This window comes from Telopea speciosissima, chromosome 9, assembly GCF_018873765.1.
Source record: "Telopea speciosissima isolate NSW1024214 ecotype Mountain lineage chromosome 9, Tspe_v1, whole genome shotgun sequence".
In the NCBI taxonomy this organism is placed as follows: Eukaryota; Viridiplantae; Streptophyta; class Magnoliopsida; order Proteales; family Proteaceae; genus Telopea; species Telopea speciosissima.
The window spans coordinates 15,847,962-15,920,050 of NC_057924.1; the positions used below are offsets into that span (position 1 = coordinate 15,847,962).

Below are 72,089 nucleotides of genomic sequence, written 5' to 3' on the forward strand. Positions count from 1 at the left end.
TTCAGCCCTCCATTTGTTTTCTTCAAAAGTTCCATTTTCTGGATTTCAAAGTTTATTTTGCCACATGGCAATGTATATTTGGGTTGAAACTTGACACGTAAGGGAGGGACCTAGGGCCCTAACAGACATGAAATTTGGGTTCCCCCCAACATGCCACATGACAGGTATCACCACCATTCCTCATCTTAAACCGAGCCATTACCATGCCAAGAGAGAGAGCGAATCTAAAGTCCCCTCTTTCTCCCAATCATTATGGCTTCAAGATATTAATTTATAAGCAACAAATCAAAAGAAAAGATATGGATTAAGAAGTTTAATTAAATTTCTACTATCTCGAAATAATTTAGGTAATTCTAAAAAGCATTGGATACATTGTTCAAAGAAATACAAAGAAATACAAGAGAATAAGATGAGAGAAGAGGAGAAGAAGCATAAGAGGAAGAAGAATGCTAGGGGAGAGAATCCATTTCTCTCCCCTATATTTACTAACTTCTGAATGCCATGTGAAATTACATCAATACCCCCCCCCACACACACACTAAAAAATTACATCAATACCCCCCTATATTTACTAACTTCTGAATGCCTAGGGAGGTAAAAAGGGGAAATACAAGCTTATAACAAAGTAGCCATAATACCCTTATACTTTGAACTCTACCACTCCCCCTCAAGCAGGAGAATAATTGCCATACATGCCCAGTTTGCCCAAGAGGATACTGAACTGGAGAGAGTTCATCCCTTTGGTAAAAACATTGGCCAACTCGTCATCAGTCTTCCCAACAAGTGTAGAAGTAGCCAAAGTCAATTTTTTTCTTTAACGAAGTGCCTATCCACCTCAATGTGCTTTCTTCGATCGTGTTGCACAGGATTATGAGCTATACTTAAGAAGCCTTGTTATGACAATAAATCTGCGTGGATCTGTCAATGTCAAACCCCAATTCTTGAACCAACCTTTTCAACCATAAAAGTTCACAAACGCCATAAGCCATGGCTCTAAATTCTACCTCTACCTTGATCTAGGCACAACAAACTGTATTTCGCTTCTCCATGTAACCAGGTTACCATCAACAAATGTGCAATATCCTGATGTAGACCTTTCGTCGGAAACAGATCATACCCAATCAACATCAATATAGCCATCAATTCTCAAATGGTTGTGTTTGGTGTACAATAGTCCTTTTCCTGGGCTGGACTTCAAGTACCTGAGGACGTGACACACAACATCCAAATGCCCACTATTGGAAGCATGCATAAACCGACTCACTTACCCCGACAGCACAAGCAATATAAGGGTGAGTCAGAGAAAGATATATCAACTTCTCCACTAACCTCTAGTACTTCCCTGCATCGATTAGGGATGGTCCACAGTCTTCACCTAACTTCCTCTGACAGATATTTATTCCCTTCTATTACCTTGACACTTCAATACCCAAGAAATATTTCAAGAATCCAAGGTCCTCAATCTCAATTTTTTTAGATGGGTATACTTAAGTCTCTTTATCACTGTCTGTTACTTTCTAATAATTACAATGCCATCCACATAGACAATTAGTGTTGTGGTGGTACCATTACAAAAAAAAGGGCACACCCAGTGCACGGGGCTCCCGCCACTGCGGGGTCTAGGGAGGGTCATAATGTACGCAACCTTACCCCTGTTTTAGTAGAGAAGTTGTTTCCACACTCGAACCCGTGACCACTGGTCACAATGGAGCAACCTTTACCCTTCCACCAAGTCCTGCCCTCTAATGGTACCATTACAAAGTCGAGTAAATAGAGTATGGTCAACATGACTCTAAGTGTATTCATTCTTCATAATAAATTGTCTGAACCTCTCAAACTAAACCTTTAGAGACTATTTTAAATCATTTACAACTTTTTTAAGACGACACACTTTCCCTTCAACTGAGATAAACTTGAAAGCTCGGAGGGGTTTGCACATACACTTCCTCTTCCAAGTTACTATGGAGGAATGCATTCTTCACATCCAACCGATACAGTGGCCAGTCTCGATTGGCTGCCAATGAGAAACTACTATCAAATTATGTTTAGCCACAGGGGTGAATGTCTACTGATAGTCAATTCCATACACTTGACTATATCCCTTGGCCACCAATTTGGCCTTATATCTCCCATTAGTGTCATTTAATCAGTCCTTGATTGACTAGACACATCTACACCCAACTGGGCTTTCCCCTTTGGAAGATCAACAAGCTCAAAAGTACAATTCTTTTCAAGGGTTATCATTTTCTTACTCATAACCATGGTCTAAAGTATCAGTCCGTATCGTATCGTATTGGTATCGGACGGTATCGATACGATACATACCGATACGTATCTTTTTTTTTAGAAAATTGTATGCCTCGATTGGTAACGTAATGTATCGGCTGATACAGCCTGATACGATACGTACATCAAATGTTTTGTGAGAGTATGGATACATAACGGTATGTATCAGCCGATACGGATCGATATAGACCGATAAAGCTCGATACATACCGATACGGTTGATACCAACCGATACATGTTGATACGGCCATTAAAGGCCCATGTGACTACCAGACTATAGTTTGTTTTTCAGATTAGAGATTGAAGGAGATTTCACAGAAAAATGAAGGTTTCAGAAAAAACTTGATCTATGTGTTTAAATCATAGTTTTTAATCCTATTTTTTGCTATAAATCGACAGATTTATGTAAAACTAAGTTAGTTGATACATCACATTTGATCATTTGCAAGGATTTATACTCAAATCAATGAAAGTCTCTTATCTAGTTATATGTTGTTCTCCATTTTAGTGTTTATGCATGATACATGTTATATATTGCTTATTTATATTGTTTTTTGCTCCAAAAGTGTATTTCCATGTATATCTTGACCATTTCCATGCGTATATGTAGCATACGATACGATACGATACGATACAATACGATACAATACATCTCTTAAAATCACCCTAGTGATACGAGGCCCGATACCGATACTTTAAACGTTTCTCATAACTTCCTTCCACTTTGACCTCAGTGACATTCTTAGGAATAGGAGTTAAGGAAAGAGCAACTGAGAAAGCAACAACTGTAAGGAGTGATTGCATCATAGGAAACAAACTTGGTTATGGGATTAGTACAAGCTCTTCTTCTTTTCCGAACAGCAATAAAAAGACATAACTCAGAAGGAAGGGAAGAAGTATTACCTAACTCAGAAAGGTGAGGCTCAGGATGAGGATCCAAAGAGGATTCAAGGCAGGTCTTCCTTTCCCTTCTTATGTATACAAGTAACTCCTCCTTATCAATCTTCTCAATGCTAGGTTCCCCTTCAGTATCAACTCCCCTTGAATAGTCTAATACATCAACAACTTCCACACCCATGTGCATTCCCACAAAAAAGGGAGGAATAGGTACAAGTTGAAAGGGGTGGACAACATCAGCCTCTTCCCTTCCATTGCTCTCCCCCTAAAGAGGTGGCATATGGGCAGTAAACATGGACAAACATCTCGGCTGAAACTGCAAGATATCTCAGTTTCGCTAGCTACCGAAACGAGATGGCCAACGACTCCAAAAAATCCCTGGTTTCGACTCATCTTGACTTGTTTCGACTGAAACAATCCATAATTCGCAAGTTTCAATCTGAACTCCTATATAATCTCACTTATGTCAATCGAAACTTGAGGAAACCTGGCTCGAAACCAAAACAGGCACTTATTTATGCCAAATATCATTTAAGTAAATGCTTTTAATTGTTATTTCATTTGCTTAAGATACTATTCATAAATAAGCAAATACCCCCTATTTGAAACCAATAAAAATAGTTAAAAAATAAAATGATAAAATGATAAAAAAGTCAGCCCCCCCAGCAAATGAATATTTTACCGCACTTTTGTTTTTTAGCAATGTTTTACCATATTAAGATTATGGAGTTTTTAGATTTGAGAAATACCTCAGCAGCATTTAAAAGTTGAAAATTGCACCTACCGCTGAAAATCCAATTTTTGTTCTTGAATTGAGGGGGTTGACCTTCTATACTTTTGGAATTTGATTTTTTTTTAACTATTTTTATTGGGTTCAAATAGGAGGGGTATTTGCTTATTTATGAACAATATCTTATGCAAATGAAAAACATTTACTTAAATGATATTTGGCATAAATAAATGCCTGTCCGGGTTTCGAGCCAAGTTTCCTCAAGAATTATATAGGTGTTCAATTCGAAACTTGCGAAATATGGACTGTTTCAGTCAAAATCTGGTCGAAACAGGTGGAGATGAGTTGAAACCAAGGATTTTTTGGAATCGTTGGTCATCTCGTCTCAAGAGCTGGTGAAACCAAGATGTTTTTCCATGATTTGGTTGTTACCGAAACATTTAGATTGGAGAGAATGGAATGTTGAGTTTCAGTTGGGTAGCCGTGTGGCTGTGTGCAATACTATCCCCTCCCCACCCCCCCTCTTTCTCTCTCCTTCTTCTTCCTCCTCCTTAGTTCTGTCCAGCGGTACCCTAGCCATTCCAGACAAGTATCAATCTCCCTCTTCCCCCTCTCTTTCTTCCTAATACTTTGGGTATGAGCTCTCCTATTTCAGGTGTCCCAAACCCCAGTTCCTTGCCCCTTATTTTATTTCTCCATTGTGAGATTTAAACCAGAAATCAGTTCTGGTTCTGAAAATACCACCCAACCGTGTTCAATCCTATTTTATTAAGGTAATACTTACTTGTTGGAGTGGTGCTTGACTGCTGCTACGAGATTTAGAGGCTTGCGAGCCTTCACCTGAAGCTTCGTGTCCAGACAAGATCCCTTGAAGGAGTTCTAAGCTTCATGGTGCCTTAGTTTCCACCACTGATTCTGTTGCTAGAGGTTGAAGATAACCCCAAACTTCCTCATGTAGATCACAGGTCCATGTGTAGCCGCAGGAACAAGGCCCCAAATCCAGCCCAGTATAGTTGTGGGATTCAACTGCTGTGGGAGGCAGCCTGGTCTGATGATGTGGCAGGTTTTTATTGGTTCGATGTAGCATCTCATAAGGCAGCCCAGTCCAGAATATTGACTTGCGTGGAGGAAAATATTTACTTTCTATTTTAGCTACCTTCTATTTTTAACTACTTCTAGTTGCATGTAATAACTAGATATAGTTTTTAATTTCAGATTTAGAAGGTAGGCTTAGCTTTTATTTAGAAGTTTTTATTTTCTTAAGTTTCTATCTCAGTCCTTTGTTTCCTTTTAGTTAGATTTAATTTCTATTTTCGTTTGGTTTCTATTTTGTAATCCTTCCCAATAGCCAAAAGGGGGAGTTACTATTTTGTAACCGTACTTAAATTATAAATAAAGGCAAGAAGCTGTATTGATCACCCAACGATTTTAGATTAAAAAAAAAATGGAATGTTGCTTTGTGCAATGACTGTGGGAGACGGCTCCTGTGAGAGAGGCCGTGGGTGAGAGACCCATCCCTATCCCCCTTCTTCTCTATTTTTCTGTTTCGTTCTTCTTTCTATTTTATTGTTCTGTGAGTTAATCTACATCTGAGATACAATCAAAGCTTCATTGATGTTGCTGGTTAGAAGATCTTTAAGCTGGAGAATATTACTGATTTGTTCATCATTCAGCTAGGGATCATTGTTTCCAGACTCTACTGCAGGCCTATCATCGATCCTATTGTAGAGTGGTTCTTAGTTGAACTTCTTCTACATTACTTGGTATCGGAGCTAAGGAGAGGCAGTAGACAAGATAAACGATTGTCGCATTGTTCTTCCGATTGAAGATTGATCATGCAAGTCTAATTTGATAACTCCACTAAACGAGCCCAGTGCATTGTTTCAAGATGGGGAGATCTAATATAGATCACAGGTCCATGTGTAGCCGCAGGAACAAGGCCCCAAAATGAGCCCAGTGTAGTTGTGGGATTCAACTGCTGTGGGAGGCAGCCTGGTCTGATGATGTGGCAGGTTTTTGTTGGTTCTACCTTCTATTTTTAATTACTTCTATTTTCATGTAATAGCTAGATATAGTTTCTAATTTCAAATTTAGAAAGTAGGCTTACCTTTTTTTAGAAGTTTCTATTTCAGTCCTTTGTTTCCTTTTAGTTAGATTTAGTTTCTATTTTCATTTGTTTCTATTTTGTAATCCTTCCCAATAGCCAAAAGCGGAGTTACTATTATGGTGAATTATAAATAAAGGCAAGAGGCTGTATTGATCAGCCAACGATTTTAGATTAAAAAAATGGAATGCTGCGTTGTGCAATGGCTGTGAGAGACAGGCACGATGAGAGGCCATGAGTGAGAGACCCATCCCTATCCCCCTTCTTTTCTATTTTTCTGTTTCGTTCTTCTTTCTATTTTATTGTTCTGTGAGTTAATCTACATCTGAGATACAATCGAAGCTTCATTGTTGCTGCTGCTTAGAAGATCTATAAGCTAGAGAATATTACTGATTTGTCCATCATTTAACTAGGGACCATTGTTATCAGACTCTACTGCTGGCCTATCATCGATCCTACTGTAGAAGTGTTTCTTAGTTGAACTTCTTCTACATTACCTCCTCCCCCCCCCCCCCCCACCCACAAAAACTCACTTTTAAGTCTTTTTTTCTACCTTGTCCCATATTACCTCCCCTCGTATCATTATACCCTCTTACCCTTATTTTGTTTCCCCTACCAAGTTTACCCTTTCCTAGGAGTGTCAATTTCAGGCCCGGCCCATTTATGATCGGTAGTTCCCGGTGCAAGGGTTTAGCCTAAGCCCGACCCTTTAATCACTACATGAAATTCTCATTTTACCCCCAATGCCCATAAACTAAAGATAGGCAATGTTAAGACATGCTTTTAATATAACAAGGGGGAAAAAGATAGGTTAATTGAACCTTACCTCCGGCCAAATGACTGTGGGGTTAGAGGATTTGTCACATAGACATGTTAAGACATGTTTTTGGAAGCCCTTATCGATTATACCCCACTTACTTTGTCCCTCTTCTTGTAGTGTGAATTTCCATTTATTTACTTTTTTGCCACTCCTTTGATTTGAGTCTCCTATTATTTGGGTGGGCCCATAAGCGATCCAAACCGGATTTTGGAACCCCGGATCCACATCCATTGGTATCAGAGCCAACCTGACGCTACATCATGGAGGTTGATCGGTACAATTTACCACTCTCAATTAAAGATGGTTTCAGTAAATTGCAAACAGAACTTTGTAATCTCTATAGATGGCTTCTTGATTTGAGGATAGGTTGTCGGGAGCTTGCCGATAATAATAATAATCGTTTCTATGATATGGTGTCAAGCATGATAGAATCTTCAGAAGGCATCATTAGAGGTGGAAAGAAAGGTGGACAACGAAAGTGCTGATCAAGCTAAAGTGAACGGCCTGATCAAGATTGCAGTTGAAAATTGGACGGTTCAATTTCAGTTGTGAAACACCACGATCAGATTACAACCAAAGAGATGTTGCTTGCTAACGACCATCAGGAGTTCGTGACAATTGACCAAGAGGTGTGCGGACCATCGCCCCATCAAAGTTGATGTTTATGCATGCAGATCGAGTTGTGCCGATTCTCTCATTTTAGAAAACTCAAGGTCGAGTTTTTCTCAATACCAGGGGAATTGACGCAGGAGATGTGCGGACCATCGCCACATCAAAGTTGATGCTTATGCATGCAGATCGAGTGGTGCCGATTCTCTCATTTTTTAAAACTCAAGGTCAAGTTTTTCTCCTTAGTTTTAATAGGCTAATTAGTGGTACAGTTTGATATAGGAACTTATTTCAGCTTTAATGTCCATGTTCGAGTCAAGATGTGTTTTAGCTTTACAATCAAATCAGGAGTCTTTATTATTTTCTTTAAGTACTTGGTTGTAACTGAAATATTTAGATAGAATAGAACAGAATGTTGAGTTTTGGTTGAGTAGTCGTGTGGCTGTATGCGATCCTCTCCCCCCCCCCCCTCCCTTTTCTTTTAAGTGATCTCTCTCCTTCTTCTTCCTACTTAGTTCTGTCTTGCAGTACCCTAGCCTTCCCAGACTGGTATTGATCTACCTCTTCCCCCTCTCTTTCTTCCAAATCTTTGGGTATGAGCTCTCCTATTTCAGGCATACCAAACCCCAGTTCACCTTGCAGGCTTGCACCTTATTTATTTCCCCATCGTGAGATTTAAACCAGCAATCAGATCTGGTTCTGAAAATGCTGCCCAACCCTGTTTGATCCTATCTTATTAAGGTAATACATACCTGTTGGAGTGATACCAGGCTGCTGCCACGAGGCTTAGAGGCTTCCAGCCTTCACCTGAATTTTCATGTGCAGACGAGTTCCCTTGAAGGAGTTCTGAGCTTCACGGTGTCTTAGTTTCTGCCACTTATTCTGTTACTGGAGGTTGAAGATAACCCCAACCCTCCCCCTCGATACGTTGTCTTTTAATTCTTTTTCTACCTTTTCCCCATATTACCCTCTCCTTGTGTCATTATACCCTATTATCCTTTTTTTGTTTCGCCTTCCAGTTTACCCTTTCCCCTTATCCATTACACCACACTTACTTTGTCCCTTCTCTTATAGTGTGAACTTCCATTTATTTACTGTTTTGCCACTCCTTTGATTCTTCATTTCTGAATTTTATATAAAAATAGGAAATTTTTCTGTTTTGGAGGGCAGGCCTTGGTGCAACGGTAAGGTTGCTCCATTGTGACCGAGTGGTACCGAGTTCAAGTCTGGAAACAGCCTCTCTATGAAAGCAGAGGTAAGGCTGCATACATTATGACCCTCCCCAGACCACACAGTAGCGGGAGCTTCGTACACTAGGTACACCCTTTTTTGTTTGAAAATTCTTTAAAATTGATGGAAGCATTATTGTTGTATTTACAACAGAAATGATGATTCATGTCTCACTTTATTATTTTTTTTATACATTATGGTATTATTATTTCTAAAATCTAAAAATTTATTTTTTAATTAAGAAAAAATATAAAAGTTAGGGGGGAAATAGGAAATACCTATATGATTGTTTTTGGAGTTTGAAATGATGTAGAATAGCTATTAATGAATGCATTTTCCAAGTAATAGTGTAAAAAGTAAGAATATTGCACAAAGGCTGAGGGTGAATCTGGAGATATAGCATGGAGGCACAGAGTACCTATAGGAAATGACAAGAAGAAGTCTCAGACCAATTATTGTCACAAAAAAAAACAAAATTCAGAAGGGGCCACTAAACTAAAGTGGCATGTGGATGGTGGCTACAGGGATGTCGCAAAAATGCACCCAGGTTCCTTATGAGGTACAGCAGGCCATGGCTAAGGCAAGAGGCAAGAGGCAAGAGGCAAGAGGCAAGAGATGAATTTGATGAGACAGTGTTAAAGACACACTCACGGGCTGCCTCTGATGACTCCGATAGTGATTACAGGCCTAATGATTTTGAGACAGAGGCAGAGTGGAGACAGTTTCAGTAGGCTATGGGCAGAGAGCCGAATCTTACATCAGATGGAGAGGGTTAGGGCTGCAGAAATGGGGAAAGAACTAGTGCCTCTGGCTTTAGAGCAGCTGCACCAGAGGCAGGGCCCGCAGGGGAGAGGAGGAAGCAGAGACAGAGCGCTTTGCCTTTCAGGAGATCACAGGGTGTGAGGACAACCCCATCACAAGTACCAATATCAGATGATGATCACATTAAGGTTCTTCAACAGGAACCCCTGATATATAGGACTTAGGATACCAGACAGAGAATTGTAAAGCAAGTCTCGGGTGGTTGGAAAGGGAAACTTGGTGATGCCATTTCGAAGTTCTTCTATAATAGCATCCCAACTAATGCTGCATAGGGAATTACCAGGCCATGCTTGACACTACAAGGAAGGCTAGCCCAAAAGTGAAGGGGCCCACTCCTTGGGAATTGATGAATCTCTATTTACCCCAGCAAAATAAAGAGCTGGACGAGTACATTAACACATTGAAGGGGACACTGGAGAACTATTGAGTGACTATGATGTGTGAGGGTTGGACTGGACCCACTAGACAGTCCATCATCGACTTCATGGTCTACTGTGATGGTAAGACTATCTTCTTAAAGGTTCTATGGATGCATCCAATGAGAAAAAAGATGCAAAGTATATCTACATGTTGCTAAAGGATGTTGTGTATGAGGTAGAGCCACAGAACATTGTCCAAGTGGTGACAGCCAGTGGGAGCAACTTTAAGAAGGCAAGTGAGAGATTGATGAACAGGCACAATAGCAGAATCCACATTTTTTGGACACGTGCAGCCCACTGCATTGACCTCATGCTTACGGACATTGGAAGAGATCCTTGGTAGTGGGTGCGGTCGAGCAAGCTAGATAAGTGACTACAATTGTCTACAACCATGGATACGCTATACAGATGTTGAGGAAGAAGTGCAAGGGAGATTTGGTGAGGCCTAACATACTAAATTTGCCACCAACTATATTGCATTGAAGAGTTTGGAGGCAAAGATGGTTGGTTTGAGGTCCATGTTTGTTTCAGAAAAAATGTTTGGTTGGAGGAATCCGAGTCCGCCCTAGGGTAAGGCAACACAGGCTACCATCTCTAGTGACCAATTCTAGCAGGACTTGAAGAACATCCTTCTTATATTGAAGCCAATGGTAAAAGTACTAAGGGGTAGACTTTAAGAAGAATCCTACCTTACCACATTTGTATGTTGTCAGGAAGATGATGAAGGAACACGTAAGAGCAGTGTAACCTCAAAGTGGGAAGGCGCATTGAAATTTGATGAGGACCATCAGGAGAAGCACTTGATGCATCAACTGCATAGAGCTGGTGAGTTTATATGTTTAGTCAAGGTATTACATTCCATTTTCATATTCATAAGCATTGACAAGTTATTTATGTAGTTCTCAGCATACTATTTCAATCCCAAGTACCACAACAAGCTTCGACATGGGATTGATGAATTTTTATTTTTTTTTTTTGGATGAATAACAATTAAATTACGAAGAAAGGAGAAGGAATATACAAGCCCGAAGGCAAACAACCGAAGCTAGAGGCTAGCTAGGGCGCAAAAAGGAAAGAGGGAGGCCCCAGGAGACAACAATGAGCATGTTCCTTGGGGTATCCAAAACACAAGAGTGGGGAAGGGAGCTAACTTTAGATGAGACATCAAAAAAGATGGCATTCCAAATCTAGTCGAAAGAGCGGGATTTGGAAGTCCATCTTCTAAGATTGCGTTCCATCCAAATGTGAGAGATAGCGGCACAAAAGGCAAGCTTGCCAACCGAATCACAAATCGTCTTCCCTCCGAACATCATATCAATCCAAACCCATTCTCTATAGAGAGGAAGAGGGCTACGGCAGCTAGGCCAGCAATGCCGGAGAACACGGGTCCAAATGGAGACGGCAAAGGGACAAGAGAAGAACGGATGATCTGTAATCTGTATCTTCAATGCCATTCCAACAGAGGCAGTAGCTGGGAGGGACCTGCAAGTGCCGGTGAATGAGGAAAGCCTAAGTGGGGAGGCAGTTCGCAAGAGCGCGCCAAGCTATGAGAGGGTGACGAGGGATGTGCCCTTTGAACCAAACAACTCTGTACCAAGGACAGGGGGTCCCTCTATGTCTAACCATATCCCAAGTGGAGTGGGAACTGAAGCTGCCCGATGGGGAAGGGAGCCACAAGATGGTGTCACCTCTACCTCGGTGTCCAGGGGGGATGGGGGGGAGGGAGCTCCAAAGGTCTGCCAGGGGAGGGGGGGATGGAGGAGGGGACCAAGAGCCTCTGGTGATGATGGAGGCAACTGAGGCAGATCTGTCCAATCCAGAGGTGTAAATGTCCCAGGGGCTGACAAGAGTAGAGAGAACACCAGAGGGGTGCCACTTGCCCAGCCAAAGAGAGGTGGACATACCATCGTCGATCCTGCAAGAAATGGCCTCTCTGGCGATATGCCTCAAGTGGAGGATCCTGCGCCACACCCAAGAAGAGTCAGCCACTAAGCTAACAGTCCAAATAGAGTCCCTACGGAGAGGCCCAGCATACACCCAAGAAGACCAAATGCTGGTTTTGTTGGAGGGGAGCTTCCAGATGAGCTTAATCGAACCAGCAATGTTGACATCTTTTATCCTTCGAAGCCCGAGCCCTCCTTCAGATTTGGGAAGGCAAAGGGAAGACCAGCTCTTGGGGTGAAGGAATCTGCCTGAGTCCACACCTTTCCAAAGGAAAGTACACATAATAGATTCCGCTGCCTTGATGATGGCCTTGGGGAGACCAAAGACACCACTCCAGTAGATGTAACAAGATTGGAGAACCGATCTGATGAGCTTGAGCCACCCTGCGTACGACAGAAGCTTGGCTTTCCAAAGCTGAAGCCTCTTGCGGGGAGATCTAAAATGGGGGAGCAATGGTGGGCTGTGAGCCTAGCAGGTATAAGGGGAAGGCCAAGGTATCGGACGGGAAGGGTGCCTAGGGTAAAGCCGGTGAGGCCGGTGAGGGAGGCTATGGAGGTGTCTAAAACCCCAACAAGTAAGATGTGGGACTTGAGGAGGTTGATGCGGAGGCCGGAGAGGTCCTGGAAAAGGCGAAGGGAGGACATGATGGACTCAATGGAGAGGGGGTCAGCCTTGGAGAAGATCATGAGATCATCAACGAAGGCAAGGTGGGTCAAGCTGGCAGGCTTACATTTGGGGATGGGGGAGATGAGATGAAGGTCGGTTTTGGATTGGATGGAGCGAGAGAGAACCTCCAAGGACAAGAAAAAAAGGAAGGGGGAGAGGGGGCAGCCTTGGCGAATACCAACGGAGGAAGGGAAGAATCCAGCGGGGCTGCCATTCAAAAGAACAGAGAAGCGGGGAGTGGAAATACAGGAGTGGATCCAGTTAATGAAGATGGGAGGAAAGAACATATTGAGGAGAACTTTGGTGATGAAATCCCAACGGATGGAGTCAAAAGCCTTATGGATGTCAATTTTCAAGAGGGCAGACGGGGAGTGAGATTTGCGGTCGAAACCTCGGACAATTTCCTGGCAAAGGATGATATTGTCCGCGATGCTTCGCCCAGAGAAGAAGGCGGACTGGTTGGGGCTAACAAGGGAGTTGATGACAAGATGAAGGCGGTTGGCGAGAACTTTGGCAATGAACTTATAGAGGAGATTACAAAGGGAGATGGGCCTGAAATCGGACATAGAAGAGGCACCGGGAGACTTGGGGATGAGGCAAAGAAAGGTATGGCTGATGCTATGGATCTGGCGGGGGTTGAAGAAGAAGCTCTTGATGGCTTTGGTTAGCTCGTCACCAATGATGTCCCAGCAAGTGGAGAAGAACCCCATGCTGAAGCCATCCGGGCCGGGAGCTTTGCTAGCCTTATGGGAGCGGACAGCAGAGGCAATCTCAGAATCAGAGGGGATGGAGCTAAGGGAATTTAGAAGGTGGGAAGGGATGAATTTGTTTAAGAGGTTTTCAGGGAAGGTGGATTGGGAGGGTTGGATGGGGGGAGGGGGGCTGAAAATATCCTTGAAATAGGCCACCACGGCTTCAGATTTGATGGCATCCACAGAGGAGAGGGTAGAGCCATCAGAGGAGGTAAGGGAGAGGATGGAATTGGAGTTGGATCGGGCTTTAAGGGAGCGATGAAAGAAGGCAGTGTTTGAGTCACCAAGCTCAAGCCATTTGATGCGGGATTTTTGCTTAAGGAAGCTTTCTTCTTGAGAGAGTGCAGAGGACGGCTCAGAAGCAGCAAGAGTCTCTTCCTCAACGAGGGAGGAATTGAGAGGGTCAAACTGAAGACGGGATTGAACGGAGGAGAGGGTGTCACGACAAGAGGAGACACGAGAGGAAATGTTACCAAAAGTGGAGGAGTTCTAGGATTTGAGGGCAGCTTTGACATTTTTGAGCTTCAAGGAGAAGGCTAGGAGGGGGGAGGAGAAGGGATGTCCCAAGCAGTCTAAACAACAGGGAGAAAGTCTGGGTGAGAGATCCACATGTCAAAGAATTTAAAGGGCTTGGGACCAAAGGATAAGAAGGGGAGGACAAAAAGAGAGATGGGAGAGTGGTCGGAAAGGCCTGGAGGGTCAAAAGAGGCATAGGAGGAGGGGAGGGAGGAGAGCCAAGGTTCATTTACGAGAACTCTGTCAAGCTTGCCAGCAACTCGGTTGGGGCCAGAGCACTTATTGTGCCAAGAAAAGTCAGCACCCGACCATCTAAGGTCGTTTAGCACCAAAGTCCTCAAGGCAAGAGTTGAAGGCATCAACGGCATGGTGGTCTATGGGGGAGCCACCCAACTTTTCAAGGCTGAATCTGACGACATTGAAGTCTCCTCCAACGCCCCAAGGAGAGGATCCAATGGACGAGGAAAGGGAAAAGATGTCGTCGCATAAGGGGAGCCGATCCGGGTGACGGTTGAAGGCATAAACCATGGTGAAAAAGAAGAGATGGTTATCTAGGTGATCTGAGATGTTAAGGTGGAGGAATTGGGGGGAGGAGGAGATGACAGAGATATGGAATTTGGAGGGATCCCAGAGAACCCAAATACGGCCATTGGGAGAGTGGTTGTAGTTGGTTAGGAGGGACCAGGAGGGAGATAAGGAAGTGGCAATACGAGAGGAGTTGGGCTCAAGAACCTTAGTTTCAATGAGGCAGCAGAGAGGTGATTTGGAGGATTTGAGGCGGGAACAAATTTCAGCATGTTTGGCCGGGGCATTAAGGCCACGGACATTTCCAATGGTCCAAGGGATCATAAACAAGGAGGAGGGGGAGGCAGCCAACCCATAGTGGGACTAACACGGGAACCGGGGGGGACACTGCGGGCCCGCAGGCGATACTCTCTCAAGGGGGGAAAGCAGACAAGGGGTAGGAAGGTGCAGGAACCAGTAAGGGGGCCAAGGTTTGAACCAAGTGGTTCAGCAGGGGTTCAAGGCTGGACCCGGTTTGGGAAAAGGAATTGGGAGTAGTTATCAGGTCGGGTAGGGAGAGTGATGTGTGACAGTGGGGCAAAATGAGGGATGGGGTGAAAGTGGGGGTAGGAGGACACGTGGAAAGGTGATTTGCTAGGGGGGAGGGTTGACTGGGGGAGACCTCGTTAACGGCGAGGGACGAAAGCTAAAAGGGAAAGGGCAAGGGGGATAAGCAGAGGGGGGGTTTTGTCTTTGGTTAACAAAAGGGTTAGGGGTGGACTTCGAAGGCGAATTGGAGATAGAAAGCAGATCTGCAGGGGTAAGGGAGGCAACAGGCAGCTCTGCAGGGTAAGCCTGCAACTCGGCATCAGGGTACTTCGAAGGCCCAGGAGGGGCAGGCGAGACTGTGAAGTCGCAATCAGCGTCGAAGGCCCAGGAGGGATTGATGAATTACTGATAGAAGCATTGGAAAATGTGGTGGCCAAGTTGGAGCCTAATGCAACTATACAAGCAAAATGCAATAATGAGGTGAGACTTGGGAGTCACTAATTTGTCCAATATTTGTAAGGAATGTAATTACAAGATTTTATACTAATGAGAGGCATGTTTGAATTTTAAAACGAGTATAGATAAAGACCTTCAGGGAAGCTCTTGGGAATTTTGGTCGTGTGGCTGCAAAGTTTGCTAGGGAAGGCACAAAACTTGGTAGGTCCATTGCATTTTGACATATTGTCTCTATTGAATTTATATACCTATGTAACAAGTACTATCACTCAACATGAATAATCATAATATTCTAATGCAGACGAATGTTGGTTGCTCCATGGGAGAGATGCACCTAACTTGAGAAGGTGCTCTCCCAAACTTGTTCCGCCTCCTGATGCGAGCGCAACTGGAGTACATTATCCATCATCCACTCGAAGAGGCGAACAGATTGGGTCACAAACAACTGGAGCAATTGGTGTATGTGCATTATAACATGAGAGTGAGGATGTGTTGCATACACCAAGGTATGGACAGTGGTGATAAAGATCCGATTATGGTACAAGGTTTTGACGAAATTTTGTGAAACCAACCGAAATATTTTGGTTTCACAAGCTGTCGAAATGAAACAGCCTACGATACTGAAGAATTGCAATGTTTCAACCAAAATTTAGCACTTTCGACAAACTTTCGACCATGTTTCAGATTTCAATATCGATTCAGTCAAACCCTTCGTATAAAATGCATGGTTTCGATCGAAAATTTGCAGTTACGAATAAATTTCAACCATTTTTGAGTTTCGATATCATTTTGCTAATTTTGACTCCAAATAGGGAAACTTCCTAGAGACCTGAATTTTAGTGATTCTTGACTAAATCACTCCTATATCTTTGTAATGAACCATGAATAACATTTGATATTTATGAAATGGTTTCTAATTTTTATGCTTATTCATTCCTAAAGCATATTTTAGTTATTGTGTTCTAGTACTAAATTTTGTCCATACAGCATTGTACAACGTACCATGTACACTACCAACCTAGGGTCCAAAGCCACACTACCTTTCTGTTTGTGTTTTTTACACTTCAAGGGTTCCACTATGTTTAAAGGGGCCTAAAATAGGGTTTCCTAGAACTTTTGGGAACTAATTGGGCTATTTGGGTCTCGAAACCACCAACCAAAACCTTCTAGGTTTTGACCAAAATTTCACGGTTTAGTGAAATTGAACCTTGGATCTAATAAAGCTTGCCAACTCTTTCAAGGTTGACTCAGATGATGAGGATCCCCTATACCAGTGGGTCAAGGATCAAGGTGACCTTGTTATGGATTAGGCTACCCTCGAGACAGCTAGTCAGATGGATGCTGATGTGGACGAGTATATGGTGTCTTGAAAGGGCCATGTTCATTCAAAGAAACCTGACCTTTCGAGAATTAGTCTGGCGTTGATGATGATGAGATCCCGACTAATCGCATTTTAGTGGCCACACTCGCACACCGTCCCCATCTGATGGTGGTGGTGATGGTGATGGCAATGGTGGCATAGTTGTCAAGGCATCGCCAAGGCGACGCTTAGGCATCCAGGCAGATATCTAGGTGCCAAGGCAGTTGCCGCCTTATTGTAGGACACCTTACATTGGTTTAATTGATATCGAACCAGGTTCGGGCACTTAGTTATGCCAAATATGTTTCATTTACTTAAGATATTATTCATAAATAATCAAATACCCCCTATTTGAATCCAATAAAAATAGTTAAAAAATCATATTCCAAAAGGATAAGAAGTCAACCCCCCCCCCCCAGTTCAAGAACAAAAACTGGATTTTTGGCGGTAGGTGCAATTTTCAACTTTCCAAAGCTGGGATTTATCTCAAATCTAAAAATTCCATAAATCTAATATCGTAAAACATTGCTAAAAACCAAAAGTGCAATAAAATATTCATTTATTTTGATATCTAAAAAAATATTTTCTTTCAGAGCCATTTTGACAACATTCGTGCACACCAAATAAGGTTTGACCAGAACAGAACTCTTTCAATATAAATCTGATTTAAGCAATTTTGGATTTATTGAAAAGCTGGTTTTGTGCTCTACCTCATACAAAAAAGTCTCATATAAAAATAAAATCATTTGACAATCAAATTTCTTAGAACATTTCTCTAAATCGAGAGAAGGTTAATTACTTATTGATAACATCATATTTTCTAAGAACATTATTAACCAAATGTGAGACTAGGTATACCTGAAAATGACAAATTCAAAGAACATATAAACCAAATGTGTGTTTTGATTGTTTCACACATATAACTGATATATTAAAAAAAATTACTGGAACGCGATTTAAGCTGCCTAAGCGCTTAGTGAGGACCTCGAATGCCTTGGATCGTCTAGCGCCTTGACAACTATGAATGGTGGTGACGGGGTGATGGGGGGGGGATACATGAGAGGTACCACTACCATGAGCCGAAGCTGGAGATGGTGCGCTACACAAGTGAGAGACAGTTCACTCAAGTCATGCCACACAGGATGAGGACCAGGGTGCACATGCCCCCACACGTGCAGGTTACTCAAGATGCTTGCGTCGCCTATTCATACCATCACTTGAGCAGGAGCATGATAGAATGGAGTCCATGTACGGCAATGTTAGGAGCTTGACTGACACTCTCAGAGGCCTGAGTCTGGAGGAGACTGGTATGCATGGGGGGCAATGGTGAGCACCATCATAAGGATATGGTATGGGAGCATCGGTTCCAACTATGTAGGGTATGATCGGTTTGAGCAGTTTAGCTCTTCATCATCATTACCCTTTGCCTCTATGTATGAGGATCAGCCGCACACTGGGTCAGATTTTGTGGACAGCATCTTCAGGTTCCCAGCCCCACAGCCATAAATGCTGACTCCAATTCCATACACACCAACTAGTATTAGTGGCTCTCGATCAAGTTCCTTACAGTTCGGAGATATATACCCTAGGTTAAGCTCCCTCCAGTACGTTGATTCCATTATAGGGCTGATGTGGACGACTTCAAGTGCTTCTTCTGCCGTACTATGACATGGTCAGTTTTTCTGATTCAGTCGGAGGAAAAATTGATTCAGCATCAGCAACATTCTAGTGGTTTTGATCTGGGCCATCCGGCTCGATACTTAGTCTAGGAATCTAGGATGAGCATAGGGGTGACTCATTAATTGTATTGTACTATTGTCGACTCAGATATATTTGACTCTTTGTGACAACCATGTATGATCCATGAGTTATGAAATGGTTTATAATTTGATGTTGAATCATTCCTAATACAATTTTAAGTAGTTTACTTGAATAATATGCGTTTGTGGAATAGGACATATTAGACAATGTATACAGCGTACAATACCAACCTAGGGTCCGAAGTCAATTTTTGGGTTTGATATTTTAAAATCCAAGCGTCACACTATGATTAGAGGGCCTAAAATAGGGTGTCCTACAAGTTTCACAGCCTAATTTGGCCATTTGCCCCAAAAACCAAACATCAAAACTTGCAGAAAAAAAATGTGCAAGTTTCAACCGAAATTTCAGTTTCAGTTGAAATATTTCGGTTTCAAGCCTGGTCAAAACCAGGCTCAAAACAGAAACCTCGAACTATGAGTTCAGAAACAAAACTATATCCCCTGCATGTATACAGAGGAGGCATCAGTAACCACTGGAGAAGCCATCAATTCTGTCTCTAGCTTTACTAGATTGTATCATGTAAGGATTCTGTATCTGCCTTCTAAGTTTCAAGAGAACAAAATGTGTATAAAATGGAAAGAAGGGCAAGAGAAGCAAAATACAGGTACTGCACAAGTTTATGGAAAAAATGATACTAAAGTGATTGCCAACAATGGAAAACCGAATTATTAACTATCATGCTTGTGCAACTGCAATGGAAAGTCCCAAAGGAAAAGAATATAGTAAAATCGTACAGCATGAGACATGATAAAGTATTTCAAACGCTAACATTACAAATGGTCATTCTCAAATAATGAAAATGGAGGAATCGCTTCATCATTCCAAGAAAGAACTCATAAAAAAAAGACATTTATAGCTTCTACGCCCCAATTAGGAATCAACAATGTGCACATGCGTAATGGCTAAGCACCACCCAGAAACACAGGGAATCATAAGTAATAACTATTAAGAATCAGAAAACAACAAGAAGCTCATGGCACTATAATGCTTTAGAAGAACCAACCAGACAACAATGTACTTTGCAGCACAAAAATGTTTTTAATACAGCCAAAGTTAACATGAAATCCAACATCCACAGGTCTTCTTTGTACTTTCTTGTATAAAGCATAGTTTTCAAGGCGTCCAGGCACCTTCTTGGATCCATGGAGACAGCACGCCTTGTTTGATACTTTGATGCAAGAAAGCAACCACCTTGGATGTCTTGTGGCCTTGTGACCCTATCTATGCCTTATAATATATCAATTTTTACACTTCACAAGTTAAGGTTGATTTATGTTTATTGATTTGTTTTGTTAATAAATATGCTTATATTATATCCTATGTTTTGTTTATTATGTGTTGATTTGCATATATTAGGTCATTACTAGCATAATTATACCATTTGCATTGATATGACTTCTATGTATCATATTAGTATAATTATATAAAATTAACATTAATATATTACATATACTACACACCTAGGGTGCCTAGTCGCCTTGACAACTATGGTATAAAGACTCAATAACCATAGAAATTCTTTTCATCTTGCTTACTCAGAACCATAGAATTGATTACCACACACAATCATTAAGGATTCATTGATTATTCCTCACTTGCATCTAGCATGAACAAGAGAGATCCTATCACAAGTATAAACAGGAGAGAAAAGTAATCATCTATGAAGCAAGAAAATCCACAACATACTACATGAATCTCAGTCCTAAATATTAATATTGAAGTCTAAGATAGACTTAAACAAATGTTTTTTAACTTTTAGTTAGTGACATAGGTAGCTAACTGTACAAAAATAATACCATTCAGCCACTGGCAGCTGAAGACTTGGCATATTTATCAACATATCCCTGCAAATAAACAAGTAGACATCAAATTCCAGAAACTGGGACTATATTCTTCTAGGGTCAAAGCATTTGCCAAAATCAACTTCAAAATTCGAAGGCTCACCTCAACAAGCTTTGCAATTTTAGATTGGGAAGAAGATAGATATTGGTTAACCAATTCTGTTGTACTAGGAACTTGATGCGGCTGCAATGTGCTAAGGACCTTTTCAACTGCTTTTTTAACAATAGTTTTGTGCACATCCTTCCTCAAATGACCCTCCCGCCAAGATGGCTTTACCAATTCTTTCACAAAATCCACAAGGGCAGCACGGAAAAGTTTAAGTGTTTTTGATTCCTTGTTTTGTGCATCCATGTCTTGTTTTTGTCTGGGAGTTTGATGAAGATTTGTTTCATTGCTATGTCTACCCCCACCTGATTTAGATTCCTTTTTGTTCCTAGCATCAGTTTGATATCTAGGATTAGGATCATGACTGATTAATTTTGTTTTCGCAACATCTACAACATGTCCATGACCAGGCCTCTCGATCTTCCCTTCTCTAGGTGTAGAAACTTTAGTTTGGTTGTCAGCTACCGAAGTTCCCAAAGTCTCATCAGCAGCCATAGGCAAGCCATGAGAATGAATATTCTTTTCCATTACACTGCCATGGGACTGATGGTTATAAGAAAGTAAATGATTTTCTGTATTATATTCTGGGCGATGCAACCAAGTTAAACCAGAGTCACAGTTTGTCAGCTGATTGGATATATGCCGGATGCCTGCCCCCTGACTCGAGGAAGAAACCTGAAAGGATTTATGCCCTCCACTAGGTGGCTCAATGCTATCAAGAAGGGGGTCATATTGGCTTCCAGGAGATGACATACTTGCCGAATCAAAGAAAAAAGATGGTCGAAAAGGTACAGATGGCTCCCAGTCATTTGAACTAGCCTGCAGTTTATGTCCTGCAGGAAACTGGTCTGGTTCTGATCTTGAGTAAAATGGTGAAGAGGAATTTTGAGGCAAAGAAGCAGAATAAGAAGCATGATAGTCCCGATCAACATCCAAACCACTAAAAGAGGAAGAAATATAAGAGGATGATGGTGATATGCCTATGGATGGAAAGGAAGTGTTGGAGCTGAAAACTGACAAAGTATGATCATTGACCATGGATCGACTTTTCTGTTTTAGACTCAGTGGTTCCTTCACACTTCTGTCATAAACAGAGGGATCGCTACTGCCTCTGTACACGCTAGATGATATAATTGAGCCACTTGAAAGAAGTCTATAATCAGGACCCAAACTGCTCCTTGCTAAAGAAGATCCTCTTATAAATTCTTCAGTAACTGACAGCTTATTATCTGTCAGGGCAGAAAGAGGTGTTTGACTATGATCTTCTCGAATAGAGGAAGTCCATGATTCAGAATGATTGGCTGGCCAACCTCTATTAGGAGTATCAAACTTAGGAAGATTGCCTTGAACGACAGGTGAAGCATGCTTGCTAAATTCTTCTTTACACAAATTATGCCTCGGATTCTCACTGCCCACATCTCCAAGAGAGGAGAACTTCCCAAGATCATCTCTAGTTGAAGAAAATTGCTGGAAGTTATGGTGGGGTAGTGATTTTGACCCACTCGCCTCCTGTAATAAGCCTGAAGATGGGCTGCCTCTCTGAACTGAAGAAAGCCTATGCTCATCAGGGAACTGATGCCACCCAATATTTTCTCCATGCTCCCTGGGTAGGAATCTTTCTGAAGAGAAATGAGATTTTGCTGAAAAATTATTTGCGGCTGAAGAAGCTAATGGTTCAGGGAAAGCAGAAAATTTTGATGCATCCATATCCTGTCTCAAACCTGATACAGGAAAAGACACCTATTAGAAACTCCACTCTATATCTATAGTATTCTGAATATGAATACTGAAAGAAGATCCTGAAATACCTGCATCCACCTTCACTTCGTTTTCCAAACTTGCGACAGGCACGTCTCCCTTACCAGTACCATCTTTCACATGCAGAAACCTACAAGAACTCCCCTTTACACACCAACCTTTAGCAAAAAAGTCACAAACAATTGCAGGGCGCTTGTTTCGGTCCTCAAATTCAGCACCAGGGGATAAACTTCTAGGCCTTAGCTGGGAAGTAGGAAAACTGAAAACTTCACAATCATTAGTAACTGGTCAAAGTACCAGACAATGACAGGAAGAAAAGTAAACAAAAGAATTTCCATCACTTATGAACTAGAATTTTTCACCTATGCTATTTTAGAAAAAAAAAAAAAAAGTATTTAGTGAACCAGTATCACCACACCTTGATACCCTTAGCTTCAGGTCCTTCCCTTCCTTGATGTCCATTCGATTAGTGTCTTCAGCATTTAGGACACCATTAGAATCATTCTTCCTGGAGCCATTACTCGTCAGGATCTCAGCACCCGAGGGATCAGTCTTACTTATCTGAGCTTCATTACCAGTATGGACCTCATTATAGAATCTTGGAACATCACAAGGAGCTTTCTTATTTGGTAAGGCTTCAATACCTTTGTCATCAACAGAAGATTTTGGGAGACCATTATCATTAGGGGAAAAAAACACAGATGTTCACCCAGAACTAGAGGGCTTAGAATATCCATCATGAGCATATAATAACTATCTGCCATACCAATTAGACAAATTGAATCTGCTACTACTACCTTCTATGTCAGAAATATCTGTTGGAAGACTTGGTTTAGATTTTTCTGGAGTGGAGGAACCTGACCTCAAGTCATCATCATGCCCCTCAGACTTGATTTCTTGGCTAGAATCTACATGGAAGAATAGGAAAATTAATATAAGAAGCAAAACTTTCATCTACAAATGGCACCAGCCAAAACATAATACGGGTTCACAACACATGCCCCCAGTGAGAAAGAATCAGTTGTTGGGAATTGAGAACTCTAGAACCCTTAGACACTAACTGTAACTGAATAATTGATCAGCTAACCCAAGGTACTTTTAAAGGAAACACAAATTAGATGGATCCAGAGCACACTCGTGAAGATGGGTAGAAAGCAGATGATTTATCTCACATATAACAAATTAACAATAAGCTTCAAGAAAATGAATATGGATAAGACCTCTGATGTAAGAGAACATGAAGACGTCACTTCCAGAAAATATGAATGCAACAACTTCATGAGTGTTTAGAGTATCAGTTTCCTTCTTTGCCTTTTATGACCAGGGGGGATGATACGGTAGCAAAAATGGAAATGAAAATAGCTGACAACAGTTTATCCCATATTCGATTCATTTTTCTTCTTTTTCCCCCAGTTCCCAATTCTTTTAACCTGGATTATGGATTGAACATCTTTAATTCTCCATTGATATATACCATCTGAAACCATCTCCCAGAAACATCCTCGTGATTAAAGTATATCAAGGGTACTAGGGGTTCTAGGGTAAATCATTAGTATGGGTTCAGTGGAAAATGGATGAATGGGTTCAAGTTTCAACAACTGCCTTTTCCGTAAACCAGGAATGTTTTTTTCTCCCCCTATTTCAAGAGGAATAAGAAAGGGGAATCCCCTATCATCTTATTGTTCCTCTTAGTGGCAGAAGCATAAGTAGTCAGACTAGTCACACATCTGAATAGGTAGAGTTGGCTGATTGAAAGTTTTATGGTTCATAATGCACCATCTCCAGTTTCACACTTGCCACAGCAGACGATATATTAGTCATTTGAGACCCCCAAGCAAGCAAGCCCAACTTTATTGAGCGACCCTAAGCACAATTGAGGTCTGCATGGGTCTCCAAGCTTAGAAAATTATCATTGAAGTTATGGCAAAGAGAGGTGCAAGTGAATTGGGACAGATGCTAGGTTCTATTATGTTCGCAAGTTTAGGTTTCCATTAGGGGTGAATGCATGCAACACAACCATTTAAAATTTCAATGATTGAAAGGGTTAGTGATGCAGATCAGCTCGAAAGGTACTCTAAAAAGTACCAGAGAAGGAGCAAGAAGACACTGAGTCAGTAACGCAATGAGTTGACTCAGTTGAATGGCGTTCTGGTTCACCTAAAACCAGAATCGTTGGGACTTGCTAGAATTGGTTTTTATTGTTTATTATTTCCTTGTATAGGATGGAGTATCCTTTATAAACTCCAGTCCTTCTATTAGTTGGTTTTCTTTTACTTTTTTAATTTTTAGTATACTTAGGAGTTCTCTTTTCCAACAACTAGAAGAGGGACTCCTAGTTTGTTTTAGTTTGTTTCTTTCATTTGGCTGCTTCCAATTGGCTGGTAAATGGTAACTGTCCTAAGGCCAGTATGATTCAACCTTTGCTGTTTCTATGAAAGCATTGTAAGGGTTAAACCCTCCCAACAATTTTTATAATGAATTTGCCGCTCAATTTCTGTGAGACTCAAATTAATGGTTGCGGGATGCAGTTGCTGCCTGGTGAGATGCTAGGAGGGTCAGTGGAATTCTGACCAATGCCGACACTTCTTGGGTCTGGCGCAAAATCCAGCACCTTCGCCCCCTAGTTCTAAGAGCTATTATCTCCAAGATTGCTATGGGAATTCAACCTCCCTCTGGCTCGACCACTGGCATCTCTCTGGAGTTCTCTCTTCTGTTGGAGCCCGCTCGGTATACTACTCTGGTATTCCAAAATATGTCAAGGTCTCCTCCATTATTTCCCATGGTGTTTGGTCCTCCTCTCTTTCCCTCTTACCGAGTCTCTTCCCGGTCTGGGCCTCCCTTCCCCGCCCCCCTCAAGCCTCTACTTCCGACACAACCCTTAGGATCCCTTCCCACAATGGCCTATTCACATCAAAATCCGCTTGGAACTTTGTTCGACACAATGGTCCCCTTGTCCCTTAGCATAACCTAGTTTGGTTCAAAGGCCATATCCCCTGCCACAACTTAACCGTTTGGAGAGTCTTTACCCAATGTCTCCCCACCCAAGCTTTCCTCCTTTGTTGCCACCTCTCTATTCCCCCCCTCCTGTATCCTCTGTTGGGATGGTATTGAGGACATCGACCACCTTTACTTCTCTTGCCCCTTTTCCTGCTCAATTTGGAAGAAAGCCTTAGATCCATTTAGTCCTCGTAGTAGGAGACCTTTACCCTTTTCTAGGGAATGGCTTTGGATGGATATGACCAACTCCGGTAATACCATTTGTGATGATATCGGTAAGCTTGTGTTCGGTGCTGCTTTTTTTTCATATTTGGATGGAGCGGAATCTTCGAAGATGGACTTCCAACTCCCGATCTATTGACATGATTTGGAAAGCCATCTCTTTTGATGTCAGCTCCAAGATTCACTTGTTACCTCATAGATCTATTGCAGAATCCCCAAGGAACAGGCATATTATGGTTTCCTGGGGTTTACCTGCTTCTTTCTTCTCCCCCCTGGCCCTTTCTAGGATCCGCTTCTGTATAATCCCCCCCTCCCCCCCCCCCTTTTCCCACTCTCCTTTTGGTAATGAATCATTTATTCACCTAAACAAAAATGTGATTACAACCAAGCTTCTAAATCTCGGGGCCAAGCCAGGTTTCAACCAGCCAGAAAACCGAGATTTCCCAGGTTTCGACTGAAACCAGGTCGAAACCTGGTGTTTTCTGGGCAAAACTCGACATGTCATGTGCTCTCAAAACTGGTTGAAACTAGTCAAAACTACCGAAACTGTTCGAAACTAGGCTGGTCAAAACTTGGTATTTTCAGTCGAAACAACCGAAATGAATGAAAAATGGTCGAAACCAGTCAAAACCTGACTTGTACCAAGTTTCATCTCGGTTTCATGGGAAACCGAGATATCTCGGTCGAAACCACTGGTTTCGATCGAGTTCTTGAACCATGATTGCAGTAGGAATTTTAATTGTTTAACAGGGACAGAAATCGATGGGAAGAGTTGCAAATTCATGGGACTCTAATCAATTGACCTCTGATCCAAAAATAGAGATCGTGGGCGATTTAGAAGGACATGTGGTTGATGGATCTGAGATCAGAACTGAAATCTCAGATGTATTGACCCCGAAACAGAAGAGTTTTAAAATATTGTAATGCCATAAACAAAACAAGAACTGTAGTTACTTGAAGGGTTAATGGAGGAGAAGAGTGAGAAGAAGATATAGAAGGATATGATTTGTGATTCACACCCTGCAGTTCAAATTGATTCAGAATTTAGAAGGTACGAATAGACCCAAGTGACCCAGATTGAGTCATGCTTAGTGGGGATTTTCCAAAGCACCTTGAGAATTCCAGAGATATTAGAATCTCTAATTCTATGGATGCCGAGACTGCCTTCTTTTTTTGGAAAGACAGATGGATTTCCAACTAAGGGGATGGAGACATTTGGAATATTCTTTACCTTTCCAGAGGAAGGCACAGAATAGAGATTCCATGGCTTTGATAGTAGATTTAGGAAGCCCGTAAATACCGCACTAGTAGATGCAGGAGAATTGGAGAACTGATCTAATCAGCTTGATCCTCCCAGCATAAGAAAGGAGTTTTCCTTTCCAAAGTTGAAGCCTCTTGCGAATTAGGTCATGCATGGGGGTACAGTGTTGACCAGTCAACCTAGAGAGGATCAGAAGGAGACCTAGGTACTTGATTGGAAGGGTACCAAGGGAGAACCCTGTAAGGCGGAGGAGGGTAGCCTTATCATCTTCTGAAACACCTGAAAGAACGATATGGGAGTTCAAGATATTGATTTTGAGGCTCTAGCATAGTTCAAAATCTTGCCAATCTCGGTAATCTCGACACAGCCGAGACGAGTTATAATGCGAAATATCAAAATGTCAAATTTCAAAAATCTCGGTCGAGATTTCGATCGATATCTTGTGAGTTTCGAAAATCCCGCAAGATATCGGTTTTTAAGTTAAAATTGCTTTATAAAAGAACCATGTTTCGACCTTTAGTTCGAAATTTCGAACTCTCTTGGTCAAAACAGAGATCTTTGGGCTGGAGATGGAGAAAAACAGCATTTAAAGTCTACTTTCTTCAATGTCGACTTTACTTTCTGGAGGCCGATCTACGACCTCACAATGTTGAATTTATTTTTCAGCAAGTAAATAATTTTTTTTAATTTCGAAAATTATGAAAAATATTTAAAATATTCAAAAAATACGGAAAAATAAAAAAAAAAAATTTGTTTTGATTAGAAAAATAAGGGAAGTTTATGGTACAGCAATTGAAGCACATATGAGGCTCCAAATGCTGTACCATACTTGTTTTTTGAGTATTAGGCCCAATATTTAATTGAATAAATACGGAGAAATAAGAAAAAAATCTGTTTTAATTAGAGAAATAAGGGATGTTTATGCCTTTATGGTACAACAATTGAAGCACATATGAGGCTTCAAATGTTGTAACATACGTGTTTTTTGAGTATTAGGCCCAATATTTAATTGAATAATTAGGGAGAAATAAGAAAAAAAAATTCTGTTTTAATTAGAAAAATAAGAGATGTTTATACCTTTATGGTACAACAATTGAAGCACATATGAGGCTGCAAATGCTGTACCAGAGTTTGACTGTTTGATGTTTTCATGTTTATAATGGCTTCTTTTTTTTTTATGCAACAGCCAACAGTAAGGAGGTGAGATAATGGCTGATAGTGAAGGCGATGGGGAAAGAGGTAGGAGAGGAGGCAAAGGAGGCGGCAAGGGAGGTGGAGGTGAGAGGAGAGATATAGCATGGCAGCATGGTGTTCCTATTGATGGTGACAAAAGAAAAACACGATGTAACTATGGTCATAAAGTGATGAATTCAGGTGGGGCCACGAGACTAAAACAACATTTGGCAGGGAGTGCCACAGATGTGATGGCATGCACGCAGGTACCTGTTGAGGTTGCTAGGGCTATAGGTGAGAGCATGAGGGGAGGGAAGAGGAGGAAAGCAGAAAAGGACAAGCAAAAGGCAGCATTTGAGGAGGTAGTTTGTGTGACCCGTCGAGGCCGTGTACAGGGGGATTATGATAGTGATTATGACAGTGAAGACCCTACATATGTGCCTGATGATGTGGAGACAGAAGCGGAGGCTAGAGATTTTAGGTGGGCACAGGCGAGGAGCATGGCCAGCTTACGTGATGAGCAGGATAGACATAGAGGAGGAGGAGCTGGTCTGTTTACGGCAAGTAGTAGTGGTAGTGGAGGTGGTAGGCATCCTTTATTTCCCTTCATGAGATCTCAGAGTACTACGGCAGCTCCACCTCCACCTCCACCTCCAGTTCCAATGGTCCCACCAAGAGTGGACCCCGTACTAGAGCAGGATCCCTCCAGATATAGAAAAAAAAGGCAACAAGCTGCCCAGTATTAAGGGGGCATGGGGTAATGTGAAGGGAATGGTTGGAGAAGTTGTGTCTAAGTGGTTGTTATTCCATAGCATCCCAGCAAACATCACCACGGGGCCCTATTACCAGCCGATGCTAGATGTGGTTGCTGAGGCTGGCCCAGGGGTCAAGGGGCCCAATGCGTATGAGGTGAATAATGTTTATTTACCAAAAGAGAAAAACAACCTGAAAGAATATATAGATGAGCTAAGGGTGATGTGGGAGAGCTACAGGGTCACAATCATGTGTGATAGATGGACTGGGCTCACAAGAAAGTCAATCATCAACTTTATGGTTTACTGTGATGGGAGGACAGTATTCCTAAAATATGTGGATGCATCTAAGGAGGTAAAAGATGCAAAATACATTTATAAGTTGTTAAAGGATGTTAAGGATGTGGGAGTGCAGAATGTTGTCCAGATTGTGACGGACAACGGAAGTAACTTTAAGAAGGCTGGCCAGAAGATGATGAACAACAAAAAATACCGACTCTTCTGGACCCCTTGTGCAGCCCATTGCATTGATTTGTTGTTAAAGGACATGGAAAAGCTGAAATTGGTGCAGTCTGTAGTTGAGAGAGCTAGACAAGTGAGCACCTTTGTTTACAACCATGGGTTTGCACTAAATCTGCTTAGGGAGAAGTGTGGTGGCGACTTGATCAGGCCCGGAATCACCAGATTCACAACAAACTACATTGCACTAAAGAGTTTTGAGACAAAGAAGACTCGACTCAGAGCTATGTTTGCATCTGAAGAATAGTTTGGATGGAGGGAATCGAGTTCCCTTGGAGGTAGGGCAGCATAAACAACCATTGCATATGAGGAGTTTTGAACTCAGTTGGGTAAGGTTGTCAAAGTGGTAGGCCCAATTGTCTCGGTCTTGAGGATGGTGGACTGTGCTTTCAAGCCCACCATGCCACAGTTGTATGTTGCTGAAGACATGTTGAAAGACCGAGTCTACAATACTATGCAACGTGGCAGTGCGAAGTACCTAAAGACTATCAAAGACCGTTGGGAGCTTCAACTTATGCATCCACTAGGTAAGGTTGGTGAGTATTTAATTTATGTGTCTAATTCACAATAGATTTTGTTATTCATACCTTCATAGAATATATAATACATTGATAATATCTATAATTCTATATGTCAATTTTCAGCATATTACCTAAACCCCAAGTATCAATATAACCATAGACTTGGGATGAATATGGACCTTATAAAAGCAGTGAAGGCAGTGGTTGCGAAGTTGGAAGGCAGTGGTTGCGAAGTTGGAACCAAGTAAAACCCAACAGTCTATTTGCAACAATGAGGTGAGTTGAGCACTTCTTTATGAATATAATAAATAATTACTCATATGATGAGGTTCCTAACATATACAATTTTCCAAATGGGAATAAATGAAAAGTTTCAGGGATGCAATGGGGAGTTTTGGATCCCCAACCACAGAGGCTGGCCAACATAGTGGTGATCCTGGTAAGCAATTAAGTAATAACTAATAAGTAGTATACTAGTATATTCTCTTACTTACATATTTATTTAAACATGTGTTCTTGTTGTAATGCAGCTGAATGGTGGGTGTTGTATGGGAGTTTGGCAGAAAATTTGAGGAAGGTAGCAATCAAGGTCCTATCCCAGACATGTTCTGCCTCCGGCTGTGAGCGAAATTGGAGTACATTTTCGCTCATCCACTCAAAGAGGCGCAATCGATTAGGTTCCCAACGCCTAGCTGACTTGGTGTATGTGCATTACAACATGAGGCTAAGGATGCAACATATACGCCCTGGTATGGAGAATGACACTTCCCAGATCGAGCTCGCCAATGCTTTCCAGATCGAGTCAGATGATGAGGATCCCATTATGGAATGGGTTAGAGATAGAGGTGAGTCGGTGACGGATCAGCCTAGCGGTAGGCCTAACCCACATATAGCCAGTGAGATGGATGTTAATGTGGATGAGTACATGGCTACAGAGGGTTGGATACACTCACAAATAACCCGACCGTTCGAGCCCACACCCGGCGTAGATGATGATGAGGACCCTGATTGGTCCACTTCCTCAGGTAGTCAACAGACTCAGCCTCGATCCAGTCCGTCTACTCATGGAGGTGATGGAAACGACGATGGTGATGGTGACGGTGATGGTAATGGTGATGGTGACGGTGACGGTGACGATGATGATGATGGTGGTGACAGTGGTGAGGGCGATAGATATGAAGGAATACGAGGGCAGTATGATCAAGGAGAGGAGATTCAGGAGGTGCAGCGCCTGCCGGAGCCGATTCGTTTCACGGGTAAGACCCAGTTTGATCATACCACACAAGATATGGACCACGGAGGACGTCCCAACACCTACAAGAGAAAAGATCGTAACCGGAGGTAGGCTGATTGTATAGACATTGATAGCTTGTCTAGCACTATGGGCGGGATGAGTATAGGGGAAAGCAGAGGAAGTGGGTATTGGCATGCCCCATCTTTTACTGGAGAGAGCCCCATCTTAGAATACAGTTCACATGGGCATTCCATTGGCGTTGGGGATCATGAATCTTCTTCATCCGTTCTGAGTTATGGTTATGACGCCTCCTCACAGTCACAGGAACATACTGGATCAGCCTTTGTTGACAGTTTCTTCGCCTACTCAACCCACCAGCCGTACATGCATCCGTATGGATCTTATAAAAGTGGCTCAATGACTGGTTCTTCACATTAAGGTGACTTATACCCTAGGATAGGTTATATGCAGTATGTAGGTGAGACCATTTATAGTGCAGCTGTGGGGGATGACTGTCGTTTCTTCTCGAACAACACGACATGGCATTCATATGTCATGCAGACAAATGACAATGCACGTCATCTTCATCAGACCATAAGTGGACTCGATCCAGCACGTCATAATTCATATTAGTAGGCAATCACTTGTTGGGACTTGGAACTTGGGAGACTAATGTATTATTGTTCACTGTACTTGGTAGTTGCCTAGTTGGTATTATTGACTTATTGTTGGGTCTTGGAATCTTGGGAGTTGGGACTTATGTTATGTATTATTGACTTACGATTTAAGTCTTTAACTATTTCTTTTCAAAGTTAAGTGTCTTCAATCTTCAACCATTATTGCATAATTTACTTGTTTTATTTTCAAACAATGTGTAGAATAGACAGTTTACATTAAGGGTTCGGCCTTTACAGCCAACCAAGGATGCAAATTCAAAACACCAAATTGGGGGGGGGGGGGGGGGTTCAATTTGAACCTTTAAATATGTTTATTAAGCCTAAAACAAGCTTCCCATAAAGTTTCAGAGCAAACAATGGCTATTTGCCACCGAAACATTGTTCCGAAACCAAAAAAAAATACACTGTTTCGCCGAGATCTCGGAAAACTCGACCTGGTCAAGACCGAGTTTTCGAACCTTGGGCTCTAGAAGCATTCAAAATGGTACAGAGATGCCATGATGGCCGAGATGGAGAAGGGAGAAGCTTTGGAGAAGATCATGAGATCATCAGCAAAAGCAAGGTGGGAAAGTTTAATGGCTTTCAATTTGGGGATGGGAGAAATAAGAAGTTGATCGGTTTTGGATTGAATGATTCTGGAGGGGACCTCAAGTGCAAGGGAGAAGAGGAAAGGAGACGGGGCAGCCTAGGCAGATACCAAAGTGCGGAGAGAAGAAACCCGCCGGGGAGCCATTGACAAGGATAGAGAATCTAGGGGAGGTGATATAAGCATGGATCCAGCATTGTTACTAAGTTCTTCAGTGATTTATCAGTAGATATGTTTACTGTTTTATTAGTGATATCAAACTTCAAATCTGATCTGTTACAAGTCTTACAGCATTGTTACTAAGAACTGTTGTTGACCAGAATCATACCTACATCAGTTCATCATTTTCTGAGATATTTGAGTTCCCAATTCATAGCATAGGATCTTAAGTTACTAATTCTATAACAGTGCTTGTTCTTGAAACCCAACCATTGGATCGAGCCTATCTTTTAAAGAGTTGTTCCTTGCTATGTTATCAACTTCATCTCAGAATTTCACATTCACCTGAGTTGTTGATCTATTGTTATTAATTATTCTTGAATTCTAGTTATGATCACATCACTGTAATCCTGGTTATTCTGAGTTTTTGGAAACCTAATTCTTTAGGCTTCTAGAAACCCATCAAATGGTATCAAGGCTATGGCTACTTTAGGCTTTAATCCCTTTGAATCCAGAGAAGAGAGAGTATCCACAAGACAACTTGCTGATTTGATTACAAGCTTATTTAATTGTCTGGTTTCTTTGGAGCAACATATGGATACTATGTTACAATCTCAAAATAATTCAGAAGATCATAGGGCTGAAAATATTCCAGCACCGGCCAATTCTTAGAACCCCCATCGGTTTCTTGGAAGAATGCCATAGAGCTCCCACACCACAGGCACCACCAGTATCATTTACGGATCACATGATGATGCAGATCTGAGGACTTATGTTCGAAAGAAGAAGAAGAAGTCCAAGCTGTCCAAGTAACTGTTAGTAGTAGTTAGTAGTTAGTAGATTTTTATAATTAGTTTTATTTTGATGTAATTAAATTGAACCGGTTTGAACCAGTGGTTCAATTAAAGTGAACTTAGTAGATTCATTTCTTATTTGGTTTAGTGGTCATGTGACACTTTAAGTGATCATATGACTTTGTTAAGTCATCCACTCCTCCCACGGTTTTCATAGGGAGGATGTGTTATGTCATAAAGTCAGCTAGGAAATCTTATACTCCTAAGCTGGATACGAATTTGGGCTTTTGGCCCTTATAACTAAATAAATTTGTGGGGCTCCACTTCACCTCACAATTTTGAAAATTCAACTCTTAAGCTGCTGCAACTTGCCTTCTCCAACAAGAATTGTCTTGTGTTTGATCAAGGCTGACGGAATCAGTGTTTGATCCGATTGACACTTTGAGGTGGGAAACCCGGGTGGTTCATGGTTACTTTTATCTTCTTCATTCACTGTTCTACGTTCAAGTTCTGCTTTCAAGAGTTATTCTACATCAACAAAGTTTCTGTTCAAGCTGTTCGTCAATATACAAGTGTGAACCGCTTGACACCTTGAGGTGGGAAACCCGGGTGGTTCTTGGTTACTTTTATCTTCTTCATTCACTGTTCTACGTTCAAGTTCTGCTTTCAAGAGTTATTCTACATCAACAAAGTTTCTGTTCAAGCTGTTCTTCAATATACAAGTATAGTGTGAACGTGAATCAAAACCCTAACCTTCTTCTTCCTCTCTTCTAGATCACCTACAACCCTCACAGCATATTCCAACCATGAGAACTGCCCCATACTTGGACCGAGTGCTCTACTGCCCATCTGGGAAACTCAATCCAAGGCTGGTGTAATTCTGCCCAGCCATTAACCCTAAATCTGCAATTTCCCATCTTTCAAAACCCTAACCCTAGACTCCATAACTTGCTGCTGATTCTGTCCAGCAGTGTTAGCCTCTTAGGCTTGTTATTTGTTAATGTAACCTTCACTGGAAGACTCCCATACATCATCTAACCTTAAACCTATCATCAAACCCTAAACCCCACTAAACCCTAACCCAAACTTGACCTTTTTCCACTAGTTTAACCCTAGCTGAATCTCCCTTTGAAGAACAGATTCTGGTTTTGGCTTCTAGTTGGATTATATTCAACCTAGAACTACATTACATGAGGTCCTAGTTTGACAACAACATTGGTTTTCCTCCCAGGCGCAAGGATAATTCACAGAAGGTAAAGGAGGAGTTGAATGAGTATGGTAGAAAGCTTGATTCACAGTTATTCCTTGATTAATTGATTGCTATTAATGATCCCTTTGACTGGTACGATACGATTGAGGCAAGAAAGATCAAAGTAGTCAACACTAAATTAGTTGGACCAGCAAGAGAATAGTGGAAACTGCAAGAAAGGAGGATGCAAGATTGAGACACGCCCCCACCACTTGGTATGAAATGAAAGACAACTTAAAAGGCAAGTATCTTCCACAATCTTTCATAAATCGCCTTCATGATCAGCTGAATACACTACGGCAAGGCACCTTATATGTGGCTGAATATAAAGAGAAGTTTGACGCATTTTTAGCACGGACAGGAATTGAGGAAAGTGACAGACAACCGATGTCACAATATAAGCCTGGGGACGGCTGGAAATTAGAAGAGCGATGGGTAGACCAGCATATATGACATTAAAGATTGCTATCAAAAGGCCTTGGATGCAGAAGATTTGTTGAAAATCCCTATTAGACCTTTTGGCAACCCGAGGAGTATAGGAGGTCATCAACTCCTACTCGACCACCCGCATATACAGGGATATACATAACAACACCCACACAGTTATTGATAAAGGAAAAGATCCTATAACCGAAGGAGGCAAGAAGAAGTGCTATTGCTGCAATAAATCAAGGCATTTTGTCAAATTTTGCCCTCAAAAATCAAGGAGTGCTAATGGTATTGTCGCTGCTCTTGAAGCTGATGAGGAAACTGAGTTTAATGAAGGCCTTTCACCAAAGGAAGACATTGAAGAACAGCCCACAGTTGAGAATGATGAGGGAGATATGGATACTTAAGAAATAAATGTAGTCAACTGCATTTTGGTCACTGAATCAAAAGGAGAAGACTGGAGACGTCATTGCATTTTCTATATTCGAATGGCCAACGGAACCAAAGTTGCACAGGTAATAGTGGCTAGCGCAGCTGTGAATTTAGTTTCCAATGCCTTTGCCCATAATGCTAGCTTAGGAAAGAAGAAGCATCCACAACCCTATATGGTTTCTCTTCTAAATTAACATGTTAGAAGTCAACCAAAGGTGTTCTATTCCACTCAAATTGGGCTCCAACAAGGAAATCAGGTGCGATGTCAATCTCATGCAACCAACAGATGTTCTGCTTGGGATGTCATGGATTTATGACAATGATGTATTGCTTAGGGGAAAAGAAGAATCAGTGGATCTTCAAATTTAAAGGCAAACAAAATTGTGTTCAACCCTTTAAATGTTCCAGCAGAGAAGAAATAACGGAACATGAAAGCCAGCGGTAAACACGTTAAGAAGGAAAAAACAAGTTGGAGAAAGGGCACTTCAGTGGAACCAAAAAGTTAGTACTACTGCAGCGAGAGTTCCTTGAAACCAGCAAGGAAACCAGACTTATCTTGGCTTTAGTTACGAAGGAAGTCACTCCTCCGCCTGACATTACTTATCCTAAATATAGTTGGAACTTGTTATCTGATTTTTCAGACTTAGTACCTAAGGAGCTTCCAGATGAACTACCTCCGATGCGAGAACTCCAGCACACTATCGACTTTGTGCCTAGATCATTGTTACCTAATCTTCCTACATATTGCCTCAGCCCTACAAAGCATGGCAAGCTGAAAAAGCAAGTGGACGAGTTACTAAAAAAGGGTTTCATTCAGGAGAGTATGAACCCGTGCGTTGTACCACCACTCCATGCACCAAAAAAATATGGGACATGCAGTATGTGCATCGACAGTCGAACGACTAATAACATCACCATAAAATACAGATTTCCAATCCCTCAATTGGACATGCTTCATATGTTGTCTGGTGCCAAGATATTCTTTAAAATCGACCTGAAGAGTGGATATCACCAAATCCATGTCCATCCAGGCAATGAGTGGAAGACCGCATTCAAGACCAAGGAAAGACAGTATGAGTGGAAATTTATGCCCTTCAGCGATACAGAATTGAAGATTTAACAGCGTAGGAAGTCCAAGATCTTCATGTGACCTGGGTCCACTTTGTTTTAGTAAGTTGCTTTGTTTTATTTTAAGTTTTTTAAGTTAAGTTCTGGTTGAACTGGTAGGGGTACGGTTGTAAGTTTTTTTCAAAATACAGGGGAGGTTTTTGAAATAGATGAATTTTCAGGGGTGGTAGACGAAATAGATTCAAACTAGAGGGGTGGTAAACGTAAATTTCCCATTAGTTTAAGGTGAGACAATGTGGTACGCATGATGGCATATGAAAACATGATGCACCATCACCCAGTTCTATCATTCTATGGCACCATCGCCAGTCATAGGCTTGCATGCAACAATACCACTATCTGGGTTTAGGCGGGAAAAAATGGCATTAGGGTGTCACCACCTGACAATCGCCATGGTGTGTAGATCATTTTATCAGATTCGGTTTAGCTTGGTTCTAACCCAAACAGTTTCACCCTTGAAACCAAAATCGAACTGAACCAAAAAAAGATTCCTTGTTTTAAAACCAAAACCAAACTGATTCCTCTTTGGTTCGGTTCGGTTTGGTTTTAAACGGCCGGTTTCGGTTCCAAATTGGTACCCTTGGTGGCAAAGTACCCACTACGTGGGAAGAATTGAAAGGAAAATATTTACCACAGACCTATAGAGCTCAACTGCAAGATCAATTAAATTCTCTTTGTCAAGGAACTTCTTCAGTAGCTGAACATATGGAGAAGTTTGACTTTCTTTCTGCTCGTACCAACATCGAAGGAGTTGATATACAACTATTATTATGATTGATATTCGAAGTTCTTCTGAGTTGTTAATTTTTCTTTATGTGATTTCTCTTAAATCTGGAAATTTGGTCTCCGTTTTCGATCTTGTTTTGGTTGGTACTGGTTATACATATCACCCAATTATTTGGTCTCACCAACATGCCCAGCACATTCATGTGCATTATGACTAAGGTATTGCGTCCCTTTATTGGCAAATTTTCCGTTGTTTACCATAGTTGTCAAGGAGTTGCCTAGGCGGACACCTTGGTTGCCTTGTTGGTGTCACCTTGCGTCTAGGCCCCCTCCAACGCCCTGGGTCGCCAAGACGCTGTGACAACTCTGTTGTTTACTTTAACGATATACTAATATACAGCATCTGAGTCATGTAATGAGAGTACCTAGAGCTGAAAAGCTATATGTAAATTTGAAGAAATGCTCTTTCATGCTACCCAAGGTTATATTCCTTGGATTTACTATATCTTTGAGAGGTGTTGAGGCTGTTCCGGAAAAAATTAGAAGTATCCTAGACTGACCAGTATCGAAGACCCTCACCAAAGTTTGAAGCTTCCACGGTCTTGCTTCATTTTATTGCAGGTTCATTAAAAATTCCAGTGTCATCACCATGTCTATCACTGAATGTATGAAGAAAAGCAAAGGGAAGTTCGAGTGAATACCCGAGGCTTGTAAACTTTTCCAGCTTATTAAATGGAAGATGGTTGAAGCTCTCATTTTACAACTACCAGATTTTGATTGGGTGTTCAAGGTAGCAACTGTCGCATCACATTCGGTATTGTTGGAGTTCTTATGCAGGGAGGTCATCCTATTACCTTCTACAGTGAGAAGCTCAAGGATGCCAAACGGCATTATTCTACCTACAAAGTTAGAACTAACTATATGTCTTTGTTCAAGTATTGAAGTGTTGGAGACAAACGTCGATAAAGAGTTCATCTTATTCACAGATCATGAAGCTCTGAAGCACCCTCCATTCACAAAAGTCAGTGAGAAACCGATGTGCTAAATGGGTTGCGTATCTACAGGAGTTCCCGTTCACACTCAAGTATAAGCCTGGGAAAGAAAACACTGTTTTTGATGCCTTGAGTCGAAAAGTGTTGACATTACAAACTTTCTCAGCCCATGCTATAAGTATCGTCCAAGTCCGAGATGAGTATTGCATCAAATAAGAATTTCACAAGGTGGGAAGGATCTTAAATATTCACTCCACAATAAGTACCTTTTATTGGGGGATACAACTCTGCATTCCTACCTCATCCTTACGGCAACACCTTATACGGAAATTGCACGATGGAGAACTTGGTGGACACTTCAGACGTGACAAGACTCTTCTACAAGTCGCTAACAGATACTAATTGCTACACGTATAGAAGGATGTAGAACTTATTATCAAGAAATGCCGAATTTGTCAATTAGCCAAGGGAACTAAGCAAAATACAGATTTGTATTCCCCACTACCCGTTCCACATGTACCCATAGTACTAAAACTCGTTTCGTCTCAGTCGAGATTTCGAGAATTTCGAGTATCTCGGTCGAGTCGAAATGAAATGCAATATTTCGGAAATTTCGGTCATCTCGTTTTGGAAATCTCGGTAATTTCGGTCATCTCGTTTCGGAAATCTCGGTCATTTTTTGGCATTTTACACCCACAAAAAATACCATATTTCGACGAAATTTCGGTATCTCGGAAATTTCGGTCAGACCGAAACACCGAAATGAAACGAGATTTAGTACTATGCATGCACCATGGGTACATATTAGCATAGACTTTGTACTAGGCTTACCCCTCACATGGGAATGGCACGACTACGTACTCGTGTTGATTGATCAATTCTCGCAGATGGCACATTTCATTCCATGCCATAAGATTTTCAATGCTAATCACATAGCTACCATCTTCTTCAAGGAAGTTGTGTGGCTACATGGGTTACCAGTCAATTGTATCTGACACAGATGTCAAGCTTATGAACTATTTCTAGAAAAATCTATAGATGAAAACCAACACAAAGCTTTAGTTTTCTACAGCTTTTCATCCACAGACAGACAGTCAATTAGAGGTTGTCAACCGAAGTTTGGGTAACTTGCTACGTTGCCTAATTCATGACTATGAGAAGACTTGGTCGTCCATTCTCTACATCGCTGAATTTGGGTATAATCATAGTTGTCATGGCACCGCCATGCCGTCATATCACTGGAGTTGGGAACATATCGTTGGTCAATATGGGTTATGTAAGAATATCGACCGATATGACCTCCATGGTATCGCCATGGCGCCGACATGGACGCCATACCACGATATATGGCCATATCGGGCGATATTCTTGTTTCAGTGTATAAAACTTAAGTTTTTAAAAATTAATTTTTTTTTTAACCATTTAAAAGATAATGCCTTTTCCTTAATGTGTATTGGAGGTGCAACTTTTCAAGTTACACTTGCAATATACATTAACATAAAAAAATTAAAAAACTTTAAACAATACACAATTGAATAGTATACCCTAACTCTGTTGGGAGAAATAGAAATCGAAAAAGAGAGAGAGAGAGAGTCGTGAGATAGAGAGACGCAGTTCTTCACTTCTTCAAATGGCTGTCGGCCTCCTTCCTCGGCTCCGGCGAGTGCTCCCAGCTCCGGCAACCTCTACAAGCAGGTAAGTTATTGTTTTTTTTTTATTTGGTGGTTCTTCTTCTTCTTCTTCTCCTCCCAATCCTCCGGCAACTTTCTCCTTCAGTTTTTCTTCTTCTTCTTCTTCTTCTTCTTCAGTTGTTCTTCTCACTCACTCACGGACACACACACACACGCAGCGACTCCAGCGAGAGACAGAGAGGGGGTTTCTCACTCCTTCAGTTCTTCTTCTTCAGTTCAGTTCTTCTTCTTCTTCAGTTCTTCTCCTCACATTGCTTTTACAGTTCTTCTTCTCACTACTCCTTCAGTTCTTCTTCTCACTTCTTTGTCTTCTTCACTTTCAGCGACTCCTCTTCTCCTTTTTTTAATAGGTAATATTCAGCTATTCACAGGCCTTACAGGCTTGCACAGAGTTCCAGAGGGGTTTTTTTTCTTTCTTCTTCTTCTTGCCTTGCAGGCTAGCACACAGTCACAGAGGAGGGGGTTTTTTTTCTTTCTTTCTTCTTCCCTTGCACACTGCCACACACTGCCACACACACACACACACACACACACAGAGGGAGAGAGTCGAGAGACAGAGAGGGGGGGTATTTGTAATTTTTCCATGTGAAAGCCAAATACACACGGCTGTTGTAATTTTTCCATGTGAAAGCCAAATACACACGGCTGTTGTATTTTAATTGTTTGGTAAAGCAACACCAATAGCAGTGTTTTATATCATGTTTAGTGTTAATATCAAAGTATTTTATATTTGATAGGCTAATCCATGATTTCATATTTTCATATACACTAATGGATATTACAATTTCAAGAATTAAACCATAGTAGTACACTTTCATGTTGATTTTTGAAGTTATAGGGTATATATTATAGCATTTTAAATGGCATTAAAAATAGGGAAAATAAAAAATAAAACATGGTCGCCATGATCGGTGGCGGGCGACATGTCGATATATCGATTAGACACCCCTCCACCGACTTGGATCGCCATGACGACGTGACAACTATGGGTATAATAATTCGGTGAACAGAGCTATGGGTAATTAGGAAAAGGAAATGATTTACAGACTTGGAGGTAACTTCCGCCATGTCTGACCTCCCTCCGGCGGCCCAGCCCGTCGGTTCCTCCCTCTCCCAACCCCCCCTTCTAAACTTTCCTCCAACCTTCCTCCCTCCCTCCCTGCCACCAGCGTCAAGGCCTGGAACTCTCTTTTCAAGTCTGCCCTTTCCTCTGCTAGGAAGGGTCACCCTCTCCACTTCGTCCCACCTTCCCTTGTCGGTGACAAAATAGTCGGCCTCTTCCTGTCAGGGCTTCTCGACTCTGAAATCTCCATATGGAAGAACTGCTTGGTAGGTACTTCCTTGGGAGCAGACCACTCTTCAATATTGTGAAGCCGTCCCTAACTAAGCAATGGTTAACCCAAGGGACCAAGAATACTTACCTCCTAGAAAATGGTGTTTTCATTTTCAAATTCTCTGAAGAAGATGATAAACCGAAAGCCCTTGAGGGTGGCCCTTGGCATGTGGGGAAAAATCCCATCATCCTACGCCAATGGGATCAACATCAGCAACTCAACAAGTTCGATTTACACTCCATCCCTCTATGGATCACGCTTCCAGGTCTTCCTTTCCACTTCTAGTGTGAAAAGGGTCTTAGCATCATCGGCTCTGTTGTCGGCAAACCGCTTTACTCCGATAAGAGGACCAAAAAGATGGATAGGCTGACGTTCACTCAGATTAGCGTTCAGGTCTCTACCGATGCTCTTCCTCCATCTTCAGTCACTGTCGTGGATGATGAAGGTACGGTTTCTCTTTTCAACAGAAGATTCAATTCGAAAGGCTTCCGCCCTAGTGTTTCGTTTGCAAGACTTTTGCACATTTCACCCAAGCCTGCAGTCCCAAATCACTTCTATATCTTCTTCTCATTCTTCTTATCCATTAACCCTTCAAGCAAGTACAGTCCTTGTTTCGTTTATGGTATTCAAATATTTTAAAACTCTTCTGTTTTGGGGTCAATATATCTGAGAATTCAGTTATGCTCTCATATCCATCAGCCGCATGTCATTCTAAACCCACCCACGGTTTCAGTTTTTGGATCCAGAGGTCATTTGATTAGAGTCCATAAATTTGGAACTCTTCCCATCGATTTCTGTCCCTGTTTAAGCCATTAAATTCCTGCTGTAATCACATATTTGTTGCTGTAATTTATCAGTAGATCTGTTTTCTGTTTTATTATTGATATCTAACTTCAAATTTGATCTGTTATAAGTCCTACAGCATTGTTTCTAAGCTTTTCAATTGACCTACAGGGTTTTGGGTATCCTACCTCAAATAGGCCACTACAATAACTCCTAATCTAACCACCATATCTGTTTCATATTTTGATATCTGGTTTACTAGTCTAAGAACTGTTGTTGACAGAATCATACCTCATCAGTTCATTATTTGCTGAGATATCTGAGTTCCTAGTTCTTAGGATCTTAAGTTAATAATCCTGCAGTGCTGGTTCTTGAGATCCAACCATTGGATCGAGCCCATCTTTTGAAGAGTTGTTCTTTGCTATGTTATCAAATTCGCATCAGAATTTCACATTCATCTGAGATGTTGATCTATTGTTATAAATTAGTTTTTAATTCTGGTTATTGTCACAGCACTGTGATCCTGATTAATCTGAGTTTTTGGAAACCTAATCCTTTAGACTTTTAGAAACCCATGAGTTAGGATAGCCTACAACTGGTTTTCACCTAAATTTGGCTACAATGATCATGAAGGAAGGGGTCTAGTAGGTGAACTAAGAATGTCCTCCAATAAGGATAATAATAAAAGAGATCAGGTACTGATACGAAGCCTCGTGACAGTAAGATGGTCACTAGCAATAAGGTGATTATTGGTAAGAACACTGTCTATGAACACTTTCTTCAGAACGCTCATTTCAGCAAAAAGGCAGATGTATACGGAACACCCATAAAACGAAACAGTTTTGTCCACCAAAACGATTTTTTATGCATATGGAAATCACTTCAATCCATTCATACTAATAACAAGTCCAATCTAATAAATATGGACTAATCGTCGTTTCAGGTTAAACAAAACAAAATCTTGGCAACAGTGTATAGCTCAAATTAGCCAATAATTCCAGAAGATAAGACTCAACTACAATTATGAAACAGCCTTACGTTTCCCACTTCCATGCTCTGTATCATCCTCCATCTGACAGGCAACAGTTTCAATTATGCCTAGCATGCTTGAATATTGAGAGATTTCCATAGCATTCAACTCCTCAGCCTCGAGGGCCTGAGATCTAGCCATTGCCAATTCATTAACAGTCAGATAATCAGCCAAACTAGCACGTTGGTTTTCAGTTACAGGAACCACAAGGGCCCTTAAAGTTCTCATATTTTGGGTTGTTCCCTAAACCATCGCCAAGTTACTTGGGAAACCAATCCCTGCCATTTTTTCCCCTTCCATATTGATTCCTAAGACTTTCAATTTTTCCAAATTTAACTTAAGCCTTTCATTTTTTATTGAAATATAAACAAAAAAGAAAGCAATTCTATCAGCAAATCAAAGAACTGCACATAGATACAGAAAATGAGAATATAAAATCCATAAAGAAGCAGAACTTAACCCAAGCCATCCAAATGAACCCAACCTTACCCAACATATATAGCACTCAAAACCCACGCCGAGAGTATATAATGAAACCTAAAACCATCTAAATCCTGAAGTACAAAGACTATATTCCAACATCATAGGAAATTAGTACATTCATATGCATTCATTACCGCGGAAAACAATTATATATCTCATGAACCAGTTGCAAATAATCAACAACCATTTCTTAACAAAGATGGATATGCCCATCCCTTCAAATTCTTATTAAGAATAAGTCATGCTAACAATAAAGAACAAATGTAAGCAGATCCATAGGTATATCAAATTGCCATTGAACATTGTTTCAAAGCATTTGTGGATGATTTTAAGAGACATTTTGTACGTATCGTATCGGAGAGACGCAAGATACGCTAAAGGTAAACATGGAAATGCTTACGATACATGTGAAATACAGTTTTGAAGCATAAAACACTAAATAAGTAATATGTAAAATATATTATGTATAAAGAGAACAAAGTACGACAAGACAAGCACATTCAATTGATTATGTATAAAGGATGAGGTTTCTTACATGTACTAATACCCAAAAAAATGTCATTTTCAGTCGGGGGGGATATTTAAGGTGTATATGCACACATCATTGCAAAACACAAAAAAATAAAAAATAAAAGTTTAATACAAACATTCAGGTTATTTTTTACTAATATAGTGATCCATTGCAAAAAAAAAACGACACTAAAAACCATATTTGAGAAAAAAATTCAAAGATTTGATAGAAAATTGTTTTTGCGCAAATCTAGTTCCTATCCTTGATTGCAGTTGTTTAATCACCAAATGATAATGAAATCAGCACTGCTAGAGTCACTTTTGCCAGTAGAAGTAAGGAATCAAATTAATTTTGCCAAAACAAAATTGATTTGAATGCCTTAAAAGAGCTCTCGGTAAGTGTTTTGCAGTCATTGATGGTGGTATATAGTTTAGAAGAGATGCATAGAGCGTATTGATAAGTGTCAACTATCAATTATATTGGGTCGTATATCGACCTGATACAACCGATACAATTTTTTAGGTATCATATCAGCACCTTAAAGATACGCTACATCTAACGGGGATACGTTAGGATACTTAAAACCTGGTGGATCCCTACAAGATTCTCAACCGTATCTAATTGTCAACCAAGCAAATACATTAGGATATATTGTGATAGTCATGACTCTTTTTTTATAGCATAGCAAAATAGTCAAGTAGAACCCACTATTCCATTAATTTTCCAAGACCTCCAACCTAAATTGAAGACAATGCTCCTACACATTTCCCCTCTTGATCAACAATAATATCATTTGCAATCATAATTCCACACACAAGGAGAAAAACCTTTATACTCCATGTCATAAGAGGTATGAAGCAGCTATCAACATCTATCAAGTACAAGAGGAGAGTACAATCTGCTATACCTGAACTCTGCTAATAATTAGTTATTAAGGAATTGTGCATGGAAGTTAGATCATCTGTGGAGTCGGTAGCGCTTAGAAGTCCACACTTAACTCATTAAAGTCAAATTAGGAAAGTGGTATGAAATTTTGAGTCAAATCCCTACCTTGCCTTATTTCAATGAAGTTTTGTCAAGCTATTTCAGCTAGTCTGGTTTGATATTTGAAATTTGAATGAAGTTTGCTCATCAATGTAAACCACAGTTGGGAGTTTTTCCCTACCTTTCCAGCTGTTTTGATGCTGCTGTTACCATCATAAGTCCAAATCTGAACTATGATCATCTAAGGAGTTCATCACGTGATGGCAGAACATATAAGCAGCTCATTAAACAACTGGTCAAGCTTCCACTAGAACAACAAACACTGCCTACCAACATGTGGCCACGACACTCCGTGCCTGCTTACCTTGTCATCATAAACAATCCAGTACAATGCACCCTGCTAAGAGCACATTTTTGGTTTTTTGTTTTTTTTTTTTCCTTTCCCACTTCTGATTGATTATAGTAGAATAATATTGACTAAGATAGCAATAACACAATGTTTATTCACCCAACTTCATGATATGGGTCTTATTAAAGATAAATCTCTATGACTTTGTTTCTCTCCTGTCTATCCAGTGCCTCTCCAGGAAATGTTCTTATTACCACGTTGGGAGCAGGTTATCGAAAGAACGAAATATATGGCATCTGATAAAACAACTAGCGATGAAGAAACTTGATAGTATGATACTTCTACCAAATAACAGATCGTTTTAGAGATGAAGCAGAGAATCATTTTACTGATACAATCGTTTTAGCATATTTGGACCTAATATATTTTTCTTCAAGAGTCATGCCACAACATTGAACCGATTCAAAAAAGTTATCGTACCTAATGTCGGCTTTATTCTCCCTATCAGTTACTAATCACACCAAATACAAAAACAATGAAAATCGTAGATAGGGGAAGAATAGAGCGGAAGCAACAGAACCGTCCCATAGAACTCAAATATGATTAAATTTCATAATGCGCCAAGCGATTAGACAACTAACCATTCAGACCATCATCGGCGACGGTTTCCGAATCTGACAAATCGACAACTCTTTCTTCTCCATTATCATAATCTCCTTCTTCATCTTCCATTTCCTCGCTGCCGCCATATTCGTCGCCATCGTCGTTGTTTTCGATTTCGGAATCAGAACCCTTGTCGGAGGCTTCGGCCGTGACAGCCAAATCATCTCCTTCGGAGGGTGAGGTGGAGGAAGAGGAAGGCATTGGTGGGGGTATCCCAAGTTCCCAACTCTCGGCTGCTCCGCTCCGTCTGTTTATGTCGCTCACTTTGCTCTCCTCTTGCAAAAGTTGTATAATATGAAGATGCGGTCTGAAAAAACTCCACTTAGGGGAGAAGCATATTCGCCTATACGGCCATACGGGGTTAATTTCCGACGTGAACAAATGAACTGCACGAGTAGTAAAGTAGGCTAAGCAACAGTACAGTTATTGTAATCCTCATTAGCTGTCATGGAAAATACATTTGAGTCCCATGGGTGCCTGGGAGGGCTATAGACCGGTTAGGTTTATGGACAAACCAAGCCTTTCTCTTTGATGTTTTATCTTTAACCCCTCTTCTTTTTGTGTTTCTATCCTCGCATCAAAATATTTCTCTACTTCTCGTATTTTTCCATTTGATTTCAACCCTAAAAAAAGACTCATGGACATGGAATAGCATCGTATCTGTCCTTACTACTCTCAAAAGGATGGTTTGTTGGCAAATAAGTCATGGTAGCCAAATCAATATACGGAAAGACCCTTGGTTACAAAAATGGCAAAATATTTATATTAATTCTAAGAAAAGTGTTTGCCCTACACTTTTTAACCTTTTCTTTCAACTTATTTCAAATAGGCAATGAAATAACCCTTTATTAAATTCTCTCTTTATGATTCCCATAGTTTTTAAATTCAGTCCCTACCTCTTTGTAGATTAGGGTGTGAGAATTCCCTAATTTGTACTTGTTCTAAGGAAGGTTCACTGAACACAAAAAATTGCAGCCAACTTTATCGGATCTCAAAAATTCTTCTCACTCTCATTGTTCTAGTACTATGATGTGGTCTAGCCTGTGGAAGTATAAGGGGTCCCATACCTTTAAATTTCAAGGAATGTGGGTCAAGCACGGTAATTTCTTGGATGTAGTGAGGGGTGAATGGGATCGGCAGGTCCCAGCTTCAGATTTGTATAAGATGGCTTTAAAATTGAAAAATCTTGTGAGCCATCTTAAAATTTGGAATAAGGAGGTTTATGGGGATATGCATTAAAATGTAAGGATGGTAATTTTGATATAGATGGTTCTATTGCTAATAAGGTGGCTTTGAAAGAGGCTTGGGATCAACTTCACGAGGTTTTGATCCAGGAGAAAATTTTCAGGCGGCAAAAATCAAGAATTAAATGGTTGCAGGATGGGGATAAAAATACAACTTACCTTCACTCCGTTGTCAAAAATAAAAGAAGAGACTCTGGTATTAATAAAATTAGGGAAATTTATACATATCACCCCTGAGGTTTGACGAAAGGATATTTTCACCCCCCAGTTTTGGAAAATTCTGCGTACCCCGCTGAGGTTTGCAAACGGTAACAAATAAGCCCATTTCGTCAGTTCATAACTAACACTGCTAAAAATTAGACTTGAACTGACAGAATTGTCTTTCTAAGAAGAACCCCAAAAAATAAAAACACCAACTGAAACTCATCTTCCCCAAAATCGATTGGGGAAGATGAGTTGCAACCATCCCAGAGCCCCATTGATTCATCAATTACCCTTAAAAGAACTCCAATAGACAAGAGTAGGAAGAAGAACACAAAGAAGTTGAATTTCTCCAATTTGTAGATCCCAAATCTCACTAAATTGAAAATGAGCAAGGTTCAAACATTTAGTTCAAAACTCAGCTCCAAAGCAGAGAATCAATCCATCGAACACTTAAAGAACAATTTATGGCTTTCATCCAAGTAAGAACTGGTTCTTAAACCATCTCGTGAAAGGTAAGAAATTGTAGTCTCAGATCCAGACTAAGCTCTTTTCTTCTGTCTCTGTTTTGGTACTTGGGGTTTCTCCTTCCTTTCTTTGCCCTGTTTCGCCTTTCTCCTTGAAAAGCTGAAATGATTGAATGATTGGTAGCTTTAAGGAAAGTAAAGTAATTGTAATAGTAGTGTGAGAGATGTCGTCTCGAGAGGAGTACACAACACAACACTATGGTGGGATCTGGTCTTGAATCGCTCTGTCTCAGAGTTAAGAAAGAGTCTCTTCTTTTTTGGTTTCTAATCTCTCTGTCAGCTCGCATCTAGTCAACAGATTGCCCCATTACAGGCGAACAAATCAGAGTTTAGGGTTAGGGTTTGATTGTGAGGATCAGATTCCTATTTTTGGATTTTTTTTTTTTTCTTTCATAAAAGGTAGAGGGCTGCTTCCTAGAATCTACAGATAGCTCCTGAAAATGGAAGGACATGCTGTATCTTCGAAGTGTGCTCTTCAATTGCAAGAAAGAAGTGATGGAACATCCAATTGCAGAAGAGACGAAGAATTAGAGAATGAGACCTAAATTAATTGATTATTGAACGACATATGGGTTTTTGCTCTTTCTTTGATTGAGCCCATCTGAGACTCTGGAATCTAAATTCTAGATTGAATCAACCATACCTATTGTTTGTTTCTCATGCTGTTTTCCAATTTCTTTTTTTTACTTCAATAGAGTTCTTGTGTATCGAATGACCTTGATTTGGGATTTTTTTTTCCAGTTTGCCTAGGGTTTTTCAGTTTAAAACCCATTCCTTTTATTTCTCGTAATCATAATTACAGAAACAAAAGAAAAACCCTTATGGTTTTGAAACCTGCAACTCATCTTCCCCAATTCGATTGGGGAAGATGAGTTGCAGGTTTTTTTTCTTTTTTTCCTTAATAAGGGTAATTTTGACCATTCACCTCTTTTTTTTTTTTGTTCTTCTTAGAGAAGGGCAATTCCGTTAATTCAAGTCTAATTTTTAACAGTGTTAGTCATGAACTGACGGAATGGGCTTATTTGTTACCGTTGCAAACCTCAGGGGGGCATGCAGAATTTTCCAAAACTGGGGGGTGAAAATATCCTTTCGTCAAACCTCAAGGGTGGTATGTGTAAATTTCCCATAAAATTATGTCCAGTGAGAGAGTTTGGTTATCTGCCAAATCAAATCCAAGCGGAGGTTTTGGTCATTTTTCTTATATTCTTTATTCTAAAGGTAGGATGGTGAATATGGATATTATTGATTACATCCTGTCTTTGATAACAGAGGAGGATAACTCTATGCTTATTGGAATCCCATCTGAAGTAAAAATTCGATAGGCAACTTTCTCAATTTTCAAGGAAAATCCGTCGAGACCTGATGGCGTCTCAGGTGTGTTTTTTTTCCATCATACATGAGAAATTATTAAGGAAGATCTCTATGAAGCGGTGCGAGATTTTTTTTAATGGGGTCAGCTCCCTTAAGGTTACACATCCACTTTCATAACCTTGATTCCCTAGAACTGAGTCCCCCCTTCTTCTTTTGATGAATTCAGGCTTATTAGTTAATGTAACTTTCATTACAAAACCTTCTCAAATTTTTTAATTTGTAGATTTGGCAAATTTTACTTAAACTTATCTCTGAGGAGCAGGGAGTTTTTGTTAAGGGTAGAAGCATTTTGGATAATGCGGCTCTGGTAACTGAACCTGCTTAGGATATTGATAGAAAAGTCAGAGGAAGTAATATTATTTTCAAGCTAGATATGGCAAAGGCTTATGGCAGGTTGGAGTGATCGTTTTTATTTGTTTGCCTAAAACATTTTGGTTTTGCTACCTGGTGGATTAATCTAGTAAATGTAACGATTTGCAACGGTTGATTTTTCATTGTGTTGAATGGTAGTCTTGTAGGTTATTTCAAGTCAACTACAGGTGTCAAGCAAGGGGACCCCATTTATCTCCAAATCTATTTATTTTAGCAGAAGAAGTTCTCAATAGAGTAGAGACCGAAGAGCTACTTTTATTGAAGGACCATCTAAATACTTCCATGTTCCAAGGGGGTGTCCGAATATTTTCCATAGTTTGTATACAGATGATACCACTATTTTTGCTAAAGCCTTAAAGTCTTCTATCATGCAGATTATGAGTTTAATATCCAACTATGAAGCTTCCTCATGCCAATTATTTAACAAATCAAAGAGCTACTTTTCATGTCCTCGAAAACTCCAGAGTATAGACTCAAGATAGTGGAAGAGGAGACGGGTTTTAAAAGAGGTTCATTTCCTTTCACCTATTTGGAGGTTCCTAAATCAAAGGGCGTACCTGGATCTGCCATTTTAATGGGATTCTTGAAAAGGTTTCAAACATGCTTGTAGAATGGAAAAGGAAATTGCTTTTAACGCGGGGGGAGGGGGAAGATAATCCTAATTAAGCATGTTCTTTTCAATTTGCCCATTTATTTACTTTTCTTCATCTTTGGTTTCTATTGATATTTCAAAAATATTACAAAGTTTAATTTCTAATTTTTTTATGGGGATAATCAAAGTTTGGAAGGAACATCTAGGGGTGTCAATTCTAGGACCGCACCAGTAGCATCGACTCATCCCGACCAATCGAAGCCCAAAATCAGCACGATCGAATAATAAACGTGTCGGACATGAGCCCGACCAATTATTATTTGGTCGTTCCCAGTGCAAGTAACTAGCCCGACCGACTAACCGAATAATATATAGTATGTATTGATTGATTGATTGTACATCATGAAATAACGGTATTTTTATGAAGTATGAGCCACAGTAGTCCATTATTCACACACTCTTGCTCCACCACCTCACCTTGATTCACGTTTTCTATTCTAAATCACCCCGCTATTGATTTCTAAAACCACCCCATTACTCCATTACAGCCTATCTCTTCATCATTATTTGATTTCCATCTCTCTATCTCCTTCTCCCTCTCTGCTGTCTCTTCTTTGTTGTTCCAACTTTCCAAAGGCGGCATCTCTCCCTCTCCCTCTCCCTCTCTGCTCTCTCTTCTTTGCTGTTCCAACTTTTCGAAGGCGAAACCCTAAGGAGCTAGATGATCAAGAGATTGAAAAGCTAAGAATTTCTATTCGGGAAGAAGATCCGATGACGGAGTGGGTGGTGGTGTTGCTTTGGAGTGTAGTACATCTACAAAGCAAGGCCGCCAGATCTGAAGGGAGAAGTAGTCATCAAAGCTCTGTTGGAAGTAGATCCAAAGAATTGAAGTTCGTTCTTTGTTCTAAATCTCATCTGCACAAGTTATTTTTAGATTTGCTATGCATTTAGGGGTTTAAATTTCTGTTTTGAGGATCACTACTTTACCAGTAATTTACAGATCTTTTTAGATTGTTGTCTCAAATCAGCATTGAAAAAGAGTAGTGCTTAGGGAAATAAGTTAACATCAAGCTTCTCTGACTGTAACATCAGAGATTGCCGCCGCAAACCCCCACATCCCCTCAATAACTATTTACACCGATTATGACCCGGTAACCGATCGACCGATTTTTACATGACCATGTCTGGCCTCCCCAGACCTGATCACATAAACGATTGAGAATGATGCAGAGTTTTAAATTTGGGGTGCCCGATTAAGCCAGACCGACATTGACCGGTTGACACCCCTAGAAACATCATTGGATAAGTTTCAGTCTCTTTGTCTTCGGGTGAGTGAAGGTGGAATAGGAATCAAATCTTTTAAAGAGATGGATGTTTGCTTTCGGTCAAAGTCCTTGTGGAGAATTTTCACTAATAAATCTCTCTGGTCTACCTTTTTCATATCGAAGTTTTTGAGAGGCGATCATCTTTCATTAGCTTATTGTCCTCCTAATGGTGCAAAATCTTGGAAAAGGCTTTTTGTCCTTAAAGATATCTTCTTTAAAAATTCCAAGTGGTTGGTGGGTAAGGGAAATGTAAATTTATGGCTAGACAAATGGACAAATGATGGTCCTTTGATTGGTTGGATAAACAATGATGGTGGTGTTGATATGTTTATACAGGTTAAGGATGTTGTCAATGGCAATGGTTCTTGGAACACTTCTATGTTAGAACAGCAAAATGTCCCAAGTAAGTTGCAAAATTATTTGAAAAGTATGACTATCCATATTGATGAGGCATAAAACACCCCACCTATCGAGAGAGGTCGCCACGTGGCCGCCCCCTCGACCTCGATCCGAGAACCGAGTTGGGCCGAGCAGGAAATTGGGTCGACCCCATATCCGATAAGTCACCCGACAAAGGGGTTTGATCTAGCGGCCGGTGATCGAGGCCGGATCGCACGGTCAGCCCGGGGACTCCTAGCCGACCTCATGGCCGAGACCAACCTCCTCTCGGGCCGACTCAGTCTGCCACCCCACGGGCCGACCTCGTAGGCCGAGCCCTCCTCCATTGAGGCTCCCATAGCACCCCACCGGGGATCTCCTGCCACGCTCAAGCACATCCCGAGAATCACGGGATAAGGACCGAGCCACGATCCCATAAGCAAATACGTAATCAACACACCTCTACATGGACTCTTACCTTAATAAGAGTCCGACCCCGAAAATAACTCTCCACCGCCGCTACGCGAGAGAACCTTCGAAAGAAGGACTCTACCATACTAGGACTCTTCCAAGACGTCTCTCTCCTCCTTACTCTATAAATCCGTGGGGGGCTCTCCCCCCCCCCCCTTTGATTAGGATGCCGCTCGCGTTGAAGACCGACTTGGGGGTCCTAGGCCGAGCCCCCCCCCCTCTCCCCCCCCTCTCCCTTTTTTTTTTGGTTTTCCCCCCCCCCCCCACCAAACAAACAAATTTTTTTCCCCCCCACCCCCCCCCCCCCCCCCCCCCAAAATAAAATTTTTTTTTTTTCCCCCCCCCCTTCCTATGGTGAGTTCTCGATAAAGTCTACTTAGAAATTTGTTAGATCGAGAGAGGAAAAGATTGGTTTGGATAAATGGATCTGGGCCTCTTCGATTCCTCTTAAGATATCGTTCTTCAACTAGAAGATGCTAAAAGGTAGAATTCAGGTCGATAGATCCAATCAAAGCTTGGGGGTGAAAACTGCATCTAAGTGCAATTGTTGTGTCAATCATCATATTGAGGACATTCATCATCTTTTATAAAACGGGTTGTCGTTGAAAAAGTTTGGAGGTATTTTTTCCAATTATTTGATATGCATTGTGATAATTTTCAAATTCTTTTTCAAAGAGTTAGTTCTCTGCAGTGTTTGGCAGATACAACAAAGAATGGCTGAGTTTTGTTATTGGAGTTTTATCTAATTTTTTGTTCTCTCAAAAATTTGGAGGGAATGAAATTTCCGTCGTTTTGCAGGAAAATCTAACTTTTCTTTTGTTGTTATTAAAAAGGTTATGCTATGGTTATCCTCTATTCAAATGTCGAATAGCTTCTCTAGAGGTTTAAATGACCAAGACTTTAAGCTTCTGTTGTATCTAAAAATCCCCATGGCAAACGTTAAAATTAAAAAGATAAATTACATTTGAGGTACCTCATTATTTTTTATTTTTTTATGATAAAGAAAGTAGATAAACTAAAGGAAGAATATACAAGAGAATTAAAGTCCAAGGCCTTAATGGCCAAATTAGAAACTACTGTAGAACACAAAGGATCTCCTATGGTACTAAACTTGAGGTCCAAGTCCTGGGCTACTGAGTTGATATCCAAAAGATACTGAAGGAGATGCCACGACCACGGATTAATGTTTGGAAACGGAAGAAGATCGGAGATCTGTTGATTTGAACACCAAAGTTCTTTTATCTTCAACCCTAAACTGGAGGCATGAACAAGCTCTGTACGAATACAACATAGTTCTGGCTCCAAATTGTAGGAAGATTTTATCGAACCTTTGGCAAACAATTTAAACTTGCCATTTGCCAAAAAGAGATAAGCCCATCCTGCTTTACTTGATCCTGGGATTTGAAATCCTGCACATATTAAAACGTGGAATTTAAAGTTAGGTAAGTGAGAAAAATTAGATAACTGACACACCTCCTCAGGTTGGTCAGAAATTTCAGGGGGATGAGAAAAAGGGGGGGGGGGGATAATTCCAAGTCAGCTAACCATCGTTCAATATTTTTCAAATCCCAAATTGGATCCGGTTTCTCATATCCATAGACCACCTTGTTACAGGTGGACCAAATAAAGTAATAAGAGATAATGAAGACCCCAAAGAACCAAGAAAGGGAATGTTTATCCAACTTGACCATCATAGAGAGACAGAAATTTTCAAGAGAAGGGTGAGATAAAAATTTGGTTCTCAACCCCAGTAGACCAGCAGCCCAAATATGTTTAACCCAGTCACAAGAAAGGAATAAGTGGCAGTATGATTCGACACATTTTTCACAAACGGCACAATATGGTTCAATCGGAAGCCATTTGTGTAAAGTAGCCTTGATTGGGAGACCAGCATTAAACACATGCCAAAAAAACAATTTAAACTTGGGATGTAATTTCATTTTCCAAAAGAACTTCCACCAAGTGGAAAGCAAAGGATTAAAGGGTGGATTTAGAGAAGACAAGGATCTTGCAGCCAGTTTAGTGGTGAGTTTACCAGTCTTAGTTATGGGGCACCACCAACAATCATCAGACGCAGATAGATTTATTTTATGAATATGTAAGGAGACATCCACAGGGATGGTAGAGTTAAGCAGGCAAGAGTTTCACTCAGAGTGAGAAATAAACTTATCAATCTTATCAGGCAAGCCAACAGTATTTGAGAGTGGAATAGAACGTTTAGGGAGAGATGGAATCCATGGATCAATCCAAAAAAAAGTTGATTTCCCATTACCTATTTTCGTGATCACAATCTTCTTCAAAGATGGAATAGTATGTCTGATGCTATTCTAAGTCCAGGATCCATTTTTAGAAATTGTTTTGGGATCAAACAAGGAGAATTTTGGGAAATAACGAGCTTTTAGGACTCTAGCCTACAAAGCAGACTGATCGGTAAGTAATCTCCATCCCAGTTTCATTAATAAAGTCTTATTATGATGTTCAGCCTTACGAAACCCAAGCCCCCCAAAAAATTTAGAAGTGCACAATCTGTCCCAAGTAATAAAAACAGGTTTTTTTCTGAGCCCCATAATTGCCTAGCCAGAAATTAAGACAAATAGAATCAATGGATCGATAAATCTTAAGGGGGAACTCAAAACAGTTCATAAGATAGGTAGGAGTAGAGGCTAAAATCGATTTGATTAAGACAGAGCGTCCTGCAAACGAAATGAACTTAGATTTCCAAGAAGATAGCTTGTTCTGAATCCTTTGCACCACACTGCCAAGCTCCTTAACCTTGGATCTGCCATGAAAAATGTTAGTACCCAAATAGACAGCGTCCTTAGACATTTCCTTAATGCCTAAAATCGAACACAAATTAGCCCTGTCCAAGGATGAAATATTCCTGCTAAAATGAACACCACTCTTAGAGAAATTAATTTCTTGACCTGATAAATCAGAAAAAAGGTCCAAAATGGCCTTAATTGTCAGAAGGTCCTCAAAAGTGGCTCTACAAAAAATAAAAATATCATTAGCAAACAGGAGATGAGAAATTTTCGGGGCAGTTCTAGCTACCTTCACCCCTTTGAAAAGATTAAGATCTCGATAAGCAGTGAACAACCTGGATAGAACCTCCATGGCCACAATGAACAAATATGGACTCAAGGACAGCCTTGGCGGATACCTCTAGAGGTATGGAAGTGATTAAAGGAGCTACCATCCATTTTTATTGAGAAAGAGGTGAAAGATATAAGAGAAAAAATTAAGTTGCACCATTTTTCCCCAAAGCCCAAAAAACGGAATAAAGAAATAATCAAATTCCATTCCAGTTTATCATAGGCATTGGGCATGTGAATTTTAATTGCAACATAACCCATCTTACCTTTGGTATGTTTGAAGAAATGAAAAATTTCTTGAGCAATAATAATATTAACATGAATTTGCCTGCCAATGATGAAAGCCGCTTAAAAAGGTGAAATAAAATAATGCAAATGCGGTTTAATTTTGTTAGCAATCAATTTGGACAAAATCTTATACGAAACATTACAAAGGCTGATAGGTCTAAAATCACCTAATCGGGAGGCCATATCTATCTTAGGAATAAGACAAATGAGTGTATGGTTTAAACCATAGGGGAAAGAATTAGAATAAAAAAAATGGAAAACAAGAGAAAATAAATCATTTTGGATTAGAGGCCAAAACTTCTAAAAGAAACAGGCCTGGAAACCATCAATTCCAGGCGCCTTAAAAGGACCAATAGAAAAAACTACCTTTCTCAGATCATCCATAGATGGGGAAGAGCAAATAGAAGATGAGTCATCCAAAGAAAGCACTTGGGGGAACAAGCATTCCACAAAACCTGCATCCAAGGGGTTGGAAGTCGAGAAAATCTTTTCGAGATGAGATGCAAAAGCATGAGCCATCTCCTAAGGGTCTTCCAATTTTTGACCATCTTCTAACCAAATGAAATCAATTTTCCTTTTCCTCAAATTGGACTTCGAAACAGAATGATAGAATTTAGTGTTCCTGTCCCCATCTTGAATGTAGAGATGTCTGGACTTCTGAAGCTAGAAAAACTTCTCAGCATAAAAAATCCATTTGAGTTGTTGTTGGGTCATAACCATCAAATCAAGGTTGGGGTTGGAATCCTTTGACTTATTAAGGTAGCTGTTAAACAACCTGTTTTTAAGAACATCAATATGCCCAAAAACATCCCTGTTCCACATTCTTAACAAGTTAGAAAAGGAGGTCAATTTAGCAGGGAAGGGATCCTTAGGACAGGTAGACCACGATGAGGTGCAAAAGGAAAGGAAATCTGGGTGATAAAGCGAAGCTTGTTGAAAGTGAAATAATTTTTTATAAGAGGCTCTAGAACCAGAAGTAGAAAGAAGAATAGGGTTATGATCAGATCCTACAGGGGAAAGTTTCGAAAGGGAGGCTAGAGGGAAGGTATCGAGCCATTGGGGGGAGGCCATGGCATGGTCGAGACACTCTTTAACAAGACAAGGGGGTTTCTGTTTATTTGACCATGTAGAGCAAGAACCACCCATCTAGATATCATCAAGAGAAAAGGAATGATTATATTCTTAAGCTTAAGGGTTGAAGAGGAGGGTTGAAAAGATAGACCTCCCAATTTCTCACAAGGATTGAGCACCTCATTAAAATCCCCAATGATGCAGAACATGCAGTCAAGCTTCATGAGAAAATCAAAAAGCAACTCCTAACATTCACCACGAACAAGAATATGAGGGGGTGCATATAAAAAGATTAACCAATAACAAACATCACCACCGTCAACAATTTTAATTCCAATGAAATAATTAAAACTGCAAACAGACAAGATTTACACCGTTGGTTTCGAAAGTACCCACAATCCTCCTTTACCACCTCTAGATCCAACACTATTTATAAATGCAATAGAACTATAAAGAGAAAGGGGAGCTTTGAGCTTCACAAGTGAGTGATCCACACACTTATTCTCACACAAAAATAAGATATCAGGATGAAACTTATTGACATAGTGAGATAAACTTTTCTTAGTTAGAAGGTTATTAAAACCACGGGTATTCCAAGAAAGGAATAACATGGTAAAAAGGAGAGAAAGGTCAATAAAAGAAAAGAAACCTGAAGAAGGAACACAACGATTCAGAAGGGAAACAGATAATTTAAATTGGACAACAGAGGAATCAGTAAAGTAGTCGAAGAAAGAACAGTAAATAGAGAAGAGAGATACTGGGTTAAGTGGGTGTGTTTACGCGGTCGCTTCAGGGAATGAGACCTAAGGGATGCCATCCTCATAGTGATTGTCAAAACTGCCCAATACAGAATCACAAAGGAGATCTCCAATCTAAACAAAAAACAAAGGAATGGAGAGTGGAGGGAACAATAGAGGATAGTAATAGAAAAGGTTCCAGAATTGATTAAAGGGTAGTAAGTGCAATTGCAAGAGAAAGAGAGATGGCTATAGAAGCAAAGACGGAAGAGAAGGCCCAGCAAAGACAGAAGAGTGAACATCATTAGGTCAGGAGCTGCAGCCAAAACCAAAAGTCAAACAGCTATAAGACCCAAGCCAACTGAAAAGAAGGGGGAAATGATTTGCAGCCACCCCGAGCTCGCTGCCACTATAGAGTAGACAAACAACAAAACCAGATATGGTGGTGAAGCAGAAAAACATAACAAATTACTCGAGGATGTGGTGTAAAAACAAGCTCAATACTACAAAGAATAGAGTCGACTTGAAAGTCTGGAAAAGTAAGGCAGATAACCGGATCATGGCAAAACCAACCAAAGTGGCCACAAGATTAGAGAGCCACAAACCAGAGAAATACAGAAGGCAAGTCCCCACGCCCAAAGCGGATGAATGAAAGAGGCCACACAGGCCAAACCCAATAAAAGGAGATTAGAAAAAATTATACGGGCAACCGTAAGTGGAAACCCCAACTCCGCGGGTAGAAGGTGTAAAGAAAGGATCATCCCACAAAAGAACCGCTTACATGAAGGCAACCAAGAAAAGAAACCCAAAAGAAAGGGACAAACCAGAATTCACAAAGAGAGAACCACATTTTCTTTTTTTCCTTTTTTCTTTTTTGTTGGGGTTAGAAGAAAGAACCACAGTCGAGCCAAAATCATAAGAGCCAAACTACACCACCACGAGCAAGAAAAGCACTCGATTACGAATCCCACCGGAAACAAATTCCACCAAGAATAAAAAAGTGGAATCTCCCAAACAGGATAAGTACATCTCAGTAGGCAAGAATACCCAAATACACCAACCAAACCCCAAAAAACTGATGGTGCTGGGTAACTGAAATCTTCCCAAAATAGGACAGGTACATCTCTGTAGGCCAGATTTCCCAAGAACCCTAACCAATTCAAAGAGAAAAGGAAGGTGATGGGTGACTGAAATCTTCCCCAACCGCCTGACCAAGATCTGGTGGCGAGAAAAAGAAACAGGCCAACCAGGCTCAGCTCTAGATCGACGCTGACCACAAAAGTATGCAGAGCCAGAAAAAAAGAAAACTTGAGGGGGGGGGGGATGCAACAAGAAAAACAAAGGAAAGAAGTCCAAGTATGGAGACGTCCCAATAGGAATCACCCACACGCAACTTCAGAAGACATCCGATCCACATAAAAGCAAGAATCTACACAGAGAATCAAGCCAGGAAACGGTAGTAGAAAGGGTAAACGAAGCCAAGCCGAACATGACCGACCGGAACAACCCAAACCCAGCAAGGAAGAGGAAATAAAAATAAAAAAGAATAGGAGCAAAAAGAAAAGCAAGGAGAAGAGGAGCGAGATCAACGCCGTGGTTCTGCAGCATCTCCTCAAGCTCAGAGTCCTGAAGCCATCTGTAAACACTCACCTAACCTAGTGAAGAAAGGATAAGAGAATCGAGAAAGACAAAGGCTAAATAGAAAAGGGGATTTGGAAAAAGACTAAAGCTTGGTCAAACACAAGCTCCAACAAAGTTTCCCCATTTCTCAACTAGCTCTCCTCTACTGGAAATCTAGTTGATACCCATGGTACCCCATTATTGATATATGTACTCAAGTTTTAAAACGGACATTTGAGGTTCCTTTTAGCTTAGTCCTACACTCCTACACCCAAACTGAATAAATTTACTAAATTATCCTTTTAATAATCCATTCACTCCCACCACCACCCTCACATCTCGTCACACCCATTGCTCCCTCCCCCTACTCCCACGAATCTGCAACACCCCCACCTCATTCCCTGCTCACAACCTCCTCCTCCCCGTGCCCACCATGCTCGATGCAAATCTACCCCCTCTCCTGTCCCACTACCAATGCCCGTCCCCACTCCTATCCCAATCCCTGCCCCAACTCTCCCTCTCCCCCGTCCCACCCCACCCCTACTGCAATCACCACCCCCACCCTCTGTCCCAATCCCTGCCCCAACTTTCCTTTTACAAACCCACCCTTAATGTGGGGTATATATGCCTTAAAAGATTATTTTTATTGTAAGTTTTTTTGGTACCTAATTGTATTGTGAGTTGGATAGTAACGAGAAACATTAACACTTCTCAACCCCTCCTCCAATTGAAAACAAAAATGCGCAAAAATGGTGAATTAATAAATTAAACATACAAATGTTGATGTCTAAGAGGTACGAAACCCATCAAAAACATCTTCCTTTCCCTTCTCTCCCATTCTCTGTGTTTCTCAAGTCTCCACATTGTCTCTCTCGTCATCCACTTCTTCTATCTGTCCTACGTATGATGGTGGAGAAGACGTCACCGGAGCTAGACCTATACAAGCTGAGAGCGATCAAGTATCAATGCAGAGAAGCCATGGGCATTGTGTTCTTGTTCATAAATAAACAATTAACCTTTTACTCTAGAATCGATGGTGTCCAACAAGCAAGATAAGAGGTTTCGGTTTTATCACGCCTGAACCACCCTTTCATTCCAACCCACCCCCTGGGAGGATTCGATGGTTGACCCGAATACCCGAAGTATTCGAAGACCTCCAGAATCCAAATACAGTAAATACACGTCACAAGCACCACACAATATCGAGATAACAAGTGTTACTTTGATCAGAGTGCAGGAAAATTAAATACTTACAAGTCCTATATATATTATTTACATTAAAGTTCCAACAGCTCGATATTCCTAAGTTCACGACCATTGGATCAATACACAACTATTCTAAAATACAAACAGTGGAAACTCTTCCACAAAAAAGATGGTATTTAGCAAAAGAGAACATAAAAATAACACCACGTCATCAGTCCTTGTTCTTCAAGGACACCTTAATCGTCCACATGATTGGGGTCACAACCCTGTTTGTTTGAAATCAGCAAATACACCATTACCGTAACTCTTTTGCCTCGAAGTTATCCTCCTCGCCACCATGACATCCACCTGCAGGTTCATCTAAAAAGGGAAAATTTCATAAGGGTGAGCTCCACTGAGCCCAGCAAGTAAAGGATAGACCACACATACAAGCAAAAATCCTCAATACATGGATTCAGTTTTAATCCTAATTACACTTAACAAACAATGCCTAAGTCTTTAGATTAATGCTATGCCAACAACTCGGAAAACAATCTCAGTTCCTTCCTATTTTCCTGAGACGTACCTCAATTGTTGTATGGGACCCACACTAATTGTTAGTATTATATATCTCCCCGTGGGTAGACCCCGATAATCATAGCCTGGATCCCATCCCGGTATATACTTCTCGGGACAAGGGGCTATGATCACCCAACACTTGAACCCCTGCTGGTAAGGGTTGTAGCATTAAGGAATGACATCCCTAGTCATATGCAATCTAAATGGCATTTAGCAAAAGAGAACATAAAAATAACACCACGTCATCAGTCCTTGTTCTTCAAGGACACCTTAATCGTCCACATGATTGGGGTCACAACCTTGTTTGTTTGAAATCAGCAAATACACCATTACCGTAACTCTTCTGCCTCGAAGTTATCCTCCTCGCCACCATGACATCCACCTGCAGGTTCATCTAAAAAGGGAAAATTTCACAGGGGTGAGCTCCACTGAGCCCAGCAAGTAAAGGATAGACCACACATACAAGCAAAAATCCTCAATACATGGATTCAGTTTTAATCCTAATTACACCTAACAAATAATGCCTAAGTCTTTAGGTTAATGCTATGCCAACAACTCGGAAAACAATCTCAGTTCCTTCCTATTTTCCTGAGACGTACCTCAATTGTTGTATGGGACCCACACTAATCGTTAGTATTATATATCTCCCCGTGGGTAGACCCCGATAATCATAGCCTGGATCCCATCCCGGTATATACTTCTCGGGACAAGGGGCTATGATCACCCAACACTTGAACCCCTGCTGGTAAGGGTTGTAGCATTAAGGAATGACATCCCTAGTCATATGCAATCTAAATGGCATAGTACGAGGTGTACAGTGCTCTCGCATCCCATACTAAGGCACACCATACCTCTTGTTTTCAAATCGACTGGGGCATCTATTCTAACACAAAGATTCATATTACACATCATTGCACATTGCATCGTTCACATTTGTAAGTCATAGATAATGAAATCAATAAATATCATAAATAAAACAGAAATTTAAATATGCAAATGATTCCTAACAAATACATCTAAGAATGACATAAACACTCTTAAAAGAAATCAAAGCCTACCCCTACTTACAATGTTATGATTGCAGTTGTGAAGTTGGGTTATGCTTCGAGTCGGTTGCTGGTACGATTCGACGATCGAAAGGTAAAGTCCTAAGAATAGTCAACCACACACAGTGTCAGAAGGTGTCTAAGTACATGTGGAGTCCTAGGGTTACCTTGGAGTTAGGTTGGGTAAGGCCCAAGACTCAATCAAGAGTTTGACAGCAACTCAGGATGATGATGCAGTCGACCAGGACATCATCCTGAGATAGTAGTAGGTAATAGGACTGAGACTGCATTCTCTGGTGGATGTACCAATCGACCAGAACTTCCACTAGAGATTTTACAACAGCATAGCAGGGCTGAAATTCAGGGTTTTGATGGGGTTTTTGGTCGGATCTCATCCAATTGATCATGGGATGATGTTCACACGACCATCCTAATGAAATGGAACCATATTATGATCCACTTATATGAGAAATTGGGGGTTTTGAAGATGGGTACAACCATAGTTGAAATTCTTTGATTTAAATTGGTATAACAGTCACATATGGCTGAAACAAGAATCCATTGCTTCAATTTCAACAGTAGGTATGTGAATTTGATAGTAAATAGGCTAACATAGGGCTAGGGTTTAGGTCTTGGTCAAGTATGTAAGCTTTGGGGTTCAAAGCTTATGAATTCCAAACCAATTTGCATCTAAACATGGATGATATTATAATTCATGGTTTTAACCATGAACACGTAGCTTAGGAACAGAATTGGATGGTAGGGTTTTGAACTAAGGTCAAGACTACCTTGAAGATGTGAACAAGAGATGGATTCACTTGACACCATCAACAAGACAAGAAATTAGAAAGAAACTATGATTTCAGAAAAGGGTTAGGCATGAGAGGATGGTTTAAGGTGATCAGAGGATGATGAAGGTGATGAACTTTACCTTAGAGCAGGGATCGATCAAGATATTAGCCCCTTCTTCAGCCTTCCTTCTTCTTCTCTTCTTTATTCGTTTTAGTCGGTTAGGTTTGTAGAGAAATGAATAGGAATTAGGGTTTTGTCTATATAGTTAATTAAACAATTGTTATAATGGTTTGTCGGTTAATGAGTTAATTTGTAATAAATTATGTTTAAAGCCGACACACGCACATGTGGACTGATTAGTGGGCCCCGCGTATCCATAATGTTGGAAAAACATTCTAACTAAATAATTGGGACGCGGCGGCGAGATCTCCGACTCAAAACACTGGACCCCGCAGTCCCGAGACCAAAATCTGGGGTAACAACAATCTCTGGTCAATGTAGTAGTCAACCAGTGCCATCAACCAGTGTTTGCTGTCCTTGTTATCTTTGTGTCGGGATACCCGAGTGTCAGTGTTTTCTTGCGCACAAATACAATTCCAGCATTATTCATATGCCCAAAATACCCCAAGGCATGATTAGAGTCGATTACCATAATTTATACTTTAAATTGTATGGGGGAGGTACGCATCGTTTTGCCGGCAAGCGGCGTGTTACCACCGGGATTTCTTTTTCATCTTCTACCCGTTTGAACATCAAATCAATACTCCATAATGTACACGGTGCCATGACTTCGGGTTCCGGATCTACATTTGGATTCGGGTTAGGGTTCGGTTAAAAAATATGCCAAATCGTAACAGGATCCATAATGGGAGTTGGCATTGTCGGGGGCACCAATATTATTGACTATGAAATGCAATGTGTTTGTCTCCCTTTCTTCACTCATCAATTTTTTTGATACATGTGTCATGTGGTGATTTGTGAGCACCTATGAATGACAATTTCTTAAATCATCTTCACAATGATCACACATGGGGTAAGAACATCTTAGATATCAACTTTGTGCTTATGCCCTGCATTATTTAAAAGGTTTTCATTCATTCTTGCTGTGAAGGTATGGTTGTACTTCTAATTATTAGGCAGTCCTTGTAATCCTTAAATCTTAGACCACCAATAGGGACTCCATAGTGCTCATTTCATTAACAAGAGAACAATCTTTCTATTTGAAAAACTTAATTAGTGGTAGATTTTGCTGCAACTTAACAGTGCAACTTAACAAAAACTATAAGGATCTTGATGTGTAAATTTGAGTTAAAGATATTTTTATACATGAATGTGTTGTGCTTGTTAATCTGCATTACTTAAAGCATTAGAGTTCTATTGTGAGTTTGATTGGTTCATACGAAAATTGGCCCATTTTTTCCATTGCATCCATAATGAGTTTATGATTACTCCGTGTTCTTTTGTTGTAGAGGTTACTTCTCTATTCTTTGTCAGTGCAAAATCTCAAATTTTGCAAGTGGAGAAGCAAAAGTTGTGTACAGAAGTCAAAGGAATCATTTGGACTGCATCAATCAAACCCAATCTTCTTAGTAATTCTGGTTGAATTGATTCAAGTACTGTAATCTAACAGGTTTACCAGAAAGAGAGAGAGAAAAAAAATAATAATAATAAAATTTGCATTAGTAGTTGCCTAGTTGGAGGGTGAGTTTTCTGCATTATTAGAGAGAGGGATGGATATGCTAGCAGTATATCATAAGCTAACACCCTATGCATCTATCTCTCTTTCCTCTTTTAAAATGACTCCCTCACCCCTCACCCCTCACCCCTCACCCCTCACCCCTCAAAGGGAGAAAGAGAGAGATAGACGCATAAAGTGCTAGCTTACGGTATATTGCTAGCATACCCAGTCTTTTCCCGTATCATTATTAGTAAATAGTGAAATATTATCTTTTTGGATAATTCATGAATTGAGAGTCGCACTAGAGAGTTTAAGAGTGTTAAGGTTGGAAATGGCTTGTAAACTGAACTACAATCTAATAAGGAACCGTATAAGAAATCGAACCAAAACCAAACCAAGGTTCGGTTTTGATTTAAAAAATATCGTTTTGTTCTTAGTTCGGATTGATTTTGATTTTACCATTCTATATCTTGAACCAAATCAAACCGAATAACCGAAATTCAACCGATTGACACCCTAGTCAGATTATTTTAAAACACCACTTTTTGTTCTTATAAGCTTCACAGAGAAAAACCATGTCCAAGTAAGGACACTCCCACCCCCTTCACTTGGTTTTTTTCTTCTTCCATATATTATATTCAATAATGACACGTGGGTGGGAGGGAAAAAAACAAGAAAGTCATCAGAGATGACTTCTCCCTCCCATCTTTATAAAATCCGGTGCTCCTTTATCATTATCCTTTGAAATATAAAATAATATATTAATAAATTTTATTAACTAAAATATTTCCATTCTAATAATTAATAATACCTTATTAATTAACGAGTCTCTCTCTAATAACTAATAAATCATGCCACAAATACAATAATCAGCCCAAAATATTGGGAAAAGGTATGAGCCTAATGGAAAAATCCACTATATATACTTATCGGATTATATTGATAATTTTCAATTAAAGACATTTATCTTTTTTTTTTTTTTGTTGAGAATCTATAAGTACATTACAAATAGATATAATTCTTATTCCTTCCAAAATTGTAATAATCAACCATCGACTTGATCTCTCCACTTAACAGTATCACATGATAAACATCTATGTAAGAAAATAATAATTGTCACATCTCAGGTTTGTCGAAATGCCATACAAAGAATCTGAACTTTTGATTGGGTATCTCAAAATGTTTCAAAATATTTTGAAAATAAATATTAATACATATTAATATTTTTTAAAAAAAAAATTGTAAACTATTTACTACACATATCACCGGATCTAGATTTTCATTCCAATCATATTTAGATATTCTCAGCTCTCTCTAATATTCACTTAATATGAGAGTGGATTCCTTTGTTGAACATCTCTTTTGTCCATAGTCAAACATCATAAATTTGGCGAACCGATATATAATCAGAGGGACATCAACCATAAGTATACCAAAACCCATAATACCTAGTTGCAACGATAAAGACCTCTCAAGTCTGGAGACCAATCGAAAACTACCAGTGAGAATCTTGTTCTCAAATATTTGATAACATTCCATTCAAGATTCTCATGTGATCAAATTCAGTGTACATTTGATATGTACTATAACATTTGTATGCGAAATCAACAGTCGTGAGCACACCACAATGTGAAACTATATGACTAGAATGCTAAGTTTTGTTCAAGGTGAAAACCTCTAAACAACTACAATCCGTTAACATCATGCAATCATAATTATAAATAAATAATTTATTTATGAATTTGATGAATACAATTCCAATAAAACAAGCCATGCATATGCTCCTCACTTTTGTTATCCATCTTTTTTATGAAGTTATTTGTGTTCATAGAATGAGAGAACCACCCATGGGTTGTTTTGATGCCAATAAATGTCCTAAGCTCAAAATTACACAATATCAGAGTAAATCTTTGTGTTGCTTGTGTTCATTATTTATTTCATCTATTGTCTTTCTATTATCAATACTATAACTATAATAGTATCGTTCAGAACAAACCATGCATATATGCTCCTCGCTTTTGATGTCCATATTTTATGAAGTTATTTGTGCTAATTCTTAGAATGAGAGAACCACCCATGGGTTGCTTTGATGCCAATAAATGACGACCCATACTCAAATTTACACAATATCATGTATGTAGGTCAATTAATGTTTATGTTATATTACACTACCATACATAGGTTATATTTGGGTGCATTTTGTTGTCACCAAAATGGTGAAGTGATAAATCGTAACTTTTTTTTATTGTCCCTTATCTTATTTTCAAAATTTATTTAAGGTAAGGATAGAAAAGGATTTTAAACAAATTTGAAGGTGTTTCATCATTATTTCATTATCAAAAGTTGTCGTCCTGCATATTTTTCAAATACACGTTTTTTTTTTTGGGTAAAAAGTACACATGTGAAATGGCATAACTTATCCTCATTGAAAAAAAAAGCATATTGTACTAAAAGGACAAAAAAATAAGGTAACAATTTATTTTTCAACCACCTTAGTTACAACAAGATTTTTTCTATTACATTTTATGGGTAGAGGGTGGGCATGCCGCTCGCTTACTACACATGAGTGGCTTGGACCAATGGGTGGGGAGGGGCATGGGGGTCATTTCTAGGGGTTGGGGGTGGAGGGTGAGGGTGGGGGTGGGAGATGGGGGGCAGAGACCGACACAGCCTGCCTGGCGGCATGCCCAACTTTTCCATATTTGAATTTCTTATTGACACCCTTTAAGGTGTCAAATAATTTGTAGCCTTGTTTTTCTATTTTTTGTTGCCCTTCTTTGTCCTCTTAGTATAGTGCATTTTTTTTTGGTATACATTTATGCTCAAAAAGTTTCTAAGACAATGACACCTCGCGAAAATGACATAATCGTAAGTACACTTTTAATTTATTTGTTGGGAGAGAGTTCTGTAAACAAGTAGGGTAGTCTACACCCTCTCACATTTTTTTAATCATTGTTTCTCTCACCTTAAAAAAATTACTATAATAATACACGTGAGGAGGCATATATAGTGTACGCCTTAAGCTCACAGCCTATTCCCTTATTTTCTACCCATGCCTAAATAACTTTTCAGGAATATTACAAAGGCCAATCAAAAGAATGTTACAAATTCTAAATGCACCTATAAATATTCCCTTTTATAAAACTAGTACAATTTTTCATAATAGATTGTATTGAAAAGCTTGTCTAAGTGGTCCAAAAGTTTGCCGCATTGGCAAATTGAATGGGACCAAACTTCGTTGACAAGTCTACCCAAGTTCACCCATTACATATAAAAATTCAACTAGAATTTTCCCAAAGGCATAATAGAGGTCTAAAAATTCAGGACAATGGGAGAATGCACGGTAGTAGTCAAACTACCATAGAGGATGTAGGGACATAGATGAGAATGCATGCCAAAACATGGGATGACATTTGATTGAATTAGGCTCTATATTTGCACCATAGAGCATGAATCCACACTCCTCGGATGTCCTTAATTTTTTAATGTTTTATTTTACCATTTAATAACTTCCATATGGAGCTTTTGTTTTTTTTTTTTGGACAAAAAAAAAAAAAAAAAAGGCTCCATATGAACTGAAACTTGGCATGTGAGTGGCTAACATAGGGATCTTGGGCCGAATTGCCATGTGGCCTAAAGAGATTATTACGTCCAACAAAACCTGGATTTTTTTCCCGCTCTTCCACTTGGCTTTGCACTCCACCTCTCTTTTTTTTCAGGAGAGGGATCATTACTAGGCTATGTGGTCCCTGCACCAGCATGGAATGACTGAAAGCAAATCCAGACTTTTTTTTTCCCTTTCTTTCTTGAGGGTTATTTTCCCATCTTGTACATGTAGAAATGTAGAAACTTTTTTTGGTAATAGAAATATAGAATTAAATAACATAATTTTTGGTGAGATAGAATTAAATAACATTACAAATAGCTTTGATGCCAGAGTTTCAAAACACAGAATCAGGAATGGAATCAATCTGTGGCGATTTTGATTCGATCCGGATCAAAATCAACTAGAATCTGTCCTCAAATTAATAAATAAGAAATGAAAAAAAGAATGCTAACTTGTTGCATCTATGTAAAATTTCCTCTTAAGTGGGCTAACATAATCCAACATTTGGTTTTTAAAACCTGTTTAGAAGTGTTAACTAAGGATGGAATGAGATAGATCCAATGCTTGCAAGTGGTCATTAATATAGAATGGGTTTTTTACAATTATCATCCCAAAATCTTTACTATCTACTATTACCCCTCGCAAAAAAAACTTTCAAACAACTGTTACCCCCTCTGATGTATACTAACCACTAACTGACCCCCACCGTTACATTTTTGTACTGGTGGAGGTTAGTCGTGACAGTGTGCCGTTGTCATGAATTTTTTAAAATAAAATAAAAAAAAAAAAACCCATCACCCTCCTTCTCCTCCTCCTCCTCCTTCTTCTCCTTCCTCCTCTGCAACCCAAAGGTGAAATATCCATTTTACCCCTTAGTTGTAACCATCACCTGCTCAGGCTCTGGTGGCCATTACCAGCGGCATCTCCCTATATCCCTTTCCTTCTCCGTCTCCGACACCCCTCCCCCTCATCTGCTCAGACTCTCCCTCTCCCTTCTGGCCTGAAAACTTTGGCTGCTCAGTTCTCCAGCTTCACACGAGAACTCTGTTGTTGCTGCTGCTGGGACTCTTCGGCTTCTGCCATTGGAGACGGGGGCTTAGTTGGCACTCTTCTATTTATACACTGTAGATTGTGAAGGCTGCAGACCCTTTTTTTTTGTGGTAATAAGCCTGCAGACCTTAAGTTCACAACAATTCTCATTTCCAAAGTAGAGAACATACTGTGACCGTCATAGCTCGTTATCATTTGCTGCTAAATTCCATGACCTTTATCAGAGAAAATAAGATATAAATAAATTAAGAATAAAATGAGAACAATGTCTGAAAATATTCTAAAATGTTTTATGGGAAATCTACTGAAATTACTTTTTTATCAGCCACCTGATGCTTCTCATACTTTAAGGGTTATTTGGCCTATATCCAAGGTAGACTCAATCCAATTCTCAGAGGTTTTTAATGGTCTGATTTTTCTGCATTCTGATTTTCAGAAAACCGGTTCTAGTTTCTGGTAATCAAAATCCGTTCGATGAATGAAAGTGGTGCTTCGGCACTTGCCCCCGACGCTGTCCCAGTCGGCACTTATGGAGCAAATTGATGCCCACTTCGCTGGTAGCTACAAGTAGGTTTTACTTTCGTCCCTGGAAGAACAGGTTAGGGCCTCAGGGACGACGCCGACAATGCCAACGCCCGCCTCTTCCTCTGTTTCATCAGGGACATGAACCCTAGGGTGGTCACCGTCGCAGAAAGGGAGGTGACGGTGAAAATCTTGCCTTGGTTAAAACCTGAAAGGAAAGATTTTAATGTTGCGATTGGGAATCAACCATGATTTGAAGATGAAGAGAATAGGTTGTAATTTAGGGTTTGTAATTTTGCAGAGGAGGAAGAAGAAGAAGGAGAAGGAGGAGAAGGAAAAGGACGGTGATGGTTTTTTTTTTTTTTTACAATTACCACCCCAAAAGGGCATTTTGGTTCTAAAAAACTCGTGACAACGGCACAATGCCATGACTAACACCACCGTTATGAAAATGTAACGGTGGGGGCCAGTTAGTGGTTAGTATGCATCGGAGAGGGGTAATAGTTGTTTGAAAATTTTTGGGGATAATAATAGATAGTAAAGATTTTGGGATGATAATTATAAAAAACCCATATAGAATTGACTCATATTAAATAGATCCTAATAATATGAAATTCAGTTTTATGTGTGAACCTAAAACATTATTCTGGAAAAGAAACTTCAATTTTATTATACAAATAAAATACCTGCTTAGAGGAGAAACATTTTAGTAAATCATCAAGAGTATTTTAATCCGATCAGATTCCAATCAGACTGTCAAGAAAGAATGCAAGATATATCATATGAGAGCCAAAAGAGATGTCACTCTCTCCTTGAAAACTACAACTTATTAGTCTTTAGTCATTTAGTGCTATTTACCAAAAATAAAAAGTCATTTAGTGCTGACACTATACGAAGCTGCCATATGGAGCTGTGCATGCGGAACCAAATACGGCTTAGCCACGCATCACTGCCCTTTACCTTCTACCCTCCATACTCCATCCTCGTCATTCCTTTGCGTACCTTTAACACCTTATTCCTTCGCACTCTCTTTCCACCTCTCTCTCTCTTATATAACCGCCATTCACATTTCAACTCACTCTGTCTCTCTCCCTTTTATTCTCTTTTCTTCTCTCTGAATCAGATCACAACAACAACAACATGTCAAGTATGTGCTGTGCAGAGAAGCACCATTCCCATGTCTACACCAGTGGGAATGGCAAGAAAAGTCTCAGGGAGATAGAAATTCCACCCCGGAAGCTCTTCAGCCGTCGCACTAAGCTATCGGACCAGAACCCAAATCATCTCTTTGCAGATGTTGTTTCAGATAAGATCATAGCTGAAGACGCATTGTTGCACAAATTCTTGCCTTGTAATTCCGGAGACAATGATGATGACGATGGTTCTGATGATCCTTACTCGAGTGATGATTTCCGGATGTACGAATTTAAGGTGCGTAGGTGTATGCGAAGCCGTAGCCATGACTGGACTGATTGCCCATTTGCTCATCCGGGTGAGAAAGCTCGTCGGAGGGATCCAAGGAGGTATCATTACTCCGGCAATGTTTGTACCGATTTCCGGCGAGGTGGGTGTCGTCGTGGAGATGCTTGTGAGTTTGCACATGGGGTGTTTGAGTGTTGGCTTCACCCAGCGAGGTATCGAACACAAGCTTGTAAGGATGGGAAGAATTGTAAGAGAAAGGTTTGTTTCTTCGCCCACACTCCTCGCCAGCTTCGTGTCTTGCCTTTGCATACTTCTTCTTCTTCTCCAACCCCTGTTTCTGCTGGTACATCCCCTGTTACTATGAACCAAAAGTACCCAAATCCCAGTAATCACTGTTGTGTGTTCTGTCACTCTAGTATTGCTTCATCTCCGACTTCAACTCTGATGGGTCTCTCTCATTTATCTCCTCCGATGTCGCCGCCTCTGTCTCCTCCACTCTCACCAGGGGATGGATCCATGGGGGCTACTTTCTCTCCGCTTTCTCGATTCAATAATGAGTATGATTCGATTACTTTGAACCAATTGTTTCCTATGGTGTTGGGTCATAAGAATGCTCTGGCTGAGCTTGTGAGCTCCTTGGAAGCCATGGATCTTGGTAACGGTGGCGGTGGTGGTGGTGGTGCCGCTGTTTCTCCTTCTTCCATAGAGAATGGAAAAATGCCATGGATTGATATTCCTTCCAGCTGTGAAGATCAACAAGAGTTCATCCTCTCACCTTCTGCTCCACCACAACTAAGGATCAGCAACAGTTTGATGGACGAAGGCATCATCAACAACAACAACAATGAATGGTGTTGTCCTGATTTGGAATGGGTGAACGAGCTTGTTATGTAGAAAAGTAGAGGAGGAAGATCAATGATCCTCAACCTGTACATAGAGGAACCGTAAATGGGTCGTCTCTGGGTGTTTTTTTTTTTTGTTTTTTACTTTTTAATTAATTTGGTGTTAGAAAGCCTTATTACTGGACTATTGATGAGTCTATTAGCCTCT

General features: G+C 40.3%; 2 protein-coding genes across 5 annotated transcripts; one reads left to right on the top strand and one right to left on the bottom strand.

The window, feature by feature from the left end:
* Positions 1–20,121: 20,121 nt before the first annotated feature.
* Positions 20,122–46,152, bottom strand: LOC122640581 (protein FRIGIDA-ESSENTIAL 1-like). Of its 4 annotated transcripts, none has more exons than XM_043833800.1 (7): positions 45,865–46,152; positions 22,988–23,100; positions 22,609–22,834; positions 22,241–22,449; positions 21,829–22,153; positions 20,430–21,609; positions 20,122–20,329 (listed from the first exon to the last, which is right to left on the bottom strand). In XM_043833800.1, exons 1-7 carry the CDS (start codon positions 46,068–46,070, stop codon positions 20,285–20,287), a joined length of 2,304 nt encoding a protein of 767 aa, XP_043689735.1. In that variant the 5' UTR covers positions 46,071–46,152; the 3' UTR covers positions 20,122–20,284. The 4 variants fall into 4 exon arrangements, with proteins under 4 accessions (XP_043689735.1, XP_043689734.1, XP_043689733.1 ...); XM_043833799.1 differs by having other exon boundaries at positions 22,985–23,100; XM_043833798.1 differs by having other exon boundaries at positions 22,988–23,098; positions 45,848–46,152.
* Positions 46,153–70,723: 24,571 nt separating this feature from the next.
* Positions 70,724–71,933, top strand: LOC122638678 (zinc finger CCCH domain-containing protein 2-like). The gene is made up of 2 exons (XM_043831532.1): positions 70,724–71,738; positions 71,781–71,933. The coding sequence occupies exons 1-2, from the start codon at positions 70,758–70,760 to the stop codon at positions 71,931–71,933; spliced, it is 1,134 nt and encodes a 377-aa protein (XP_043687467.1). The 5' UTR covers positions 70,724–70,757.
* The last annotated feature ends 156 nt before the right edge of the window (positions 71,934–72,089 follow it).

Coding starts and splice junctions, on each gene's coding strand:
- LOC122640581 (XM_043833797.1), bottom strand. CDS start 46,070: ATGCCTTCCTCTTCCTCCACCTCACCCTCCGAAGGAGATGATTTGGCT. Junction 23,099..45,847: donor CGCCGATGATGGTCTGAATG/GTTAGTTGTCTA, acceptor TCTTCCATGTAG/ATTCTAGCCAAGAAATCAAG. Junction 22,835..22,984: donor TATTTCTGACATAGAAGGTA/GTAGTAGCAGAT, acceptor TTGATGACAAAG/GTATTGAAGCCTTACCAAAT.
- LOC122638678 (XM_043831532.1), top strand. CDS start 70,758: ATGTCAAGTATGTGCTGTGCAGAGAAGCACCATTCCCATGTCTACACC. Junction 71,739..71,780: donor GTGCCGCTGTTTCTCCTTCT/TCCATAGAGAAT, acceptor GATATTCCTTCC/AGCTGTGAAGATCAACAAGA.